The 72089-nt window shown below is 39.3% G+C and overlaps 2 protein-coding genes across 4 annotated transcripts in view; both read right to left on the reverse strand.

The window, feature by feature from the left end:
• The window catches only part of LOC123237876 (normal mucosa of esophagus-specific gene 1 protein-like), a 6664-nt gene extending 5141 nt beyond the window's left edge, over positions 1-1523 (reverse strand). The window contains exons 1-2 of the mRNA XM_044665071.1: positions 1488-1523; positions 1278-1363 (exon numbers count right to left, since the gene is read on the reverse strand). Of these exons, the coding sequence (XP_044521006.1) occupies positions 1278-1363; positions 1488-1523 (122 nt within the window). The remainder of the gene's footprint in view (positions 1-1277; positions 1364-1487) is intronic.
• An 18579-nt stretch (positions 1524-20102) lies between these two features.
• SPATA5L1 (spermatogenesis associated 5 like 1) lies at positions 20103-39569 on the reverse strand. Of its 3 annotated transcripts, XM_044662162.1 has the most exons (9): positions 38464-39569; positions 36887-37072; positions 31386-31544; positions 29651-29860; positions 29350-29534; positions 28926-28935; positions 27726-27854; positions 24737-24862; positions 20103-23036 (listed from the first exon to the last, which is right to left on the reverse strand). In XM_044662162.1, exons 1-9 carry the CDS (start codon positions 39559-39561, stop codon positions 22872-22874), a joined length of 2268 nt encoding a protein of 755 aa, XP_044518097.1. In that variant the 5' UTR covers positions 39562-39569; the 3' UTR covers positions 20103-22871. The 3 variants fall into 3 exon arrangements, with proteins under 3 accessions (XP_044518097.1, XP_044518096.1, XP_044518095.1); XM_044662161.1 differs by lacking the exon at positions 28926-28935 and having other exon boundaries at positions 27726-27864; XM_044662160.1 differs by lacking the exon at positions 28926-28935 and having other exon boundaries at positions 27726-27860; positions 29301-29534.
• Between the last annotated feature and the right edge of the window lie 32520 nt (positions 39570-72089).

A 72089-nucleotide genomic window follows, 5' to 3' on the forward strand; every position in this document is an offset into this window, starting at 1 on the left:
AATACATGTGTAACCCAGAAAAAATTTTTTTAAGTAAAAAAAAAAAAAAAACAAACCTAAAGGCATGGGGAATAGCCATCAGGTAACTGCCTATTCTCTACACCTCTAGTTGCACAGATCAGACTTTGGGTCAAGAAGGATCAAGAACTTGAAAGAACTTTGGTATTAGGTTTACAGATTTAGATTCAAGGGCCTAGAGATGGAGATCCTGGGTTCAAATATGGCCTCAGACACTTCCTAGCTGTGTCTGGACAAGTCACTTAACCCCCATTGCCTACCCTTACCACTCTTCTGCCTTAGTGTTGATCAACACATAGTGTTGATTATAAGATGGAAAGGTTTTGTTATAAATAAAATTAATCTTGGAGTCGTTAAACTAAATTTATAAGTATTTATTAGTAAAGAAAAAGAGAAAAATAGGGGTACCAGCCTAAATGCCTAAAAACCTCTGGTCTCATTACTTATGCTTCATTGGCTCCTAGATTCCCACCACCCTGGTCCATTTCTCTATTGGCAGCACTGAGGACCAGCTAACCACATGGTCAGGCCAGACAAATTAAGGCCAGCTAAGGATCGGGTCTGAGTCTAGAAGGGATTGGAGCCAGCCCTGCATGGTCACTGCCAGCCCAGTTCTACACCACCTCATGCTGCATTGCTTGTCAGATATGGCTTACACAAATAAGCACCTGGATAGGTCACCAGCAAGAAAGATTTTTCCACAAGCAAAAAAATGGCAGAGCCCCAGCCCACTTCATGCGCTGGCTTTTTAAGCTCAGGCTAAACCCTTCCTCTAAGTTTTTTCTAATTGGCTAAGGTTTCACTTCAGTCCCTACACACCCTTCCACCAGTCAGTAATCTTATCCGCCATGCTGGCAAATTAAGATACATGACTCTGCGATGCCCCATTTGGTGAGTCTTATAGGATTCGATGATCCTCCTAAAAATTTAATTCCCAAAATTAAAAAAAAAAAAAAAAAGATGCAGCCTGCACCTCTGCAGCCTGAACAGACAGTTGGGGGTTCAAACCAAGCACTGACTAGCTTTGAGAGCAAATGAAGGGAAAGAAGAATGAATGGATAAAGCATTTATTGAGTAATTACCATGTGCAAAAACCTAAGCATACAACTAGAAATATAAGACAATCCCAGTTTTCAAGAAGTTAACATTCTAATGGGGAAGACAATACACATAAGAAAACTGGACAACTTTTCCCAATCCAGAAATCAGCCCAATTCCAACTGATAACTGCTTTCCAATTATATCCCCATTTTACTTACATCACATCAGGTTTGGCAAGGGTATAAAAGGACATGGCAGTTGCTCCAAATCCTGCAAGACTCACAAATGCAATCAAGGGAATAAGCTAATGGATAAAAATTTGAAAGGAAACATCTTTAGGTGACCCTCTAAAATGTTAAATGATACAGAAAATGCTTTTACTTTCAATATCTGTTTATTGGATTAATGTAAAAAAGGCCAATACTTACTTCTTTCCTCTTCATCATGAGTTGAATTAAGTTCATGATGGCAGCTTTGAGGACAGAAGCCTAGAAAAAAGAAACCTGGTTATTGGTCTGACTAGTCATTAATATTCTCAAATAAGTACCTGCTCAGCTCCAGTAAAAGGGAAGTCTCTACTTCGAAGCACTCACGTGCAACATTGTTAGGGTTCAAATGGGTGGCCACCGGAGGAACACATGAGACAATGCAATCAAGCAAGAGAAAGCTTTATTGCCAGTGCGCGCTGGGGGAACTCAGCAAGAGAATTCCGAGTGATGCATTTAAAGGGGGGAATATATATATATGTTTCCAGGGCTAGGGTTTGGCACCTATAGGGCTAGGGTCTACTTAACAGTTAGGCAGTGGGAGTAAGGATGTGTCCAGGCGCCACAGGATATAACTCTAAATCTTCAGAGCTGTCTTATCTAGGGAGGAAGGGTGACCCGCTGGGCAGAGCATGCCAATGTAAAACTCCCTTACTCAATGGGATATGCTAATTTATGGATGTTGTAAACCCCCATGCTCAACAGGATGCCGTTAGGCTGTTAGTTAAGGGTCTCTGCTTCTCGGCTACAACATTCCACCCTTTTCGTTTTGCTCACTGAGGAATCCTCCTCAGGGCCAAAGAATAAGTCCAACATTCCCTACTTTTCCTTTTGATCCTAAGGAATCATCCTCAGGTAGTCCCTTAAAGATTAGTGTCAACACACATTGTATCAAGGGTGGGGGTTATCTGGTAATACTGACACAGGACCATAAGCTGAACAGTGTTAATTCGTTCCTTTACAAAAGCTGCTGGTTAAGAATAAGGGGAAGGGTACATAGTGGAAGCAAAAGGAATTTTTCTGGGCTCTAGTTTGCCTGGAAAAACTTTTTCACTATGGGGGTACAATGTTCTATGCTGTCTCTGGGGTACAACGTCCCACAAGGTCCCATGCTGTCTCCCCTCTCCTCCTCCAAAAGTCTAAGGGAAGAGGGCCGATGGTTTCAATCTTCTGTAGCTTCTTCAAGCTGAGAAGGGGCGTAGAATCTCTGAGAGGGGGGAACAGGAGGAGGAACTGTGGGCACAGGGTCTTCAGGGGCGTCTCTGCATCGAATGCCAGGGTCCTGAAGGCTTGGAGACCAGAGACGGTTTCCCCAGACTGACAGACAGGTCACGAGGGGGAGCATCCTAGAACCTAGGACTGGGGCAAAAACTAGAACATCAGATACAAAGAAAATTAGCACACTAGAAACTGATATTAAACATTAACATTTGGGTATGTTAGCCAACAGATTTTATCCCCAGAAAATTTCCTCTGACAGGAATTGAACCATTTAGGAATTTTTGATCCCTAAGTTGTTTGCAGAGTTGGCATGTGATGTTTCTGCTAAAAAAAATATCCTTTGTAAAGCCCATATTAATATGGCATCTATAACTACTTGAATAACAATACTTTACAGATAAATTTCTTTATTCCAGATTCTGGAGGAAATCCAGAAAGTCTTGGGTTATATTTCCAAGCTCAAAATCCCACTTCAGTTGTGGTAAATTAAGGCTGCAAGCTACAAGTCATCTATCACTAAACTTCACTCACTTCTCAAAATGTGTTCCCTAACAATTTGATAATTTTCAATTATTAACCTAATAGGTTGTTCGGGGAGATGGAAACATTAATTCACAACTTGCATTAAGTGCTGATTATGGGAACTTGCTCCAAAAAGGGAAGGCAGATAGGTAAAACACTTCCTCACGTCCCAAGGGACGCATAGTGAGGGGCTCCATGTATAGGCCAAAGCTGTCACTGGCTCATGCCATCCTTGTGTCACTCAAGGATTAGTAGCCTAGATGGTCAGAAGAGGTCCAGTCCAGGTTGAGCCCTAGAATTGCCTCTCCTAATCATCACAGAACATTCTCTGTCTTTAGTACTATATCACCACTGGATCTCTGAAGCCTTTTCCTTCCTTAAAAGACAGTCTTTCCCATTACAGCTCAGAGAAATTCTGCTAAGCAGCAGTCTGTAAACAATTTCCATACCCTCAAACGAGCCTTACACATCCCTTCAGGCTAATCACTCAGTTTTTTTGCATATTCTGGCAATACTTAATATATCACACTTTAGTCACAAAACCTGAATTAAGGAACAGGAGTGCTGGATTGAGTAGCTCCACAGTAAATATAAATCAGGGCTGTTATCTTCTCCTGTACCTGGGCCATCTGAAAAACTAAGACGAGCCACACAGGAATCTCTTCAGTGTAACTTTCAAGAGAATTCCAGAACTATTCATGATTTTCCCAATACACTAATTTTAGAAATCATTCCTAGGTCAAGGATCCAATTATAAGAGTAGAACATCTATCTATTCTTTTTCACCTCCCTATCTGTTCTCTTCCATCTCTCCTTCTCTCTCCTTCCTTTTCCTTCAAAAACCCTCTGCTTAAAAAGTAAAACACAACTTCCGTTTACCCATCTCAAATCTGCACACTCAAGGTGTGAGATCAAGTCTTTCTTTTCTCTTTTTTTTCTCTTCTATTCAAACACAACATAACTCTCCACTTTTTCTAACTCTCTGTTATCATCACAAAAAAATAAACATACCATTTGGTATCCCTTCAAATGATAATCAATAACTCCCAAGAATTGAGGCACTGTGTCTTTAGCATAGTGCTTATCAATTATAACTTGCAGTTCATAGTACAAATTGGAACTGAGGTAACCACTGAGTATCGAACAAAACCCATGGTACAGTCAGGTTTACAATGAGCTTTTGCTTACATTCAAACAACATTTAAAGCACATGCTTTAGCAACAATTTACATAAAAGTCACATTTAAAGGAATATCATAAAGCATGTAATATTACAGGGTCTATTTCCAATTAAAACCTTTCAATCACTACAACCTTAAAGCAAGCCTTTTGACAAGCAGGCTGCTTATCATACACTGAGATGAAAACCATTCATGATCATTTTAAACCCCAAAAAACATTTTTGATCAATGTAAACACTCAGACCTATTATATTTTTTAACCTCTTATGATGGAAAGATAAATAAGGAGGAAAACAGTCTTCTTGAGATTAACATGGGCATCGTGCAGAGATGGCAGGGACCCTGCATCCCTTAACTCAGGCAGGCTGTGAACAGGGGAACTCCCTTTCCCCTGTAACAAAAGAGATACACCTCTGGCCACATCTTGATAACCTAAACCCCAAGCATCCTAGACAGACCCCCCACTCACCAAACACCCAAGTGCAAGGAGTCATGTGCACACTTTTGAAAAGGGGGAATGGGGGCAACCTCTGATAGTTGCTTCACTCGTGCTGCCATGCTGTGCTGTGGAGGACAACCCCTCCAGGGCTGCTCCACCCATGCTATCCCACTGGCCACGGATCCCATCTTAGCAATAAATCTTTCACACTTCTAAGCCTGGAGTCCTCTCATTCCTGAGAAGGGCCTCCCCCCACCCCCAACTCCAACCCAGGGGCTCACCATTTGCATCTTTATAACAACTATACTACTAAAAAACCTGTTTTACAAGATATCCACGGCTTTTCTATCAATTTTTACTTGCTTGAACATCTCCTTAAACCCTCTGAAGTATATAAGTAAAATATACTCATCTTTGAATTCTTTAAAATCTTACTTATGTACTGTGTTGCTAAATCAGTTCCTAAGTATCAAAGTGGAACAATTAAAAGTATTTCTCTCTTCACCAAGTGAGATCACCTTAAAATTTAAAATTTAGCATGTACCAAAATCTTCATAATAAATTATTTTCAACAAAGTTCAGTTTGAACTCCACAACTACCAAACAACTTTAAGTCGTTTAGTAACCTTTCAGTATGTAAACAACTGAATTTCAAAGCCATTTACTCTTATTCCTTTCAGACCTCTGTTTAAAACAGAATAGAACCTCCAGTTTAGCTTCCTTTACCTCAAAGCATGGCTTACATAACTCATTAAATTCCATCAATATTATTCCGATTTACACCTATTATTTCTTTATCAATTACTCTTATTTCTTCTGGCTTCTCCTCCTTTATCACCATTATTGCAAAAGGAGGAAAAGTACTATATTTAATTGCATTAAATCCTATTAGCTCCTTGGGCTGGTCAAATTTTTCTCTTGTTAATTTCATACAGTTTGCATATCATACAACCTTAACCTCTTCAGGTGGAAAAATTACTTCTCTTCATAGTCCAAATGCATACATATTCTGTATTCATTTCTAGCAATTCGAGTCCAAATACATGTTAATCTCTAAATCACAAGTTCCCTCTTATACATTGTACACATTTTTAAAAACAGTTCATACAACCCTAATCAAACATAACACTGTTTAGAAATTGCACCTTTTCCAAATTTTAGTACCTGAATTATTAAGTCCCATGCACAGATTAACCACTTTAATAACTTCTTGTGTGTCATATGATTACTTGTTGTTAGTTCTGACAGCACATACATTAAAAGAACATCTCATTTTGAAAAATCCCAAGGTTAAATTCTAGAATAAGTTCTCAATAACACCATTACAGCTTTTTATGAATGACTTTCACATTTACAAAGTAGCCAGTACAATTTCTGACTTCATAGAATAAACATTCCCTCTTTGTGTCAGATTGGCTATTAATCACATTTAGACAATTCTCAATTTACCGAAACAAAGGCTTAACAAACTTCTAACCATGAGTTTTTGTGCTCAATAAAATCCGGTTAATATTTCACATTTGACTGACAGTTACCACAATAAATAAAATTACATTGTACCATATCAACATCATTAGCAATCCTCAATCCTTAAAATCAAATCTTAAGTGAAAATGCTTCCAATTGTGGAGTAAAATCTCCCTTTTCTGCTCTGAATTTTTCTCTTTTTCACTCCTTTGGGGGCCCATCCAAAGGAAGAAAGAGGAAAAATCAGTTCTTTAGGATCCATGCTTAAAAAGAAATATTTGCAGTGAGAAAAACTCATGAAAACAGTTGCAGCACACTGTCCCTTTCACTGAGGGTACTCAGGTACAGCAATCAGCCATCTGATTGGCTGAACTGACTTCCTTGTCCCCTAACTTTCCCTGTGCTTTACACTCTGATTGATCTTATCTGTCTCTCTTTTTGGCCTGATTTCTAACATATGCTTCTTGCAGCACCTAAACAAACTGCTATCTGTTTCTAGTGGGGGGTTGAAAGTGAGCTGTTCTTAGGCTGGCTGTTTTTCTTATGGAAGGGACTTTGAACTTTCAAATCCCCTCCTATTCAGATGTTAAGTCTACTGTCTGAGCAGCACAGTTTCTCTAGTAAGGGAAGATTAGAAATGTAGATAGGGGAAAGGGAACTGCAGAATGCCTGCAGCTCTCCCTCTGAACCAGCCCCCGAAGGCCGGGAAACCAGCAAGCACCAGGCCTACCCGCCCTGGCTCCCGACAAGGACCTAAACAACACCAAAGACACAGACTCAGCCAGCACGGACAAACCAGGGGACTTCCGAAATGGAGCCGGGCCCCTGGGGCTGGGCAACCAGAACCTGGGAGGGTGTAACTGTTCCCTTGCTGGGATTAGACCCCTCCACAACCGAAAGAAGCCAGGGTGGAAGATTCAGGACTAAATCCTGCCAGGTTAAAATGTATGGCATCCAGCCCAGGTGTCCCTCCGGACCCCTGAGCAAAACCCGACCCCAAACTGCAGAAATAATAGACTGTTGCCATGTCCCAACATGGGGCCATCCAACCCCAAAGGCAGGCCATTCCGAATTACAAAAGGTCTGCAACTTCCCCTTTTTTACTAATAAGCCTAATGCATGTGCACGGGTTTTGAAATCTGAATAATAACTTAGGACCAAGACCAGGGTGGGTTGACTGACTCTGGCCCATCTTTGACCAATCAAAAAGACACAGACAAAGGACAACACAAAAGACAGACAAACAAAAGGAAAAACAAAAGATTCTCTTTGTGGATCCAAACAAAGTTTGAATCTGGGATGTAGCCACTCGGGGCTCCATTCCACTTTCCCTGGCATCCTTTCCAAAAAGATCCAGTGCCCCCGCTTCCCTGCCCCTGACGCATCCGTCCTGGACTTCTCCGGGATTAGTTCCACCAGGAATTTGAATCCTGGATTTCCGAAACTGTTTCCCCCAGGGAATCAAACCCTGACCTTCCCTCCCTCTCTCACCGAGGGAGCTGCTCAAAGGGACTCCAACCCCTTAAAGTTAAGATCCTGACTTTCCCCATCAAATACACAGTCACACACCATTCACTGCTTACCTCTGGAAGTTGCCATGAAACCTAGAAGAGAGCTTTCTCTGTCTCAGTGATCCCCAGGGGGTCGCACACCATCCCGGACGAGCCCCCATATGTTAGGGTTCAAATGGGTGGCCACCGGAGGAACACACGAGACAATGCAATCAAGCAAGAGAAAGCTTTATTGCCAGTGCGCGCTGGGGGAACTCAGCAAGAGAATTCCGAGTGATGCATTTAAAGGGGGGAATATATATATGTTTCGAGGGCTAGGGTTTGGCACCTATAGGGCTAGGGTCTACTTAACAGTTAGGCAGTGGGAGTAAGGATGTGTCCAGGCGCCACAGGATATAACTCTAAATCTTCAGAGCTGTCTTATCTAGGGAGGAAGGGTGACCCTCTGGGCAGAGCATGCCAATGTAAAACTCCCTTACTCAATGGGATATGCTAATTTATGGATGTTGTAAACCTCCATGCTCAACAGGATGCTGTTAGGCTGTTAGTTAAGGGTCTCTGCTTCTCGGCTACAACAACATCACCCTGCAAAATCCCAAATAAAGAGAATAATATAAGAATTTCTAGTTGCTGCAGAGAATGAGTTAAGAGATCCAAAATTTCAAGGAACAAGTTCCCTTACTAGTGAGGACTATCTAGTATATGAGACCTGACCTGCTAAAACTCAGAATTGGATCCTGGATGCTACCTCTAAACCTTATATTCTGAAAGACTCTTCCGAAAGAGCCCTATCACTGCCCAAGTCATGGAGCTACGTACTGGTCACTCAATTTCCTTTCTTAAACAAACCACATTTCCCTCACCCTGAACTCATTTTCTCTAGGCTTGAGTCTGGGGAGCAGTTACTAGATGGACTAAGTTTAAGACTAATTATTAGAGTTGGAGAGATAACATAGTTCTGGTGCCACTTGCTAGACATTGAATTATGCCAGTTAAGCAAGGATTGCTTTTCCCTCATTTTTTTTTTTAAGGAACCCTCCATTTGGCAGCAGGAAGATGAGAAGTGTTGTATTCGATTTTGGATGGCGGGAAAGAGGAAAAGTAGATGATTTGGTTAGATGGTACACCAGGTTGTTGGTTTGCATGTGCACGTGGGCTAAAGAGTTAGCTGACTCTTACAGAACCAGTATCTAACCTTTAAAATCCTTTACAAAGAGGTTTTGAAATCTTGTGAAATTGAGTTCCAGCACTACCATTTTACATGAGGGGGAACTGATGTTCAGAAAGATGAAGTGATTTGTGGGAAGGTATTTGCAAAAAGATCACAGCCAAACATGACCAAAAAGGAAACTGAGAAATGTTGGAGGGGATGTGGGAAAATTGGGACACTAATACCCTGTTAAAGAAACTGTGAACTGATATAACCATTCAGGAGAGCAATATGGAAGCACACCCAAAGGGCCACATAACTATGCAATTATACCCTTTAACCTAGCAATACCTCTACTGATTCTGTACCCCAAATAGATCAGAGTTAAGGGGAAAGGACCTACCTGTACCAAAATATTTTCAGCAGCCCTTTTTGTAGTGACAAAGAATTGGAAACTGAGTGGTTATCCATCACTTGGGAAATGGATAAACAAGTTATAGTATATGGTTGTAAAGGAATACTATTGACTGATGAGATGGGAAAAACCTAGAAAGACTTATATGAACTGTTGTAAACTGAAGTGAGCAGAACCAGGAGAACAATGTACACAGTGTTGACCTTGAAAAACACAGAACCACCAAAGAATAGTAGTTAAAAAGAATAAGTCTTTAATCAGGACAAGGAAGACAATGCTCGGATTCAGCCACTACACAGAGTCAAGTGCTAGAATACTACAACAGAGCCAAAGCTCTGGGACTCTGGGAACTATGTTTCCATGAAAAAGCCCCACTAAAGGAGATTTTCCAATGAGCTGAAGAATTTGGGGGGGTCTTATGTACACTTCTGGGGAATACAGGACAGCAAGGTTCAATTGAAAGGCTTTACAGTGGTCACAAGGGAAGGAGGAGGAGTCCAGCTAGGGGCTGGACTTACCTGGGAGAGGTTGATGCTTTACAATGGATACAAGGAAAGGATTCCAGCCAAGGCTGGACTACAGGAGAGAGGCCTCTGATACTATGGGAGAAACTTCTAAGACAAAAGGGTACTTAAGATTTGATTATATCTACTAATTCTATCTAAATTGAGTTCTATGGGTGCTTGAAGGTTTATTATTCAGTCTAAGACAAGGTCAGTCTGAGACTTCCCTTAAGTCAACTTTCCAAGGCACTGGGGCAAACTTGGGAGGTTCCATAAACAAAGTTGACAACAATAATAGAAACATATCATGATCAACTGTAAGGAATAAATCATTATCAGCAAAGTTTCCACAAGGGACTTAGATGAGAAATGTTATCCATAGCCAAAGAAGGAATTGTTGGAGTCTGATTGCAGATCAAAGCATGCCATCTTCTATTTTATTTCCTTAATGAGTTTTTTTATTTTATTTTATTTTATTATTTATTTTTTATTTTTTTTATTTTAAGTCTTTATCATAACATGAGGAATATGAAATATGAAAATATATACTGCATGTGTCAACTGTTTTATGGAACCCTGTTTTTGCCTCTGTGCCTTAGGAACTTCCCTTCAGGGAAGCCCCAGACTGACCTAGTCTTAGATTGAACTATAAACCTTTAAGCACACAATTTCAGCTTAGATAGAATTAATAGATATAATCAAATCTTAAGTACTCTTTTGTCTTAGAAGTTTCTCCCATGGTATCAAAGGCTTCTTCCAGGTAACAAAGCCCCTGGCTGGAATCATCCTTTCCTTGTGTCCATTGTAAGGCCAATCAATTGAATCTTCCTATCCTTTATTTCCCAAAAGGTATATAAAATACCAAATTCTTCAGTCCATTGGAAAATCCCCTTGGGCAGGACTTTTCCCCAGAGACATTGTTCTCAGAGTGCCAGAGACACTGTTCCCAGAGTTCCAGGACTTTGACTCTATGTAGTATCTGGTGCTATTGACTTCCTTGTCATGATTAAAGACTTGTTCTTTCTAACTATTGTGTAATTAGAATCTGTTGCCCTAAAAACTACAATTCCCAGCACCCCATTCTCCTCACATTACATGCTGATGTAGGGAGGATATTTATTTGGTGTAGTCCCATCTCTTGCTCTCTTCTCTTCCTGTTGCAGCTTTGGTGGAGTGGGCTTTTTAAACAAAAAAGAACTTAGTCATGTGGTCTTAATTTTGTTAAATAATTGTTTTTTTTTTACTTTTTTTTTTTGCTTCTATTTCCTTTTTATTCCTTCTACTTCAAGTGATTATTAATAAACACTAAAAATATAATATATATAATTTTTGGAGTGTTGGATATTAAAGTCCTACATTTATGGAGACCCAGATGGGACTTTGATTAATGATTGTGTCTGATTCCAGGAGGAAGTATTACTACTTTAGTGGTTCTGTGTTTTTCAAGGTTGACACATGAAGGCACCAGTATATATATCAGACTATTGGGGAAAGAAGAAAGGAAGAAAAAAAAAACCTGAAACTTAAAATATCAGAAAACAATTGTCAAAAATTGTTTCAACATGCAACTAAAAGATAAAATTTTAAAATCACAACTAATTATTCCTGACTGCAATTTAGCAAAATGAAAAAAAAATTAACAAAGATTGAGAAAATCATGCAATTATTCTGATTGGGTCTACTACAAATTAATGTTATATAACCTTAATTAGGCTCTAACTGCTGCTAGGCAATCCTACTATATTTCTCTAATCAATTTACTATCCAACCCTACTAAGGCTCTTCCAAACCTTTTCATCCTTCCTCAAATCTTCCATAGGTCCACTTCCCTCCACCCTCTTAGCTGAGCACCTTATATTTTACAGGAAAAGTTGAGGCTCTTCTCTATGAGCTCCCTCTTCTCCACTTTTCCTCATCTCTTATCTTTCAGATGCCTTCTACCAATATCTCCTCCTTTACTCCTATCTCACATGATTAGAAAGCTTTACTCCTTACCAAGGCTAACTCCTCTCTACCTGCTTGAGATGATTGCATTCTATCCTATCTCCACCAACAGATGCCCCCCTCTCCCCTCTCTCCTCTTTTACTTAACTCCTTTCCTTCCTTCCTTGTCTCTCTTTTCTCTCTCTCTGTCTCTCCCTCTATCTCTGTCTTTATCTCTCTATCACTCTTGCTCTGTCTCTAGCTCTCTCCCTTTCTTTTTTCTTAAAACAAAACAAAACAATTCTTACTTTCTATCTTTGTAACAACTCTAAGACAGAAGAGCAAGGGTTGGCAATCAGGGTTAAGTGACTTGCCCAGAGTCACATAGCTAGGAAATTAGCTAGCCTAAATTTGAAAATAGGAGTTTTCCATTCCAGGCCCGGTGCTCTATCCAATGAGCCACATAAATGCCTCCTCCCTGTTTCATTTGAACCCATGTCTTCCTAACTCCAGACCAAGTAAACTATAATTCTTATGTGTTCTATTTTTGTGTGTGATTTCATTGGTCTAAGGCAGTGATGTTAAACCTTTTAAAGACCATGAGCTGTGCCCTGCCACACCACCATTCCCACCCCCTTATCTCACTTAAGGGAGGGAGGAAGCACTCCCATTGGGCTGCTGGTCTGAGGGGCAGGTGAAGTGAGAAATGTTCCCAGGTAGTATAGAGAGGGGAGGGGAGAGGAGTGGCCCCAGTGCTCTGCTTCCCTCCAGCTCTGCCACCTGTGAGCCACCCACCCTACCTCCTATGCTCTCCCATTGGACTACTGGGCAGAGAGGAGGGTGATGGGCAGAGGGGTAGGGAAGCATAGTGGGGTGGGGAGAGGAGCAGCTCTTCCAAAGTCCCTCTGCCTTTCTAGTAACAAACTCAGGGGTGGGAGGAGAGAAGGGGGCCTGCTAGGTGGCTCAATGGACAGGTTCAGGGCTGGAGTTGGGGGGACCTGAATTCAAATCTGGTCTCAGACGTGCCCTAGCTGTGTGATGCTGGGCAAGTCATTTAATCCCAACTTGTCTAGCCCTTGTGGCTCTTCTACCCTAGAACCAATATTTATTATTGATTCAAAGACAGAGGGTAGGGGTTTAAAAAACAAAACAAAAGTCTTTTTCTACTTCCCACCAGGCTCTATACTCCTTTGGATTTCTCCAACGTGCTTCCTAGAACCTCATCCTCCTATAAGATGACATGAGCCTTGTTATTCCCACATCATTATTCCTCCCTCCTGATTAGAAGACAGGAAGAGCTTTCATTTAAGGCGATTGCCATTTCTTTATTTCCTACCCAGCCATACTCAGCTTCTATCTGCATTTTCTTCTCCAGTTAGATTGTAAGCTCCTGGAAGGCAAGAGCTTTTTTTTTTTTTTCCACATGTGTATCCCGCCACTGCTTATCCCTGTGTCTGGCACAGAGGAGGCCCTTAATATATGCTTATGGACTGATCGACAAGATATATTCCCATTCCTGTTTGTAACATAAGGAAGATAGGCACCAGTCACCCACTTAATTTGCCATCTGAACACAGGCCTCGTCTGTTTTGGAAAGGCTTAAAATGGACACTCTGTTTTCATTTTTGGTCATAGCCAAGAAGACCAAGGCAGAGAACTGTCCTAATGTAGTGGTTACAAAGCTGGTCTTGGAATCAGGAAGACCCTGGGTTCAAGTCCTGCCTCTGACCAAATATGACTGTGTGAAGCTGGACAAGCCACTTAACCTTCTTCTTGCCCTTAGGAAGCTCTCCAAGACGAGTCCACTTTGGGGAGGGGATTTCCATACTGGGAAATCTCCATGCTGATCAAATTAAAGATCTAGCCCAAGGTGTAAGGTGTAGGAAGCTAGGGTGCTAGACTTAGGAAGACGCAAGTTCAAATCTAGCTTCAGTCACTTATGGGTGTATATGAGCATGCCACGTTAACCCTGTTGGCCTAGGCTTGTTCACCTGTAAAATGAACTGGAAAAGGACACGTCAAACCCCTCCGGGATCTTTGCTCAGAAAACCCTACGTGGGACTGTGGAGAGCCCTCGACACCTGAATAATGAGGGGCAACGTGGGAAGGCCCGTTTTCTGCCTCACTTGTGGAAATTCTTATGTCGAGTAAATCAAAAATTTTAAGTCTATTGACTAAAAAGGAAGAAAAAAAAATGAAGGGGTGACCCAGAAGACTTACACACACACACACACTCTCATACACACACTCTCACACACACACAGACACCCCTTCAAAACACAGAGATTCCAAGATGGCAGTGCGCGAGGCCAGGCCTCCATCCTACCCAGGCCTTTGAGGGGAGAAGAGGCTTCAAGCCTGCCCGCCGCACCAGGAGAGCCTGTAGACAGCTGCTCCAGTCGGCTGCCCACCACCTCGGTCCCCCTCTCCGGGTTCCTCAGGGCGGCTCCAGGCCCACAATCCTCTGGGCCAGGTCCCGCCCCTCGGAAGCTCTCATTGGCCAGGGCCAGGCAGGATGGAGCCTCCTGAGAGAGTGCCAGGGCTGTCAGTCAAATGGCAGGAATCTACCCATGAGCCCCTGGGACACTTTTCTTTCACCCTTTCCCTTCACTAACTGTCAGAAACTTCTAGAACCTTCCTGCCCCGCCCCCTCCAAGTGGACCTCTATTTGTGCTGCTGCAGGGAAGGGATGAGTGGGGCTCCTTCCTGTCCCTTTCTCCCAACCCTATCCCCAATTTAAAATTTTAATTCTGATGCCCATTCAGGGGTTCAGGGTCTAGAAGAGTTCACTCTGCCGTCCTCTGGTGGGCTTAGTGAATGGATCAAAATAAGAGAAGACATGGATACTCAGAAAACCTTCCTTTCCCTCCCACTTGCTTTTCTAGGCCCAGTGCTTAGCAGAATGCCTGACACAGAAGAGACACACAGTAAATGATTGCCAGCGGGCAGCCAGGTGGCCCAGTGGATAGAAAGCCAGGCCTGGAGTTGGGAGGACCTGGGTTCGAATTTGGCCCCAGACACTTCCTATCTGCGGGACCCTGGGCTAGTCATTGAATTCCAATTGCTTAGCCCTTACTGATCTTCTGCATTGGAACCGTGTGGGTTGACATTCTCCAGCATATATTAGTATAAGGACCAGAATGTAATTTTAATTTCAATAACATTAATTTTAATTCCTACATTAGCTAGTATTAATAATCTTAGATTGGCAGCTTCCTATAGAAAATTAATGAAAGTTAGGTGCCCTTCAGAAGACAGAAACCAATCTCTCGGTATTCATAAGGAGAGAGAAATTCTTATTCATAAGTAGAGAAATCCCCCTCCCCAAGCAGTTTTTTATATATAAACCTTTAACTGTCCTAATTAACCCTTTTCTAAGGTGGTTGCCCCCACCCCTCTTTTTCCCCCCTTTTCCCCTTTTTTTTATTATGGATTCCTAATAGCTCTGACAGTCAGCATTCAAAAGGTTAAAGAGGTGGAGCTGGAAAATTAGAGCTCCAAAGGTTCCCCAACCTAAAGTTGGTCGTAACTTCCTGTCCCAAATGTTTCCCGCTGAAAGACCTTGGCAGAGTCTAAGCTCCATTTAGAAACTCTAAACTTGAGGAATGCTCCAGTGAGTTCGAGAACTCTGGGAAACTGAAGGAGGGCAGGCCAAGATAAAGAAAAATAAAACATACACAGACATTGTAACCCACACAGCTGGTGGGCGGCCAAAAGGAAGCATTGTGCTCATTCGCTATAAATTTGGAGTTTATTGGTATACCCTTGGCCGTTGCTTTGGGTTGACCACTCAGAGCAGCGTCCCCTGTCCTCTCCCTTTCTTTAATAAAGGCCTAATTTTTTTCTGCCAGCATCTTATCGAGTCTCCTATCTGCTCATTAGAGTGACTTTGGGATGCAGACCCCCAAGATTCTACTCCACACAGAACCAATACACAGTATTGATTCTAAGATAGAAGATAATGGTTTAAGAAAAGGGGAGGGAGGGGTGTAGCTGGGTGGCTCAGTGGATTGAGAGTCAGGTCCAGAGATAGGAGGTCCTGGGTTCAAATCTAACCTCAGACACTTCCTAGCTGTGTGACCCTGGGCAAGTCACTTGACCCCCATTGCCTAGCCCTTACCACTCTTCTGCCTAAGAACCAATACACATTATTGATTCCAAAACAGAAGGTAAGGGCTTAAAAAAAAATCAATTAATTAAATAATGAAAAAAGATTTAGAGTTAGAGAGAGCCTTTGGGGGCTGATGGTCCAGCCCCTTCATTTTACAGATGAGGAAGCTGAGGCCCAGGGTGGAGGAAGTAACACAGTAGGAAGAAGGAGATATAGAATTTGAACGCAAAACTTCTGACTCTAGACAGGAATAAAAAAATACTGATCTTTAATTTTATTTATTTACTGTTTGGTTCAAAAGTCAATTCACATAGTACACAGTCAACAAACATTTTATGAATATGAACGTATGTAAAAAAAGATTCCTATTTGGAGCAAATTTGTGTTTTTGTTTTTTCTTTTTTATTGTCATGTATAACACACTTCCATATTGGTCATTATTGTATGAGCACATTCATACATAACCAAAACCCCACAAAAAGACCAAAGATACACTGATGTGAAAGACAATGGAGATGCTAATAATGAAGTTTATAGAACAAGCTTGCTCTAAAATTCCCATTGGAAGGATAATTTTTTTGTGTGCTGATGGTTGGTAGCTAGGAAGAGCCTGAGACCAGATTTGATCCCAGGACTTCTCATCTCTGAGCCTGGCTCTCAATCCACTGAGCTACCCAGCTGCCCCCTCATTATTTCTTATGGCACAAGAACATTCCATTATATTCATATGTCAATTTGTTTAGCCACTCCCAATTGACTGGCTTGGTATATAATTCTTTCTACTTTGTATATAATTCTTTGCTACAACAAAAAATGCCACTGTAAATATGTTTGTGTATAAGAAGACTTCCTTCTTATCAATGACCTCCTTGGACCATATGCCTAGTTGTGGTTTGAAAGTTATGGATACATCAATCCTTTCATTTGCATAATTCATCATGGTCAATATTAGACATATTAGAAGCACATGAGAAAGTGTTCTAAATCTGTAATAATTAGAGAAATGCAAGTCAAAACAACTCACCTCACACCTAGCAGATGTGACAGCAGGGGAAAGTAGTGAATGTTGGAGGGGATGTGGCAAAATTGGGACATTAATGCATTGCTGGTGGAGTTGTGAACTGATCCAACCATTCTGGAAGGCAATTTAGAACTATGCTCAAAGGGCTATAAAAGACTGCCTGCCCTTCGATCCAGCCATACCATTGCTGAGGTTGTACCCCAAAGAGATCATAGGGAAAAAGACTTGTACAAAAATATTTATAGCCGAGCTCTTTGTGGTGGCAAAAAACTGGAAAATGAGGAGATGCCCTTCAATTCGGGAATGGCTAAACAAATTGTGGTATCTGCTGGTGATGGAATACTATTGTGCTCAAAGGAATAATAAACTGGAGGAATTCCATGTGAACTAGAATGACCTCCAGGAATTGATGCAGTGAAAGGAGCAGAACCAGGAGAACATTATACACAGAGATTGATACACTGTGGTACAATTGAATGTAATGGACTTCTGTACCAGCAGCAATGCAAGGATCCCGGACAATTCTGAGGGATTTATGGAAAAGATGCTACCCACATTCAGAGGAAGAACTGCAGGAGTGGAAACACAGAAGAAAAACAACTGCTCGAATACATGGGTTGATGTGGACATGATTTGGGATGTAGACTCTAAATGACCACCCCAGTGCAATTATCAATAATATGGAAATAGGTCTTGATTGATGACACATGAAGAAACCAGTGGAAATGCGTGTTGACTATGGGGGGGGGGGATTGGGGGAGTTGGAGGGAAGAGTAAGAACATGAATCATGTAACTATAGAAAAAAATTTCTAAAAAATAAAATTATTAAAAGAAAAAAATTGACATATTAGAATGCTAGGTGGAGATGGGGACTTAGAGAAGATACCTTTTTTTTTCTTTTTTCAAATGAGAAGACTGAGATTCAGTGACTTGACCAAGATCATACAGCTCCTGGCAGAACTGGAACTAGAACTCAAGACTCTTTAAGTTTTTATTCTAGTTTCCTTTTCTTTAGACAAGGAAAGCTTAGGTGGCACAATCAAATGCCATGCCTGCAGCCAGAAAGACTTATCTTCCTCAGTTCAAATCTGGGCTCAGACACTTACTACTAGCTTTATGGCCCTGAGCAAGTCACATAAGCCTGTTTGCTTCACTTCCTCATGTATAAAATGAGCTGGAAAAGGAAATGGCAAACCACTCTACTGTCTTTGCCAAGAAAACCCCAAATGAGGTCAAGAAGAATCGGTCATGATGGAAAAACAACTGAACAACAAAATTTCTTTAGGCAATCTAGCCAAGAGGTACAGGAGAACAGATATTTGGGAAGCTATTTCTTCTAAAGGGATTAGATAACTCTATTTGACATCTCTTGGATATATTGTAATATATACTTGGTTTATTAGTTGTTTTTACTAAACTGCTTTTTAAAAATTCTTTGTTTCAAGAGGTGGCTCAATGGGTAGCAGAGGGGGGGAGAGATAATCAGAAATGAAGGAGATATAAAATCAAAAGACCTACAAAATAGTTTTAAAATGTTGTAAAATATACTTTAGAACCATCAAATAAATATCTGAATTGAATGATAGTGAAACCTAATTCATTTGCATCTCACCAATTTAGAATTCTTGCTAATTGGAGCATGATAATTTGAAACATGATGAAAATTGTAGGGCGAGATCTATATCTAACTTAACTGTAGTGACAGTTATTAAGTAGTATAAAATCATTGCAGCAACATTAATTTACATAAATATGCTAATGATAGATTATTCTAATCTACTAATTGAAGAAGGAAATTCAAGTGCTGAACTTGAAAGTAGTAAGTTTGATTCATTTGCAAATATCTAATGATCCAGGTCTGACAGAACTCCCTCCTTTCCTTCTCCTCCGAGTAAATGAAATTTGTATATTTTAGAAAATTGCCTGTTAATGTCAAAGGCAATCTCAGGGTCATCTTTGGACTCTTCATTTTCACTTACCTTCCAAATCCAATTCACTGCCAAATCTAGTCATTTCTACATTCACATCTCCTCCCTACACAGGACAACAACCTTAAATTAGGCTCTCCTCATCTGTCAGCTTTTTCCTTTCCAATCTGTTGTTTCTCCTTTTTTTTTTTTTTACCATTACTAGAAATGGTTGGGCTAATTACTCTATGGAATAGATCTTAAGAAGTCTTATTCCTTTTCTTGGTACACTAAAATGCATTACGGGACTAGTGTTCTCTGATCTAATCCAACTGACTCCTAAAGCTTCATAAAGTATTATTCTATGATGAATAATTTAATAGCTACTTAATATATTATTTAAGAAAACTAAAGTTAATCTTACAGGGGGCAGCCGGGGTGGCTCAGTGGATTGAGAGCCAGGCCTAGAGATGAGAGGTCCTGGGTTCAAATCTGACCTCAGACACTTAAGAGCTGTGACCCTGGGCAAGTCCCTTAACCCCCATTGCCTAACCTTCACCACTCTTCTACCTTGCAACCAATACACAGTATTGCTTCTAAGAAGGAAAGTAAGGGTAAAAAAAAAAAAAAGTTAATATTACAATACTTAATCTTCATCATGATTACCTTTTTTATTTTGAACTATTTGTTCTTTTGGCTATTCACATATATCCTGCTTTAAGTGAATTCTAAGTTTACAGTAATTTAGTAGATGATGATTCACATTCCTAAAGCATGGGTGGAAGAGGGCGCTGAAAAGTAATATAATATGAAAATTAAATTGGTTGATAAGGTGAATGCTGGATTTTAGAAAAATATTTAACAAAGTCTTTTGTTGTATTCTTGTGGGTGAGACAGAGAGATGTGGGTAGGTTAACAGTATAAATATGGTACTGACTGAATAACCAGAACCAAAAACAAGTGGTTTGAAATTAACCTGGAGCAAGGTCTCCAGAGGGCAGTCAAATGACCCTTCTATTTGACCATGTTCTATTCATTTTAATAAATGAGTTGAAAGCAGAAATGGAATTTGATGAAACATTTATCAAGTTTGAAGATAACATGAAATTAAATGTGATTGCTATCATTGAATGACAAGATTTGAACCCAAGATTTTTTATTTTGAATTTTTCCATAGTTACATGTTTCATGTTCTTTCCTCTCCCCCAAACCCCCTATCTCCCCTTAGCCAATGCACAATTTCACTGGGTTTTTTACATGTATCATTGACTAAGACCTAATTCCATATTATTGATAGTTGGACTAGTTATCATTTAGTGTCTACATCCCCAATAATATCCTCATCAGCCCATGTGTTCAAGCAGTTGTTTTTCTTCCGTTTCTCCTCCCACAGTTCTTCCTCTGAATGTGGCTAGTTTTCTTTCTCATAAGTCAGCCTTGCTCTGGATTCTTTCATTGCTGCTAGTAGAGAAGTCTGTTATTGAACCCAAGATTTTAACAAGAATGTAGGGCTGAATTTAATTAGATGAAATGCATTAGGAATAATTGTAAATTCCTAGTTATAGAACTCAATGAGTCAGTAGTAGATACTAATTTTAAAAGTTGAGTTCATATTGCATTATAAAATCACAAGTTATGTTTTGTCCAATATTTATGATGTTCAGCCTAATCTCTCCAAACCAGATCAATGTTGGTTGGTAACCTGTCAGTCTCAATATGAGGCAGAGGATATGATTATGAATAGCATTTATATGCTGTTTTCGTCAACTCAACAGGTCTACTGCTTCATGTTCTCTAGTAGATGTCTTTCAAGGAAAGTGTGATATCTCCAATTCTGAAATTTCATCTAGAAAGTTCCTTTCAACTGTTTTGCATGATTTCACACATACAACTGGTATCATATTACTTGCTTTCTTAATGGGCAGGGTAGAGGTAGAATTTGGACTTCAAAATAAAAAAAAAAGCAACTGTTAATGATTTAAAAGTTCTTTTCCACATCATCTTCCAAATCCTGTTTTTAGAGCAGCCATCTTTTCGATCAAATCTCATTAGCAAGACAAAATTTTGAGCATGAACTTTCAAATATAATATGCATATATCTATAAATTTTCTTTCCAACAGTTCATCTTGTACTTGTCTACACAAATGTCTCACTAGGATTTATTCCTTCTGGTTATTTTCTTAAATCCCCCTGCCCCTGTCTACTTACCACCGTGGGCATTCCTGGATTACCAGATGTAGCACCAAATTGCCATTTACTTCTCCTAAGGGGAAAGGGAGAGCCAATGATGGACCAATCAGGGGAATCTTCTGGGGACCCCTATGTTTATGACCTACATCCATCAAGTAAGTTACTCTTCACCAGCAGCCACAAGAGATGGGGTAATTTACTGCATTCAGTTATTTCCATAGAAATTCTAACTGACATCCTTTTCTTCCTAACTTGGGGGCAGAAGGGAATAGCTGGGCTCTGCTCCTTCTAGAAGATGCCACTGCCTCTAATGAGCGGGATTACTCTGGCTAGTTAGGCTGACAGTTAGCAGCCAGAAGATGGTGGCTAAGATGTGGATGTGTTGTATAACAAGAAGCATATGAAGTTGATCAAAAACAGAAGCTAGTCGTGCAACCTTTCAATGTTACTGGTGGTTAACTGTCTTTTGCCATGAGTTGAGTTACAAATAAGGCCACCCAACCTCCAAAAAGGAACCAGGGATTTGATTGCAGTGACCATAATCTTGACCTGGGTCTTACCATGAATAAAGGGCCTTGTGATGTTTTTTCCCTACTCAAATAAACTGAGGCAAGAACTGAAATAGGTGAAAGGGTGAAACACAACATTGCTGCCAAAAGGGAAGAGTATCAATTTTCTAGAGTAATCAATATTCTAGAGATGTAATCATAGGTTTTGCTCATTAAGGAAATTGTGCATACTTTGAGGTAGCGTTGAATTGAAAATAGGAAAGTCGAGCACAAGTGAAGTTTCCAAAGGACAGAAGTGGTTCATCTTAGGTCACAGACCACTGTGGGGTTGGATATTGCAGGAGCCATACCACACTACATGGGAATCCGTGTGTGAAGACAGCATGAGAACAGCCAGGGCCTCCAGTGAGCAAAGCTCTGGAAAGCCCAAAAGGTGCCCCCAGCTAAACTCAAGACACATAGCTCACTCCTCACCTGAGGCTTCACAAAACCCACTGATGTATGCATTCTCTGGGAATCTGGGTTAGGTGGTTACAGGACATATTTATCAGCCTATAGAAAACTGTCTAGATTTGATGATGTAAACCAAATCCATCATACTAAACTTATAAATCATTACCCTTTATTGTATATTCATGTTCAAAGAATTCCGTTCAATCTCTCTAAAAACCAGAAGCTGTGATGAATAAACTTTGCTGTGATTTGCTACCAGCTTGTCTCTGGCCCTCCTGATCCCAAAACCTATTTTCTCATGTCCCCCAGCCTATCCTGGGGTCCCTGTTCTCTGTCATCTGTGTACATCCATGTAGACATACCTTCTATAGACTATGCTGCAAACAAATGTTTCTAAATGTAAGATATTATTGTGACTGATAGAAATCACTGAACAGAATGCTGCATTCAGGGGGAGGAAAAAGAGGAGGGAAAGAACAAGAATCATGGAACCATGGAAAAATACTTAAATAATAATAGTAAGAAAAGGATGCTGAATTCATAGTAGCTTGTCAATCAGTAGCCACCACTGGCATATGTATCCAGTGAGGGGTGGTAGGTCTAAAGGAAGCAGGAGGCTGTGTAAGCATTCCCAACATCGTTTTAGAACCACAAGGCAGCTCAGGGCATCTAGTCCAGCCTCCTCAATTTTGCAGATAAGGATGATGCGGCCCATTGGTGATCTGCCTCCCTGGCACAGGTTTTAAGTGGAAAAGGTTATTTGAACTCGGAGCCCATGACTCAAGTTCTCTGTTCTTTTCCATGCACCATGACCTAATTGAACAGGCAGGTGAGGTGAAATAACCACTGAAGCAAGATTCTATTTTACTAAGGGCCTTCTGTGCTTGTAGCTGGCAATCCTGCACCCATGCATGACCCAGTTCTCTCCAAGCCCCCCTTAAATGTGGGAGGGGAGGTGGGGGGAGGGGGAGGGAAACAACCTATGTTTTATTTTAATGATGGATAAGGCAATGAAAGTTATCTAAAGAGTCTGTAAACTGGAGAATTCTTGCTTCTGAAATCCTTCCCAGAGTGTCAAATCTTGACGGCTTAAGGATGGTTTTACAGTCTTCAATGATTTCAGAAAGTGCTCCTGACTCACTGTAGTTGCTTCTAGTCCATTTTCTTCTAGAGCCAGCAAAGCAGCCTATAAAAAGAAAACCCCAATAAAGTTAGTATTAACTTTAATATTTAATTTAAAGTTAATATTAAAACTTTTAAACTATGACAAGAAATAATCTGAACACATCATTTTAGTCAACCCAATATTCATGAAACTTGGGCCTGACTAGTTAGATTGAACACTCCTGCTAAGCCTTCATTCCTTTTATGCCAATTCAGACTTTCAAGTCAATTTTTAAAAAACGATTGTTACATAAAGAAAATATAGAGAACAATTTCCATCATAAACACTTAAAGACTAACTGAAAAGAATACATTCTCTAAGTTGCATTCCCTATGTTTATGTGATGTTTCTATGTTATGTTTTTTTTTTTGGGGGGGGGGAGGCAATGGGAAGATTGTACTTACTATGTAGGTAGTCTTGAAAGAGATACAATACAACTAATAAATGGAGGAAGAAGAAAGTGTGTGGGGAAGAGGGAGATGAAGAGAGGGAAAGAGAGTCAGATATCTAGGAGAAATGAAAACACTCGTATTACTTATGAAATAGGAATTGAAAGAGAGAATCAGACAGGAGTGGTTATTCCACTGCAGACACACAGGGAAATATGTCTGCAGTGAACAGACAATAGGAACTGACAGTAAATTTGGTTAATCCCAATAAAAATGGGAGAATAAAGGCAGACATTGGGAGTAGACAGAAGTCCTTCACAAATTAAGTTTGCTGTGAACAGAGCTGCTGCTGTAAGCCAGGAATATGATTTGTCATGACCACTAATTCTTTTTAATTAATATTTAAAACACAGCATTGTATCTTCCTAACATTCTGTGAGATAGTCTCTCCCCTATTTTATTAGGTTCAATTTAATATTTGTAGGCATTTTGTGGGAACAGAAACACAGAAGAAAAACATGATTAATCACATGGTTCAATTGGGGATTTTGACTTTAAATGATCATTCTATTGCAAATAATAATAATAGAAATAGGTTTTTAATGATGATACTTGTATAACCCAGTGGAATTGCCTGTCAGCTCCAGGAGGGGGAGGGAAAGAACATGAATCACGTAACCACGAGAAAAGACCGCAAATCAATTAATTATTTTAAAAACAAGAAAAATATTTGTAGGCATTTAAATCATCATTTAAAGTGATTAACTTTCTCGTTCCAAGAAATTAAATCATTTTAAATTCTTTTCAATCTCATAATGTAGGAAAATTCAATGCCCGAACTGAGTTTAAACCAAGTTACTATTTATCTGTTTTCTATTACTCCACTTAGCTAGTAGAGGCAACTGAGGAGAATAATCCTGGGGATGAAGCTTGAGTAAGCAGCTTTTCCTGTAGGTCACCTGTGCTGTTCCACTTTGCCCTCTCCTCTAAATCCTTAAAAGGACGGATGCCATAGCCACGGTTTGTGTGGGGCTACAGTTCTACCTCAATCCAGCTCCCTTCTGCTCAGGGAAAATTGTCTTGAGCAAGAAGACACCGTAATATGAACTTGAGAAAGCTGGCAGTTCTTTTTCTGGAAGCTTCAAGGAAAGAAGACATGGGACAAACTGCTCTTTGGTATTCAGTCAGGTGGATTGCCGTATTATATACTCCTTCCCATGGCATAAAATAACAGGTAGCAAATCTGTTAGAAGCTTTCTCAACTGTACTTGTTGGTTTGGCCCAATTCATTATACACATTCTGAATAGCAGATTTACTTAAATAAAACTCACTTCCTTGCAGAGATTTCCAAGGTCAGCTCCAGAGAAAAAACAGGTTTGTGCTGCTAAGTTTTCTAAAGATACATCAGGTCCCAGGGGTGTATTTTTCGTGCAGATTTTCAAAATACAAAGTCTGTCCTGGGATACAGGTAAAAAATACAAAAATATTAACTTCCTGAAAGAACATAACATACTTAACCACTTGTTTACAGTTTCGACGATGGCCACAAAAAATGCAATTATTGTTGACAACAATAACTGTAATAGATAAACAACATTTACACCAGCACTTTAAGATTTTCAAAGGACTTCACATATAGGTATTTCATTTGATTCTCAAATTATCTCCATTTTACAAATGAGGTAACGGGCTAACACACAGCTGGTAATAGTGAGGGTGGCCTCAAAACCAGGTTTTTTCTCAACTTGAGTCTAGTAACTTTATCCATGCTATCATGGTGTCTTGATGGACAATTAATTTATAAAAAATGAATTCCAATGTCAATACTTCATATTATTTACACATAATTTGTATGTAAGGAAAAATGCATATTTAAAACTCAGAAAGCTCTGAAATATATTTAACTTTCAAAACCTCATTTTTAGAAATACCTCCTCCTTGCCTTTTAGGCACTTAAAGCCTAAAGTTTTGTGCACAAGAGGTACTTAATGTTTCTTGACTGCTTGATTAAATTTTATTTTGCTTTTAAATCCTTCATTAAGGAAGGAAGATCTGTTCTAGGAAAAAGAAACCTTCCTAGAAAAAAGATCCTCCTAGGCAAAGATAAATTAATCTGTCCCAAGATATGCAATGAAATTAATCTAATAAAAAAAAAAGACTCTCTTCTGCCTTGGAGCCAATACACAGTATTGACTCCAAGACGGAAGATAAGGGTAGGCAATGGTGGTTAACTGACTTGCCCAGGGTCACACAGCTGGGAAGTGTCTGAGGCCGGGTTTGAACCTAGGACCTCCCGTTTCTAGGCCTGACTCTCAATCCACTGAGCTACCCCAGCTGCCCCCTTAATTTTTCATTGTTTAAATAACCGATGCCTTGTTTTTCACAATCATATTACCCAATTACATACCCCAAATTTCACTCCCTTGTTATGCAAAGAAAAAATTTAATCACAACCCAACTGTCGATGCAACTACATCTGTCAGCCTAACAACCGTTGTGAATAAACAGTTCCCTTCCCATCCGACTTCTGTAGAAATGAGTTTCATTTGTTGTTCAGGACCAAGATTGGTGTGCATAACTGGCAACAAATGAGATAACATAAACTGCTTTGCAAACTTTAAGATTCTACAAATGTTTTTCTGACTTCCTCACATTTCTCATTTCTTTTTTTTAAACCTTACCTTCTGTCTTAGAATCAATACTGTGTATTAGTTCCAAGGGAGAAGAGCAGTAAGGGCTAGGCAATGGGGATTAAGTGACTTGCCCAGGGTCACACAGCTAGGAAGTGTCTGAGGTCAAATTTGAACCAAGACCTCCTATCTCTGGGCCTGGCTATGATTCCACTGAGCTACCTAGCTGTCCCCTACATTTCTCATTTCTTAAAACACAATAGTATTACACCATATTCATATTACCATTTGTTCAGACATTTTCTAAAAAACAGGTATTTTTCCACCTTCTACCACAAAAGGTTTTGCTATGGATATTTTGTCAAACATATGAAAACTTTTCTGTCATTGACCTTTTTGGAATGCTCAGTGGTGGGTCACAGAATACAGACCCGATTTAGTATTTAAAAAAACAAAACAAAAAACAAAAACCCTTACCTTCTGCCTTGGAATCAGTGCTGTGTATTAGTTCCAAGGCAGAAGAGTGGGATAGGCAAGTTAAGTGATTTTGCCCAAGTTCATGCAGCTAGGAAGTATATGAATCCAGATTTGAACCCAGGACTTTCTGTCTCTTGGCCTAGCACTCCATCTACTGAGCCACTCAGCTGCCCCTGATTTTTCAAATGATTTTCCACAATGGCTAGAACAATTCACAGCTCCACCAACAGTACATCAGAGTTCCTGTCTTATGGCCTCTCCAATTCTAACAATTTTTGTCTCTTCATTTTTGCCCATTTGCTGCATGTGAAGTTAGTTACTTATTGAAATCTGTCCCACTGACCTACTCTGCTCTTGTATTTATTAACCAGTATTTAACTAGAATTAATGATTCAATTTTACTTGGTTGGAAACCTGAAAATGTAAAGGTCTCCTCAATTCTATTTTTTTCTGTACTTTCTATCAAAATTCTAGACCTCTGTTTTCTTCACATGAATTTTATATTGAATTATTTTGTATTTATTCTTTAAATACTTTTATTTGGACTTGTATATGGACCCTAAGAGTATAATCTCTGTGTAAGTAGGGAACTTCACTCGATTTGTGACCCTTGCACCTCACATGGTTCCTGACATATAGGAGGTACTTAATGATTATTGATTGCTTGATTTTGCCCTGAAATTTTACTTTGCTTTTTAATCCTTCTTTCATTAAGGAAGGAAACTCTATCTTAGGAAAAAGAAATTTCTTACTTTTTTCAGCACTTATTCTCAGAATAAGTAAAGCCCTATATCACCAGGGAATAATTCTAGAGCAAAAGATTAACTAGTTTGTGAAATGGGGCAAATCACTGAAACTCTTTAGCCTCTAATTTCCTCATCTATTATATGAGGACATGGTTGGTTCCATATTGTTCCTAAGAACCTGTTGCCACAGCAGTCCTTGATTCTACAGTTCTCCCATTCTAGCTGGAAATACTATAATACTGAGTCAATAGTTGCTGCAAGACTGGAAAGAGATGATCCCCCTGTTTCTCTGACAAGAAAAATAATGACAGAAGAACCAACAGATGCAGAACAAAACTGGCCTGAGACAAGATTAGATGAAAGACTATAAAACAAGCACAGTAAGACCCTGTACACATTCACAGAGGCAAAAATGTTTGGAATCCAGTTTATTATATGCACATACAGCAGACACAGATATAAATTACCTCTTGATCTGGAGGTGGAATATAAATAAGCTTGTCTAGTCTTCCAGGACGTAATAAGGCATCATCTAATACATCAGGTCTGTTTGTTGCAGCAATTATCATGACATTTTGATTAAAAACCTCTTGGAACTCTAGCTGGAAAAAACCACAACATATACAGATGAAAAAAACAACAAATTTAAACAAACACACACACATACAAAAGTGGGCTAAATTAGGATAAAGAAGGATTCTGGAAGAACTAGGTAAACAGGAAGAAAAAAATTATACTGGGAAACAATCATGTAAAGATTTCAGCCAATGATTTTTTAAAACTCCTCTAAACACTGGAATAAATGTCAATACAATTAGACCACAGATACAGCTGATTTTAGAGATGAGAAAGAGCTTACTTCTATGAACAAAGAGAGTATGGTAAAGCAAGCAAGAGCACTGAACCTGAAGCCCAAAGGTCTGGATGTGAATCCCACCTCTGCTCTGACATCTTAGTTGTGGGAAATCAGAGAACTTCTCTGCACTTCAGTCCCTCACCTCCAAATTATGATACCAACTACTTGTTCTACCTATATCCAGGATTACTCTAAGAACCAAAGGAAAATGTAGAGAATATGTTACTGAATCATTATGAGTAGAAAGGAATAATCAATTAATAAACATTTCTTAAGCACCTACTATGGGCCAAGCACTGTGCTAAGAAACTAGAATAAAATACAAAAAGAAACAAGGCTTAAGCTGTACCCTGTAGAGGTTAGATATGAATGGAAGGAAAACATATGAAGGCTATTGTGTAATAGTTGCAGGATTGCCTTGTGAAAGAAAACGGATTGTCTCTACTGCCCCAAATGTCAGAAACTAGGCTTCCTCATGGATGGGTTTTTCTCTTTACTGAGCAGACCCAATGGAACTGGCTCTTCTGAGAAGTGGTGAGTTCCCAGGCACAGGGCACAGGTCTTTACACAGAAGCCAGATGATCATTTATGAAGGATTTTTTAGAAGGAATTTATATAGTGGGAAAAGTTACACTAAATGACTATGCTAAAGTCTGGTCTGACTCTAGGATCCTGTAAGTAATTTGGGGGCAGCTGGGCAGCAGAGTACCTAGCTTGGAGACAGGAAGTCTTCAGTTCAAATCTGGCCTCGGATACTTCCTAGCTATGTGGCCCTAGCCAAGTCACTTAACCCCAATTGTCTAGCCAGTACTGACCTCTGCCTTAGAATCATTACTTAGAACTGATGATTTGACAAAGAAAGCTGGACCTGGTTCTTCAGACTGCACAGTCAGATCTCTCATTTCCTAATGGCTACTTATGTTTATGTAACACTTTCTGATTCTAAACCTTCAGAAAAAGTCATGGCCTAATTAGACAGAACCAAAATAATGTGTGCTACATACAATATGGCCGTGCCACTCCAGCAGGATTATAATCCATTATCACATTTCATATAGAAGCTGATGTGGCCAAACCGGACATTAATTACGTCACTGTTTTTATGTAAGGAATTCAGCATAGGAAGGGCTCTGCTCAGTGTAGAGAATGCTGACAAAATATCTGGTACAGTTATACAAACACACACCTCCTCCTCTTCCTCATTTTCTCTCTTTTCTTCAGAGTTATCCTGTAACTTCAATTTATTTCCTCTTCTCTCTATGGTCTTGAGTCCAACACCATCCAATTCATTGAGAAGGACAGAAAGAACTCTCTCCTGAATACCATTTTCAGTTTTGTTGATGGATCGGGATCCCAAGATTGAATCAATTTCGTCCAAAAATACAATTGCTGGAGTATTAGCTCTTGCTTGTCGAAAAACCTTTTGTAAAAGACAATAATTATGTTTATTAAAAATGTATTTCATAAATTTAAATTGTGATAAAGGAGGAAAATGAGGGAAAAGTTGTGAGGGGAAAAAAACCATAGAAAACATACCTGAGCCAAAACTTTTTCTGAATCACCAACAAAAGGAGAGAAGAGATCAGCCGCACTTACAGATGCAAACGAACAATGACAGCTTGTGGCTACAGCCCTCACTAGGGTGGTTTTAGCACATCCTGGAGGTCCATAAAGGAGAATACCTTTAGGTGGATTCAGGCCCATCCTGGCAAATTCCCGAGGGAATTTCAAAGGCCATTCAACACTCTGAAAATATATCCCCCCCCAAAGGGCAGTTTAGTATGAAAAAATAATGTTTAATAATACCTTTTAAAACAAATATATATTTAAAAGCATTAGTACCCAAATTTGTAGGGCATGAAAGTATTTCAATGGTTCATGATTTCACAGGGCCAAATTTAGGGTCATCTATCTAAAGAAGGGAAGACAGTATGGCATAGTGTGAAGAACACTGGTTCTGGAATGAGTAGGAGTCAATAAGCTTCAGTATTTACTATGTGCTAAGCATGTGTTAAGTGCTAGGGATATAAAGAAAGGTAAAAAAATCTCAGTACTTGCTCTCAAGGAGTTCCCCTTGTACTGGATGAGACACAGGCAAACAACAGTATACATACTTGAGACACAAAATGTAAATGGCAGAAGATCCCAGAGCAGTGATGGGCAACCTTTTGAGCTTGGTATATCAAAATTCACCAAAAAACCAAGCATAACTCTGGTGGTGAGTCACTTTGAGAAAAAAAACACCACAATTTCACAACATTTATAGTTTAAATAACAAAAGTGTATAATTATAATGCATAACTGTATTTAATAAACCAAAATAGGTAAATTAATATAAGGAGAATTGACATCTGTAGTGCAGGAGTATCTACACTACACTACAGGAAATGTTTCATCATCAGCATGCGGCCCCATACTTCTCTGTATGCAGCCGCGTGTCAGTGCTGACGTGTGTCATAGGTTTGCCAACACCATCCCAGAGGAAAGGGGAGAGGGGAGGAAGCAGGGGAGAAGAGAGTGGCAAAGGCCCCCTGCACAAGGGGAGATGTGCACTGAGGCTTAAAGAAGCCTCCAGGAGTTCAAGGTGAGGAAAAAGCATTCCAGGACAGTCAGTGCAAACGCAGAGCTCAAGAAGTAGGAGCGACAAGAGCAAGTCGATGGTGCAGAATTGCTGATAACAGATTAAGTATTGGGGGGGCGGGGGGGGGGGGTGAAGTGTGGGCCTTCCATGATACTGACTAGAAAAATAATGACACCTCCATAAAAACAGGGTGTTTGGAAAAAGATCACGAGCTCTGGGTTGCACTGAGTCTGAGATGCCCATGGGATATCTAACTCCAGACATTAAAAAACAGCTGGTGAAGTGGAGTGACGCCCAGAAGAGAGCAAAGTCTGGACATAGCAATTTGGGAATTCTTGGCAGGGATAGCAGTTGATCCCATGGGAGCTAGCAGAGGAAAAAGAGAGCACCAGGGACAAAGCTGTTCTAGGTTCAAATCCCACCAGTGATGATTATTAATTACTATCTTGTGTGACCTTAAGCAAGACCCTTAACCTCTCTGGGTCTTGGTTTCTTCATCTCCGAAAGGAGGAAGCTGAACGACATGGTCCATGAGGTCCCTATTAGCTCAAGATCTGTAACTCTATCTGTGTATTCCAGCTAGATGAGGTGTGATCTCCCTTTTAAAACACACAAACTCTTTTAGAAACTACCTAAATTTGTTCCTATTATTCACTAATTACAACTAAAATAGCAATGGTAATGTTTTACCTGCTTTAATTTTACTTTTACATCTTCAAGGCCACCAATCTGTTCCCAGCTAACAGGCTTAATGTCTGTTAGTCCAATGAAACTTCGAAAGGAAGAAGGCTGAATTTTTTTAAAAGCTTCAAAGAAATCCGCTGCATCAATCACAGGTTTTTCAGAATTCTGGAGGGGAGGAAAATAGACACCAATAAGTCAAATGTTAGGATTAGAATAATAAACAATCTTTTAGTGAGTCCCTCCTGACATTTCCCTGAACAGAAAACTATTGTACTTATAATTAGTATTTTTGTATTTCCAGAATAATTCAAAGACTGTCCTCATAACTTGTCCCTAATCAGTTTTTAAGAAAGACAAGAAAAATGTGCCACCCACAACAAATTTCTACACCCCCCTTTTTTTCTACCAAAAAAAAAAAAAAAAAAAAAAAAAAAGCTAGTTTTCAGTAAAGACTTTCTGGGATCTTAAAAAATGCCAGCTTTTCTAATCTGGCAATCCCTATTGTGTTGTTACAGTGACTCCATATTTGCATTAAAAGACATTTTATATATAAGAAGTCAGGTGAGCTTCACTTGTGCCACAAAAGACAAAGGGCAAATTATTAAGGTAACAAATAGCATGCAGTTGCATCTGAAGTAGGGAGGACACAGATACTTTAAGATTCTTGCCAAACTGCCTCTCTCCCAGGTTATCTTTTTCTCTCCTACCCCCCACTTCAGCTGTTCCTGAGTCTGATCAGCAATGAACTGTGATAATTGCCATTAGGAAAGCATTTCTTTAAGCTCCCAATCCAGTACCAACCTCATGAAGTGACACTGGGGTAGCTGTTCAATCCTCCTTTCCCTGGACCAAAAAGATGCTTAAGTTCCCAACCTGAAACTTTAAGGAAAGGAAATTCTACTTAAATATAAGGCAATTGCTTATACCTGCTCTCTCCTCCTTACACATTTTTAGGCCTACATCATTCCTCTTTCTTTATTCATTAACAGGTCATGACTCTAATGAGAATCAATATAATCCCTTTGCCTCCAGTTTTTGAGTGAAAATATTAGGGAACTGAAATTTTTAAATTACATAAGTACACAAAATATTCTTCACAATTTAGGGTGAAGTACTTTTTTCATTTTCTAAAAATTCAAATGAGTGAAAAAGTTAAAAAAGCATAATTTCTTTTGGAGTTGGAGGAAACCTTCAAGATCATCTAGTCAATCCCTTTGTTTTTAGAGTCAGGAAGCTTAGGTCCAGAAGGGCCAAATCCCTTGCCCAAAGTCACACAGCTAACTTGGTGCGAACTGGAGCCAGCACTCAGGTCAGCTATTTCTGGGTCCAGCTATTCTGTACTGCAAGGTTTCTCAGAGAAGAAACAAACTCACCAACCCAGAATTCCCAATCTGAAAAAATACAACCACGCTAACTTTTTTCAATGATGTTAGGATTCAATTGTTACTTAGTATGCATACAATTGATTATAGTCAACCATGCTGGAAACCCACTAGCACTAGGGAGGGTGTAACAACTAATGCCTTTATTTTATTCATTTGTTTTGTTTTTAAAACCCTTACCTTCTTTCTCAGAATCAATTCTGTGTATTGGTTCTAAGGGCTAGGCAATGGGGGTTAAGTGACTTGCCAGGGTCACCCAGCCAGGAAGTGTCTGAGGCCAGATTTGAACCTAGGACCTCCCATCTCTAGGCCTGGCTCTCAGTACACTGAGCTACCCACTTGCCCCCTCACACCTTTATTTTAAAACAAATGTCTGAAGTACTTAATGACAGACTTATAATGGGGATATTTCTTTCCAGAAAATAAATATTCAGATACAGGAAAAGCTGCTGCTGGGCTGCACCACCAGAGGCTTCGTGAACAGTTTTTAAAAGGGGTTGGGGGTGAGGGCAGGTGGCAGTTCTCTTTAACAATTGTGATCTCTATGTAGCCTAGAGAAATTCCACAATTTCCACTGACCTTTACATCAATAACAAGTGCCTGACAAATACAACCAAGTACTTGGGGGATGGGGGAGAGATGAAAGAGGAAAACACAAATGGAAAGATTTTACTCAAACTAAATGAAAAGCCTTTGATCAGGGACAATTCAAGTATTTGCCCAAATGGGGTGCCCACATAGCCAAGTGATTAATATTTCATAAATCTTAAAGCATATTGCAAATATAAACTATTATAATTACCTCTCACAAACTCACAAACACACTACTAGGGTATGCAAAGAGTGTTCATAAGAAAATTACTCAAACCATTCTTGGAAACCAAGTTGAAACCACTATCATCACTCCAGGGTCAGGGAAAAGGCTTCAACTTTCTTGGTGTGCCAGGAATTAGGCACCATACCAAGTGTTCTGTTTCCATCTTTAAATGCCCTCCTCCTTATATCACTCAGGGTTTGGGGACATGAAAGCATACCTTGCATTGCGGTGAAGACATGTAATAGGGAAGGAAGTATAATACTAAAAATATTGTGTTAAATTGATTTGGAAATATAATATTAGTTAAAAAAAGATTGTTGTGGTTGCCATTTATGAATTAACTCTTAAGTCACGAGGACGACAGTAGCTTTTAACAATTTAATTTTAATATAAATGTAGTCTAAGAAAGAAATAAAGAGGAAGGAAATAAAAAAATATTTCCTAGCCTACCACCCTAATCTCACCAGCTGACAAACTGTATCTTCTGCCCAAGCCACCAATGCCAAATCACAGAAAGACTCCCAGCCAGAGATCTCCAGAGAAGAATCTGATCTCCTCTATGGTCTCATTTTTATAGTTCTCTTTCTCCACATCACTTCCTTTCCCCATGCACTGGTCTATCACATCTCAGGAACCAATCAAAGTCTCTCTGATCCAGACTCATAACCCTTAGTTCTGGCTCTTAACCTGTGACCTCTGTCTGGAGCTTTCCAGTCATGCTAATGGGCTGGCCCCAATGAGCAGGAACTTCCCGAGCCTGGGAGGAAGGGGCTCCCTTTACACAGAAGGAAAGAGAAGAGAGAGAGAAATTCTGCTAGATCTTTCCTTGGTGTGATAAGGCCAACTCTTCTTGATCACCTGTGACTGGACCAGCTGAACCCCCTCTGACCTGCCCTTAAAACATAGTCCAGGAGCAACTAGGTAGCACATTAGATAGAAAGCTAGGTTTGGAGATGGGAAGTCCTGGGTTCAAATCTGAGCTCAGACACTTCCTTAGCTGTGTGACCCTGGGAAAGTCACTTGACCCCCATTTCCTAGCCCTTACCACTCTTCTGCCTTAGAATTAAGACTTAGTATGATTCTATGACAAAAGGTAAAAGTTAAAAACACACACACAATAATCCACTAGAAAGCACTGGAACTCTAGTTCTTATAAACCACTTATTTTGAATGAGCCTAGAAGAAGCAAATTTCCCAAGGTTATAGTACTAACAACTGGGAAGCCAGAGGCTATTATAGTTATTAATATTAATTCTGTGTGAACTCATGTACTTTTACTTTCTGGAAAGACCACTACAAAAACTGGACCCTTCTGTATTTTCTTTAGCTCCACAACAGATAGCTGCTTTAGGAACTAACCAGTAAACAGCAGTCATAAATGGAATACAGACTCTCATTGGGTAGCAGTTGAAAAGTTCCACAAGCTTCTATTTCATAGATATTTTATTCCATGTTACTTAAAAAAAGCTCTAACCACTAGGCTCCCAGTTGCCCTCTTAGTCTAGAAATTTTAAATTAAAGATAACAGGCCACTAAAGCACTCAAAAACTACTAGAAACAGAATAAACACTACTTTTTCAATAATGGAGATAGAGAAAGGAGAGACTTGCAATACAGGTGCCAAATGATTGAGAATTGATTCACACTAGTTTAACACATACTATGTTGTGATGATGTAGGGGCTAAAACTCAGCAGGAATAAATGAATCCAAAGGCAGCATTGGGAAATTAAAAGGAAAAAAAAAAAGCAAAGACAGTTCTTGCTCTCAATGAACTTATATTCAAACTGAGAAGGCACTTGACAAGTTTGAGGAAGAGGGATAAATTACAGATGGATATTTTTGCATGAAGGGAATGCAAATATCAAGCCCAGGTTCTCATTCTCCTTTCCTAGATCTTGTTATAAAATGTCTTTTACACCCTCTCCTTCCCCGACAATCATTCCTTTCAGCAGCTAGTGGGTCAAGTTTAAGGCCAGTTTTAATGAGTGATGTGACCATGTAGTAAATGGGTCTGAAGTTTAGGCCAGGTTTTCTGTTTAAGCTCTAAAAAAACTCAAACTAACTGGAAAATGTTTTAGAGAAAATGAGAAAGAAAGTCAAGAAACAACTGAAAACGTAAAAACATAAAGCCTTGCTTTAGAAAGTTACTAAGAAATTTTTAAATTTTGACACAACCTTGAAGTTCTTTATTTTAATACTAGTTAATCAATAAGCATTCATTTAAATAATGTGTGTAAGGCACTGTTTTGTGCTACAAAGAAAGGCAAAATCTTCCCTGCTCTCAAGGAATTCAATCTTAAGGAAAAGACAACATGCAAATAACTTTTTTTAACAAGATAGATATAGAGTAAATGGGAGATAAACACTGTTTGAATGTGTAAAGCAAACTTAACAACAACAACAAACCCCTTCTATCCTAATATCTATTGGTACTGAGGCAGAAGGGTGGTAAAGTGACTTGTCCAAGGTCACACAACTGGGAAAGTTTGAGGCCAGATTTGAACCCAGGACCTTCCATCTCTAGGCCTGGCTCTCAATCCACTGAGCAACTCAGCTCTCCCCAAACTTCAAGGTTATTTTAAATAACTCTAACTTCTCCCATCTGATCAGTCCCCAAATCCTACAGATTTTACCTTCATATCTCTTGCACACCTACCCCACACTTCTCTCCTCTGACCCAGGGACCACCTTGGTCCATGCCCTTATCCCTCAGGCCTGGGCTATGGCAGGAGCCCGCTGTTGGTCTCCTTGCCTCAAGGTGGCATCCATTCAGGGGTCAAACTGAGCCTCCTAAAGTACAGATCTGACCATGCTCCCTCTATTGCCTACCAGATCAAACATAAAATTCTCTAGCATTTACACTCAGTCAAGATTCCTCCTATACTTCTATTTTTTATTACACTTTATACCCCACCCCCCAGTTCCTGTGATTCTGGGACAGTGAGTTGTTTTTTTCCTGTTCTGGCTGTTCTCACAGCTCCTGTCTTTCCTGACTGGATATATTCACCAGCTTGGCCTACCCTGCCCCCTCCCTAATGCCTGGAATTCCTTTAAATCCCAGCAAAAATCTCACCTTCTGCTTTCCTGATTCCCCTTCATACTAGTCTTTACTCTGCTGTTTACCTCCAATTTATCCTGAATATATCCTGCTTAGATACAGTTATTTGCATGTTTGACTAGAGGAGGGTCTGTTTTTGCCCCAGTTCTCAGCCTAGCAATTGGCACACAGTAGACATTAACAAATGCTTGTGGAGTAACTAAAAAGTCTACAGCATAAAAGGCTCCATTACTTAAATGACTTCATACCTCACTAGTGTGGCGCATTGCCTGCATGGCAGCCTCTCTGCAGAGTGCTGTGAGATCAGCTCCAACGTAGCCAGTCGTCAATTCTGCCAGGTGAAGCAGATCCACATTATTGGAGACAGGCATTTTTGAGGTTAGTACTTGCAGAATATCCTTCCGTTGTCTAAGTGTGGGTGTCCCAATGATGATCTAAAGAAAGACAGACCCACAAGTTGAAGTCTACATCGTTTTTAGCACCCATTACAAAGAATATAAAGGACTGAGAAGCTTTAATCCTACCAGGAGACTTGATTGAAAATTTTGCAAATGAAATTGTGATGTGCATTCTATGTAGTATAGTAGAAACCTACTTGGGCTCTCAGTGAGAATAAAATAAGGCAAAGGCATGAAAAAATTATGGACCTAAAAATAAGGATTAAAAATTAAAAAAAAGATCTCTAATTGTCTGCTAAGAAGTTATGAAATGTGATCCAGTGGAAACAACACTTAGAATCAGAAAACATGGCTTGGGTCCTGATGCCACTCATTAGCTGTAACACCTGGGAGGTCAGTTCTCTCACCTCAGTTTTCCCAGCTTTAAAATGCTAGTCAAGTTAGATCAATCAAGCTAGATGTTCTTCTAAGGCCTTATTGCTCTAACAAAAAAATTCAATTTGGTACTAACTAAATCTAGAAAATGCTGAAGGCTCAATTTTGCTTAAAGTTCAGATAGTAAAGCTTTCCCCCTTAAAATAAATTTGTTGCAATTTTTGTTTTTGTATTGCTTTCATTTTCATACTTCACATCGGCCCAAGATGTCACCTCCTATAATAAAGAATTTGATAGCAACAGTTCTGAAAGTTTCCAAAAGGATGGCAAACTAAAAGTTGTATAAGGAAATAAGCCTGTACTTTGAGGCAATCTAGTTTTAGAAATAACTCCCTTCTTCCATGTGATGAGATATAAACCAAAATATCAGATGCTCACTGCATATACTTAAAAAAAATCCTTACCTTCTAAAAATGTATACCATCAGTTCCAAGGCAGAAGAAGAGTAAGGGCTAGGCAATGAGGGTTAAGTGACTTGCTCAGAATCACACAGCTAGGAAGTGTCTGAGGGCACATTTGAATCTACGACCTCCCATCCCTGGCACTCTATCCATTGAGTCACCTACCCATCCTCAAAGCATATACGCTTAAAGACACTGTGAGAAGCACCTCCTAATATGCAATGAGATACATTCACAGAAACGCATGGAAGGAGAAAAACACGAAAACTTCCAAAGAACAGTGTTAAAAGTGCATCAATTTAGTTTTCATTAGTGTGATATTAATGGAGAATGAATAGCTGGGAAACGAACAAGGCTATCTATCTATGTCTTCATATGAGCCCATGCTGGGAGATGTATATTAAAACTTTAGAGGACCATTCAAGCTCCAAAAGGGAAATGAGCATTTGAAATGAACCCGTGGGGGCACTGCAGGGTGAGGATACTACTTTCTTCAGTGCAGATTGGCACCTTCTGAAAAATATAAGGTCTGAGAGAGTTGCTCAGTGCACAGAGGTTGGACGATCCCGAACCTAGACCTTCGGGTCTCACCTCGCGGTCCAAGCGGCCTGGCCTGCGCAGCGCGGGGTCCAGCGCGTCCGGCCGGTTGGTGGCGGCCACCAGGAGCACCCGACGCTCACTGCCCACGCCGTCCAACAGGGTGAGGACCTGGGCCACGGCTCTACCTTCCGGGGCGCCACGACTGCCACCACGCCGGGGACACAGCGCGTCCAGCTCATCGATGAAGAGGAGAGCAGGCCCTCTGCTGGCCAGCTCGCGAGCCCGCGAGAACACACGGCGTACGTTCTCCTCGGTCTCACCGGGCCGCGAACCTTGCAGTTCCGGGCCACTCACGGCCAGCAGCTGGGCGCGTGCTTCCCGGGCCACAGCACGCACAAGCTGCGTCTTGCCCACGCCGGGAGGCCCGACAAGGAGGAGCCCTCGGGGCACGGAGACGCCGAGTGCCGTTAGAGCGCTAGAGTGCAGGCTCGGCAGGCACAAGAGTTCCCGCAGCTCAGCGGCAGCCTCTGTCAGTCCGCCCAGGGTCGCCTCCACGGGCAGCTCCGGGGCAGGGGGCGCCGGGGCCTCGTCCAGCTCTACAAGAGTGTGCGGCGTGACCAGCCCAACGGGCTCCGGGCTGGGGTCGCCCCCGAGCACGTGTACGGCGGCCACAGTCCCGGCGGCGCCCGGGGGAGCCGTCACCACAGAACGCAGTGAGACCGGCCGGTTTCGCAAAAGCTCCTGTGCCGCCTCCAGCACTGAGAGCCGGTTCGAGGCTCCGCTCGGTGCCGGCGACTCCCGCAGTACCGGCCACACGGTGACGCGCCGCAGGGGTGGGCACGGCACGGCGCGGAGGCTGCTCAGGGGGACGCTTTGGCCGGGACTCCACGGTTCCGTGGCCGCGCCGGGGCTCGCGCACCCTGGGTCCACCTGTATGAAGCCATCGGTCAGATCGCGCCGGGGCCAGGCTGTGCAGATGCAGGAGCCGCCGTCTGGCAGGGTGATGATTAGCGTGGCACCCAGGTGGACCCCCAGGACACGGAGGGCGAAAGGGCCCAGGCGGCAGCGCTGTGTCCCCCGGTCCCAGGAATCTGAAGGGAGTAGCTTCAGGAGTTCCTCTGCGTTGGGGAGTCCCGGATCTGGAGACATTTCGCCGGAGCCCGGCCGGAATCGGGAGGCAAAGTGCACACTTTTAGAACTCACCAAGCTGGCCAATCGCATTCCAGCGCGATGACGTCTTTCCCTCCCTTCTTCCCCCGTAAAAAGATGCTGCGCAGGCGCCTAGCAAATCTCGCGGTCTCTGAGACCGCTGAGCATGCAGGGTTAGTGCATTTCGGTGGGCAAAATAGAGGAAGTCTCTGCTCTCCCATGATAGGGTATCATTTACGTGTGGCTTCTGATTGGTTCCATCAAGTTAGGCTCCTCCCATAGCTATGGGAGTTTCGGTTCAGCTTAAAGCTGATATAGGTGACTTAATCTATAAACCTCTTTGGAGCGCTCGAACTTTGAACTTGATGTCGGGACACCCGGAGTTCAAATGCAGCTTTGGATACTGATAGCATTGTGACCCGGACAAATAATTTAATCTCTCTTTGATTTATTTACATCTATAAAATTGGGATAATATTAACATCCACCTCTGGAGTTGTTGTGAGGCTCACGTGGGATGACTAAAATGCCCCTTGCAAGCCTTAAAGTGCTATATAAATAAATGCCAACTATGATTATTTAGTACTTGTTAATATTTAATGACATTTAACTATTGTGCCTGTCTCTGTCTTCTGCTAGTTTCCATAGAATACCTCTAGTTCCACCTTTTTATTTTACAGATGAGGAAACTGAGGACCAAAAGGTAAACTGACTAGCTCAAAGTCATACTCCAAACAAGTAGCAGAGCCATATTTGAATCAGCTTCTATTCACTCCAGATCTCTGATGTTTCTTTGCTAGTTCCTAAGCTGCTCTAATGCCCAGAGGAACCCATAAGTATAATCTCATTCAATTAATTTCTTTAGCTTTATGCTCAGCACAGAGCAAGGGCTTAAGAAAGGTCTAGATCTCACCTTACTGCTCACCAGGTCACATTTATGTAGAAGTTAAAGGTTTTTTTTAAAATTATATTTTCCTTTCCAGATTACATGTAGATACAATTTTTAATAATAATTTTCTGATATGTAGCTTTAGAGGACTTCACATCTATTACATTACTTGAACCCTACATCAACATTATGAAACAGTAATATTATCTTTATTTATAAATATAAAGATATCAGAGGCCAGAGATTGACTTCCCCAGGTTCACACAGGTGACATTTGACCCTGGGGTCTTCAAGATTCCAAGGTTAATGTTTTATCAATACCAGGTTCCTCCTTAACCTTGTGCAAGGATCTGAGGCTGGGTGCTCAGCTACTTAAAAAAACAAACAGCCCCTGCCCTCAAGGAGTTTACATTCTGTTGAGAACATGATATAGATTCACAGATAGGATGGAGACAGAGACTAGATCTTTGAGTCTGCAATGGTTTCCTAGAGAATTTAGAAGCTAAGTGATTTGCCCAGCGGCATACTCTCAGTATGTATCAAATGTAGGGCTTCTGGATTCTCAATCCATTACTTCATGCTAGGAGGCAATTTAAAGGAGAAGGAGGCATGAACCGTGGGAGTAAGGTGGGACTTGGAAAGAAATCTTTGAGGGAGTGCATTCTAGATATGGGGGCAGCTTGTGAGCATGCTGGCATACTCGTGAGAGAAGTCATTTTGAGGCCAGGGGAACAGCCAAGAGGCCAGTTTGAGCAGAACATGAGACCAGGAAGGGGAGAAGTTTGAAATAGGGCATTGATGGAAGACCTGAACTATCGGACTGGGGAGTCTGCATTGAATCCTTGAGGCAATATGGGGTTTTAAGAGTGAAAGACTTTAATGGAAGCAGTAATATGATTAGAGCTGTGCCTTAGGAAGATCGTTTTGGCTCCTTTTCAATGGAGTGAAAAGGTGTGTCCTCCAGACCCATCTGCCTACAAGGGAGGGAGGTTTAAAAGTGGCCAAAGATTCAATACCATCTGATATAGACTTAAAAATATACTTAACATTAACGGGCCTAACATTTTTTTTTCCACTTCATTCATTAGCCATGTATATGGATGTCACTTTGCTACACACTAAACTAGGGACTATAAAAAAATGCTTTTTATACAAAAACTACTGCCTTTTCTTGTCACTCTTTTCTGACTCTTCCTGACCTGGTGGACTATACTGTCTATGTAGTTTTCTTGGCAAAGATATTGGACTGATTTACCATATCCTTCTCTACAGAATGGAAGCAAACACATCAAGTGACTTGCCCAGGTTTATATAGCTAGTAAATGGCTCAGGCTAGATTTGAACTCAGAGCTTCCTGCCTTCAGGCCCAGAATTCTATTCACTGAGCCACCTAGCTTATACTTTCACTCTCTTTATACACCTCTTTCCCAAAACTAGAGAATTCCTCTTCTGTCTTCCAATGTTGACATTTCCTAAACTTTCTAAGTGTTGTCCATCAAAAGGATTATAGTTAAATGAGTAAACTTATGAAAACTTATGCCTTATTTTTTCCCTACTTATTCCATCTCCCCACTTTTTATTTTCATGTCCTTCCTTCACATCACTTTCATGAAACTAAAAGTCAGGCTATGGCAGGAGAGTTCTTAATCTTTTTGTGCCATGGACCCCTTTGAAAGTTGGATAAAACTTCAGAATAATATTTTGAAATAATTGAAGGAAATGCTGTTTTAACTTAGAGTTTAATGAAAATAAATGCTTTGATATGTATAAAGTTTATTAAAAATAATAAATTATAAAATTATAATTATTTAAAAACTCAAATCATTGAATAACAGCTCAATAAATCTATAATACTATTTTACCAAAATGTATTTTAAAATAATACTATTTGATAATGGTCAAATAATACATAGTAATATTTTTAAAATAAACATTCATTTTACATTCACATATTTATAAAAAAATTTTAGGAAAAAAAATCAGTATTTTTTTTCCTATTTAAGTTCACAGACCCCTTGAAACCTCTTCACAAACCCTTGGGGGTCTATGGACCCCAGGTTAATAACCTCTGAGTTAGTGTTACCCCGTCTTTAGTGCAGAAGCTAGACCAGCTGATGCCACACAGGGCTTGTGAATTATAAAACTGATTCTTTCTTTTTATTCTTGTCTCTCAGCTTCCAGTTTCATCTTCTGTGATATTTGATCAACTTAAGAGTAGGAAGAAAGAAGTCCTGGAGATGTAAGAAATCCATTACCTTCTGTTTTGTTAATCATTCAATGAATCAATCACCAAATATCTATTAAATCCTTACTAAGTACCAGACATTTTACTATTCTGATGAGGAAACAAATTTTAAAAAATGAAATTATCTCTTCTCTCGAGATCACATTCTGCTGGGGGATACAACATAACAAATATAAAATATATTCAGAATAATTATAAATTCAGGTGTCTTAGGGAGAAGTTGAGGAGGAGGGAATCAGAAAATGTTAGTGCTTGAGTTGTGTAGTATTGGAAAAGGGATATTCTGTGGAGTGGAGGTAAGGAGGAGTGCATTTCAGGCATGGGACAGCCGGTGCAAAGGCAGGAGCAGATAGAATGCCATGTGTGAGAAACAGGGAAAGGAAGTCAGTGTAGCTATATTTAGACAAACCACCCCCAAACAAACAAAACTCCACTTTTTCCAGGAATTAAATTGGGGAAAGAAGAAGCACGATACCATCTGTTTGAAGAAGTGGATTGTACATGCCATAATTCTCCTTTTTTTTTTTTTTTTTTTTGGCCATTCTAAAGGCTAACTACCAGGAGAGAGTAGGAGAATTGCCCAGTAAGTTCGGAAAGTTCAATTGAGGCTAGGTTGTAAAGGATTTTAAAAATGAAACAGGAATTTATATTTGATCCCAGTGGCCCAATAGGAAACTTGTAGAGTTTATTGATAGGTGAATGATGTGGTCAGAGCTGTACTTAAGGAAAGTTACTGTGATAGTGGTGTGGAATATGAATTGGAGAAACACTTGAGGCAGAGAATTCAATTAGAAAGCCACTGCAGTAGTCCAGGGAAAAATGATGAGGGCTTTACCTAAACTAGTAGCCATATGAATAATGATAAGGGGACTAATAAGGAACTTCTGGCATAGAAATATCAAGGTTTGACAACTGATTAGATATGTGGGGGAAGGAGAGTAAGGAGTAGATGATAATGCTGAAATTATAAATCTGGGAGATTGGAAGAATTGTGGTATAATCATCTTACTGGTTTCCACATTCTCAATTTGTGAATTTTTTTGATACCAAGAACAAAGTTTAGAAGGCAGGGCTTTATTATCCCTTTTAGGGGGCATAGTCCTGGAATGAATAAAATACCTTTCCAGTGTGACATGGAAATGAATTCAGAAACAAACTATATACCTAACTCTTCCCTCCTATGGAAGCTAAGAAGAAACTTATTTGGCCCAGGCATGACATATTTAAGAGACAGGCAATGAGGGCTTGAACTAAGGGGACAATTGTGAGAAAGGAAAGTAAGAGATGCATTTAATTAACATTTTTGCATAATTATACTTTAACATTCTTTTTATAACATTTTGAGTTCCAATTTCTCTCCCTCCTTCCAGCTCTCTCCCCACTCATTGAAAAAGCAAGCAATATGCCAGTTATACATGAAAAGTCATGAAAACATATTTCTGTTGCAAAAAAAAGCAAGATAAAATGAGTGAAAAAAGTATGCTTCAATCTCACTCAGATATCATCAGTTCTCTCTCTGGAGGCAGATAAAATTTTTCACCATGGATCCTTCAGAATTGTCTTGGATCAAAACAACTGCTTGATCACATGGTTTGATGGGGTTATGATTGGGGATGTAGACTGTAAACACTCACCCTAGTGTAAATATTAATAATATGGAAATAGGTCTTGATCAGTGACACATGTAAAACCCAGTGGAATTACTCCTTGGCTACAGGGGTTGGGGGTGGGTGGGGAGTGGTAGGAGGGGAGGGAAAGAACATGATTTATGTAACTATAGAAAAATACTCTTAAATAATTAATTAAATGAACTTAAAAAAAAAGAATTGTCTTGGATCATCATTGTGATTGTTGTTACAGTGTATAATGTTCTTCATTTTGTGTCAGCCCTTTATAAGCCTTCTCAGATTTTGTGAAACCATACTCCTCATATAATAGATAATTTAAAGGAAGCTCTGATTAGATTGGGCAGTTTGTTGGTTCACTAGTATTTCATGGGTCACAGACCTTTGAATATGTGTATATTCCTTCTGGTGATGAAGTCTGAAACCAGAGCTGTAACTAGGACAGGTGCCTGGAGCTTCTCCTGAAAGTGCAAAATTCAGAGGGTACAAAGAATACCATCTGGGGGGAGGGGGGAGTGTTCTTCCACCCCTTCCTAGTGACTATGCTCTATGTTAACTATTCCCTGCTGAGACATAGCCTATTTAATCCACACTCTACTCTACTCTACTCTTGTCCCAAATGTAGTCCAATTCACATTATTTCAAGTGGCTCCTGCTACCACCCAATGTCTCTTACCCTCTTACCTAAGGTGTAAAAGTTCCTAGTTATGGCTCTCATGGCAACTTCTCTGTGCAATTTAGCAGGTGGCCTTCAAGAACACCACTGTCTAGAGAATCATTCTGGGACCTGAAAAGCTTTACTGAATCTGGCTAGGCTGGACCTCAGAGACAGGCACAGAATCAGGTAGAAGAGAGAATTAGTGAGATATGACCTCTTAATCCAGATCAAGAGGTCAGCTTTAACTAGAAGTGGCCTCAGGAATTGAGTGAAGGACTGGGGTGAAACTTGTGCCTAGCACTTCTGTCTGTCTACTTAATCTCTCCACCTAGATGTTTTGCATAATCTCAGAGGCAATAAACTAAGAACAAATTCATCATCTTTCTTCCAAATCTGTTTTCTCTGTCTTATTTCTCCTGTATCTCTTAAAGGAACTACAGTTTTCCCAGTTCCCTTTCAAAGTCTGTCATTGTGGAACATGATCTCTCTTCCAATATCCAATTAGTGGCCAAGTCCTGTTGATTCTGTCTCAAAATTTTCTCTTGCTTCTTCCCTTCCCTTCCCTTTCCTTCCCTTCCCTTCCCTTTCCTTCCCTTCCCTTCCCTTCCCTTCCCTTCCCTTCCCTTCCCTTCCCTTCCCTTCCCTTCCCTTCCCTTCCCTTCCCTTCCCTTCCCTTCCCTTTCCTTCCCTTCCCTTCCCTTTCCTTCCCTTCCCTTCCCTTTCCTTTCCTCTTCTCTTTCCCCAACTCTACAGCTTCTAAAGATTTCAGGCATCACAGTTTATTTAGCCATTGCCAATGGATGGCCACATACTTTGTTTTGAGTATTTTGCTACCACAAAAGTACTGTAATTAGTATTTTACTATATATGGGACCTTTCTGTCTTTGAGATTCCTTAACCTCTGACACAGGAATTCCTGAGAAGACTCAGAAGTTGCTGTTAATCCTGAATAGTACCAACCTAGGTGGGATATCAGTCAAGGACTATGGTCATTTTAGTCAGTTTCTTTTCTCATTTTTTTAAACACTCACCTTCCATTGTGAGCAGGGCAATATGATGTATTGGTTCTAAAAGCAGTAAGGGGCTAGAAAATTGGGGTTTAATGACTTGCCCATGGTCACACAGCTAGGACATATCTGGAGCCATATTTGAATCCAGGACCTCTAGCTGCCCCAACTAATTTTCTAGAGCATAATTCCAAATTGCTTTCTAGAGTGGTTAGTTTTACCAACAGTGTTAGTGTTTCCAGTTTTTCTGTACACCCTCCAACATTAATCTTTGCTAGTTTGCTTTGTATGAATTAAAACTTCAGAGTTTTGATTTGCATTCGTCATGATTAGTAATTTGGAACACTCTTTTATATAATAGTTGCTAATAGTTGCAATTCTTTTGAGTACTGTTTATGTCCTTTGCCCATATTCACTGGGTAATCCACCTTCTCTTTTCCATTCCCCCTTATCACTCCTTTGACTATTATAATAAATTCCTGACTGATTTCCTTACCTCTAGTCTTTTCCCGAACCATTCCTACACAAATTTGACAAATCAATCCTCCTACTGCATGGTACTGATTATACTTTTTTATTATTGAAAATCATTAATGGTTTTCTATTGTCTGTGAAATAAATCCATCTTTCTAAAGATGCATTCAAATGTCTTCTATAATTTAGCACTATCATACTATTCTAGTTTTACCTCACACTATTTGCCTTTATATAATCAATATTGCAGTCAAAATGGGCTATTCAATATCTCTACAATGCATCCTGGATTTCAAATGTCATCTAGTCCAATTTGTAATTACAGACAAAGAAAATAAAGTTCAAAGAAAGTAAGAGTCTTACCTAGAATCCCACAGACAGCAAGTGTCAGAGGCAGTGTTTGAACTCAGGACTTCCTCACTCCACAACCAATACTCAGTCTACTTCTCCATGTTGCATCTCTATTTTTACTCCTGCTTCTCTGTTATTATCCCTGAAATTCCTTAAATGTGGAATACTCCCATTTCTGCCTAGTGAGATTTGACATCTTTCAATGTTCGGGACAAGTTCCATGTTTTCCTGAAGTCTTAACTGAAGGCATTATGAGACTACTTATACACATGTAGAAGGTTGGGAAATGACATTCAAATTCAACTTTCCTTTTCTAGCCAGAAGTAATTTTTTCCCATTCATCCTATGAACATCCATAATACTTTGTCTATGTTTCTCTTAGGCACTGTGCTGCAACCACTGAATTCTTAAGAGGCAGGATTTCTTCAATTCTAAGTTAATTTATTAATAAAGAAAATCTAAACTAGTCACTTGACTCCCTCAATAATCTAAATCCCAGGAGTGTGAGGAGGGCAAAAGAGAGGGGCAACAGAGTATTTCTCTGCCACAGGCCAATATATATTCCTTGTGACCTCACCACTCAGTCCCTCTCCTGGACATCCCAAGATTGGCAAATAGCCATTGAGGAGGCGGACTTAGAGACTCCAACTCCTCCCTCATCACAGGAAGAGGTGAATTTCAGAAGGATGCCAACATTCCCTCTTCCCCCTTGACACATGGCTGGGTCACTGCCATCCAAAATGTCAACTAGACTTGCCAACTTTTCTTACCTAAGAGACTTCTTGTTTACAGATTAGTAGGGAGCAGGTCTCCACCTTGCCTGTCACAAAAGCTAGCTCTGTAAGGTGCCTTGAGGCCTGGGAGTAAATTACTTGGAAGCTGGCTGACCTTCAAAACCAGAGATTTAAGAAAGGTTTTATATAAAAACCATTACAATTCAATTTTTAAAAATTTCCTCTGCCCTCAGGGAATCCACTGGGGACATACAAAATGTACCTAAATAAGTAAATATAAGGTATTTGGGGACAAGAGCACACTAACAACTTGAAATATTAAGGGAAGCCTCACCAAGAAGATGGCAAATGTTAGAAGATAATTATTTCTGAGAGACTAAATTGAAGGAGTGCCTTCCGGATATGAGGAATTGCTTGTTTGAGTCAGAAGCCAAATTACAGGCGGTTGAGAAGTGAGTCTGTGATGTGGAAGAGGAGGTGAATTCTGGCTCTTTCTAGGAGTTGGCAGTGAAAGAGAAGAGAGATGTAAGGAAGAAGCTTGAGGGGGTGACAGGATCAAGGTAACTTTTTTTTTTAATGAGGAGAGAGATGTTGTATGTTGTATGTTGTATGTTGTAGGTAGAGTCATAAAAAGGATCACAGATTTCAAGCTGAAAGAAAACTCAGAGACCATCTAACTCAATCCTTTCATTTTACAAATGAGGGATCTTAGACCCAAGATAGGTCCAGAGATTTTTTCAGTCACACTAATAATGAGGGACTTGTGCCCCCAGTAGATAACAGCCAAGGAGATCAGGTCGATCAAGTGGTACAGTTGTTGGGGCAGAATGAGGGTTTGGGAATGTCAATTGGAGCAAGGCTTAGGCCAACTCTCCCTCTTGGAATACCAAGAGGGAGAGGAAGGGATGTAGAGGAAAATTTAGGAGGTGTTAAAAACAAAGGATATCCACAAAAAGTCCATTTTAAAAAAAGTATGTAAGAGAAAGAAGCCTGAGATAAAGGAAAATTTAATAAACAGAAGTGGGGAGAAGAGTTGCCAGGGGCCACGGAGGCTGAGACAGGGCTGAGAGCTAGATAGAAATGGGGGTGTATGTGTGAAATTTTTTGTTTGTTTTGGCGTAAGGCCTCAAGAATTCACTTCATTACTTAACACTTTAAAAGACACACCATAAAGAACAAGGCTAGAAACAACAGAACTACAAGGCTGCTAGCTCTCAATGGTTTCATCTGACTTAATCTTTTCTTCCTTCCAAGATAGTCAACTCTATACCCAAAGCTCAAAGTGTCCCAAAAGTCTCTGTGAAGTATTAAGCTATTAAAATAGTTTAAGCTATTTTAAATTACATTTTAAGATACATTTAAAAGCTAAGAGAGCTTAAAACTGCACTAAGACATTTGGAACACCTTGGTAACACAGTGCCCCAAATTCTGTTTCTCCCTGCTTTTATCTGCTTCCTGTGGGCAGCCTCAGAGGGGGAAAAAAGGTTGGTGTTTCTTCAGAGCCTTTGCCCACAAGTGCTACTAGTGATCTACCACAGGACATCTGCCTTAGTACAATAACAGCTTCCTTAATAATTTTCTTCTTTGTCCCCCATTCCCACCCCTCCATCACTATGTTGTGATTCCCTGACCAAAAAATAGTGTTGACTTTCATTTCAGGCAGTAACTAAACGGCAAAGATTCCATTCCTTTTTTTTTTTAACCCTTACCTTCCATCTTAGAATCAATACTAGGTATTGGTTCCAAGGCAGAAGGGTGGAAAGGGCTAGGCAACGGGGGTCAAGTGACTTGCGCAGGGTCACACAGCTGGGAAGTGTCTGAGGTCAGATTTGAACCCAGGTCCTCCCATCTCTGGGCCTGGCTCTCAATCCACTGAGCTGCCCCCTAAAGATTCCATTTCTTGGATAAGGTGTATGACTTTGTCTAGCTCTACCTCTCTTCAACTTGGAAGATCTCTCCACCATTGTAGCACCTTACTCTAGTTGGTCATTTCCTCCATCTGAAGTAAGTACCCAGGCCACCCATGTTCATTTCTCCCCACTGATTATCCATATTTCTTTTCCCACCATTCATCTCCCCATGCCACTGCCCAAGCCCACTTTTCCAGCTTCCTTTTATATATTGTCTTCACCCATTTGAATGTAAGATCCTTGATAACATGGATTATATTTCTTTTTGCTCCTATTTGATGCCTCAATGCTCAAGACACTGCCTGGTCCACTGTAAATGCTTAATAAATGTTTGTGGTCTTCAGGGAATAGCAGTTAAGACAGCAGCAAAAGATTGTAAGTGGCCGACTTCATTTAGGACAAGAGCTACTATGGTGAGTTATAGATCTGGCTCACAGAAGAGCTAAAGTAGCCTGAGACTGGGCTGATAAGAGCCGAGACCCTTCCCTTGTAGAGAATCAGCCACACAGTTGCTATAGTTCCAGAACCAGCAGATGGCAACAAGAGCAAAGCAAAAGAGCATGAATAGATAACAGTTCAGCAGAAGAAATAGTCCAGCAGCAACAAGTTAGTAAAGAAGGTGACATTTGTCCTACCTTCCTACAAGCCCCCACATCACTTCTTTCCCTACAAATAGATGATTAAGGTCCACCTACCCAGAAGTCATTAAAGGCATTGATAATAATGGAGATAACTTCTCAAAGACAACGAAGAGCACTTCATGAAGACAATTCAGACAGGAGGAGGCCTGTTCATTCTGGCCATCATTAGACTTACGCCACATAGGTTGGCAGGATCGATGAGCCTGTTATCAGTAGAACAAGACTGAGCATCATACAAAAGACCTTTTGAACAATACCCATTGGAAACTTTTCAATATGAAACAATCCTGTAGAGGGAGAGTTTTTGAAGGATTCCATCCGGCATACCCCTGATGCTCCCGAGAACTTGGATTATTTTCTAACTAGATGGCAAGACCATGAGGACAGGAACTATGTTGTACATAAACTTTGCATCTTTCAGAACCTAGCAAAATGCTGTTACCCTACTAGGTCCCTAGCAAGGGTTTATTGAATTGAGTTGAATGTTTACCAGTATTCTTAAGGTTTAATAATTATTAGCTTCTTGAAATTTAATCTATGAAAACTAGAATTCTGGTGCTTCCTTTTTTTGGTTTCTTTCGAAATCTCATATATTTAACAATTACTATGATTTGGCTTAGTCACTGCTGACCGCATAGCAAACTCTATGATAGAATTAAAATTGTGATGAAGTCTACAAAAACAGGACAAGTAAAGGGCTGTGACTTTTTTTGACCTGTGTTAATTCAGGGAGAGTTGAATTAATAGAGTATACACTGCATGTTATAGTCTCAAGATAGCATTTGTCATCTCCTATAGCATAGCTTAGGAGATGTTATATTAAAAAGGAGCATCTCAAAACATGGGTCTTTGACAGAGGTGAGAAGGGGGCAATCAAAAGCTTTAAAAAATTCGCCAAGTCAGTACCCAGAGGAAAGCAAAAAGAATCAGGGCAGGTCAACAAGGCTCATAATACTGTAGTAAGCGTTAAGTTTCTCTTAAAGTTGCTCGGCTTTCATGACTACTCAATATACCCAGGAAGGGCAGCAAGAAAGGATAAGCTCTGCTCTAAGCTTAAGGCTCTCAGGTCTTGGAGTTTAGCTTGAAGGTCTCAAACAAATGAAAGGGAACCTGAACTACTGGGTATGGCCATTCATTTCTGCAAAAAAGGTTTAACTAGCACCAAGTGAGTCCAGGTCTAAAAATAACCAAGTATTTCTTTTCTTTTCTTTTTTGCTTTGAAATAGAGATTCACACTTTAATGTGTAATACTCTGTTATATCACCATGTACATAAAATATTAAATAAAGTAAATCGAAATGGTGGAAAAATAAATGAGTTGAGTTAAATAACTAATAAATGTCCTTTCAGCCTCAAAATATATAATCATTACTTCTTTTTTTAATGCCAAATTTTACAAACCCAAATAAAACAAGCATTTCTACTTACAAAGAAAAAGATTATATATAAATGAAATCATAAATATCATATATGTTTAGCTTATTTTTCTTCATATCTACATAAAATATCCCATCCACAAGTGTCCCAGCTCCTCCCATCTTCCCTGCATCACAGAAGGTATCATCTGGAAGACCAACATGTTCATAAAATCTCATTCATGTTTTCACCTTTCAGTTCACTTTCTGGAGATAACATTCACAGTTTATTCTTCCAGCATTATTTTCTGTTAGTTTTCTCTTACTTCTACTCATTTCACTATTCATTATCCTGTATGGTTCTTTCCAAGTTTTTTTTTTAATTAGCCTGTTTATCATTTCTTATGGTGTAGTAGTATTCCATCACAATAATTTACCACAATTTGTTTAGCCATTCCCCAACTAATGAGCAGCCCCTTAATTTCCAGTATATTGCCACCATAAAGAGAGCTGCTATAAATATTGTGGAACATATAGGTTCTTTTCCTTGTTCCCTGACTTCCTTGGGGAATAGATGGAGCAATGGTATTGCTGGGTCTAAGGTTACATACAGTTTTATCATTTTCTGGGTGTAATTCCAAACTGCTCTCCAAAATGGTTGGATGAGTTCACAGTTCCACCAACACTGGATTAGTGTCCCCATTCTTTCCACATTTCCTCCGAATCTGTCAGATTGCCCCTTTGTCATTGTAGCCAGTCTAATGGGTATGAGATGATATCTCAGAGTAGTTTTGGCTTCTTTTTCTTTAATCAGTAGTGATTTAGAGCATTTTTTTCATATATCTACATATGGTTTTGATTTCTTCATCTGAAAATTGTCTGTTTGTATCTTTTGCCCATTTATCAATGGGAGATGGCTCTTATTTTTATAAAAAAATTATTCTAATTAATTTGATAAAATTCTCTACACATTTTAGATATGAGACCTCCATCTGAGTGGGTGCTTATAAATTTCCACATAACACCCCCCCTCCCAATTTTCTGTTTTCCTTTTAATCTTGGCAAATTTGTTTCATTTGCACAAAGGCTTCAATTTAATGTACTCAGAATTATCCATTTTACATCTCACAATGTTCCCCATCTCTTGTTGACTCAAATTCCTCTCCTGTCCATAAATCTGATAGGTAGCACGTTCCTCATTCTTCTAATTTACTTATATCTTCTATTTTGTCTAGATCAGTGATGGGCAAACTATAGCCCGTGGGTCAGATGTGGCCCCCTGAAATGTTCTATCTGGCTGTGCTACATTATTCCTAATCTGACGAATACAATGAACAGGATAAAATGCAATGAAACTTCGAAAGAGTTGCCTTAGAAACAGACTGACAGATGAGCATTTCCTTTCCTTTGGCCCCCTCTTTAAAAAGTTTGCCCATCACTGATCTAGATCATGTATGCATTTTGATCTTATCTTAGTGAATAGTGCAAGATATTGGTCTGTACCTAGTGCCAAACTAGCTCCCAATTGTCCAAGCAATTTTTACCAAATGTTAATTTCTTATTAAAAAAAAACCTGGATCTATGCTTTTATAAAACAGAAGGCTACTACAGTCTTTAACTGCTGTTTGTTGTGTGTTTGTTCTGTTCTACATGATACATCTTTCTATTTCTTAACCCATACGAGATAGGTTTTATGATTACAGTTTTATAATATGATTTAAAATTTCATACTGCTTGATTGGCTAAAATGAAAGAAGGGGAGAGTAATGAATGCTGGAGGGGATGTGGCAAAATTGGGACATTAATGCATTGCTGGTGGAGTTGTGGACTGATCCAGCCATTCTGGCTGGCAATTTGGAATCATGCTCAAAGGGCTATAAAAAAATGCCTGCCCTTTGATCCAGCCATACCATTGTTGGGTCTGTACCCCAAAGAGATCATTGATAAACAGACTTGTACGAAAATATTTATAGCTGCGCTTTTTGTGATGGCAAAAACTGGAAAAGGAGGGGATGTCCTTCAATTGGGGAATGGCTGAACAAATTGTGGCATATGCTTGTGATGGAATACTATTGTGCTCAAAGGAATAATAAACTGGAGGAATTCCATGTGAACTGGAATGACCTCCAGGAACTGATGCAGAGTGAAAGGAGCAGAGCCAGAAGAACATTGTACACAGAGACTGATATACTGTGGTAAAATCGAATGTAATGGACTTCTGTACCAGCAGAAAGCAATGACACAGGATAATTCTGAGGGATTTATGGTAAAGAACACTACCCACATTCAGAGGAAGGACTGCAGGAGAGGAAACATATAAGAAAAACAACTGCTTGAACGCATGGGTTGAGGCGGACATGATTGGGGATGTAGATTAGAAACTACCACACCAATGCAACTATCAACAATTTGGAAATAGGCCTTGATCAATGACACATGTTAAAACCAGTGGAAATGTGCATCGGCCATGGGTGGGGGGAGTGCGGGGGGAGAAGGGGAAAGTGGGAGCATGAATCATGTAACCATGTTAAAAATGAATATTAATAAATGTTAAAAAATTTCTTACTGCTTGTTTTTTAACATACCCTAAATTTCCTTTCATTTCCCTTCTACTCCCTTTTCCTCTGTCCCAGAGGACCATCACATTGAACAAATAATTTTTTAGAAAAATAAAAAAAGAGAAGTCTTCCTGATTTCAGACCTGGCACTATCTATTTTGCCCCCTACCTGCCTAAATTATAGCCCTGGGTATAATTTAGCAAAAGTCCAAACATTCTTTGGCCTTTTTAAAAAAGGTTTAATACAGATATTTTATTTTACCAATTACATGTAATAACAATTTTCACATAAGTTTTCTGAAATAATAAGGTCCAAATTGTCTCCCTCCTCCCTTCCAGAGATGATAAGCAATCTGATCTGCACTACACACGTACCATCATTCTTCGGCCCTTTTGGAACTGTGTAAACTGTTGGTAGCTCCACCTTATCCAAGGTTTTTCCATCCTACCAATATACATGGAAGACTAGAAGGGCCCTACATCCAGCTCTGCTCTTCATTCTGAGTCACAGGGAGACACGGATAGGGCCTTTGACCCTTCCTTGCTTACTTCGGATAGAACGACAAATATTTACATGTTGTAAGATTAAGACTCTATTCTGCCTCCTAAGAACATTCTATTTTCAGTATCCTCATTTTAGCCTCTTTAACAACCCAGTTTGTTCAATGAATCAACAATATCAACTTTTCTTTGATTAATTATTTTAAAAAATGATTCTGGGCAGGGAGTAGAACTTAAATATAGGAAAAAAAAGGAAATCAGTGGGCATTTAAACACTAGAGGGAGCCTGCTCTCTACTACTTGAAGGCAATAACAATGTATTGTTAATGTCTTAAAATAGGGTCTTGTACTTGGATTCTCCTGAGGACCATAGTTAAGTAGAATTACTTCCAAAGTCCCTTTTGGCCCTGAATCTCTCATATGAGATAGTTGTGTCATATATAGGTATTTGTACAAAAATTTGTGTCTTCCAATAATGCTAGTGTATTCCTATCTAGCTTTCAATTTGGGTTTTTCAGCTTAGAGACCAAAATTTGTGGAGTCTCGTGGACTATAAAGACTGTAGACCCCTACATTAGATCACAAATAGTCATTCATATTATTTATGACCCTGGTGTTGGATTCCTTATTTCTTTTTAAACCCTTTCCTTCTGTCTTGGAATCAGTAGTATATTGGTTCCAAGGCAGAAGAGCAATAAGGGCTAGGCAGTTGGGGTTAAGTGACTTGCCCAAGGTCATAGAGCTAGGAAGTGTCTGAGGCCAGATTTGAACCTTGGACCTATTGACTCCAGGTCTAGCTTTTTATCCACTGAGTCACTTACCTGTCCCTGGATTCCTTATTTGGAAAATTAAGGATCACAGTATCTAACCCTATCTATATTTATCAATGAGAATATTTGAATCTAATTTTAAAATCAGAAAAAAAACCTGTTGCGTGATTATGACCACTCAGTAATAATCAATAAATCAATCAATAAGAATTTATTATATGTTTCATCTATGTGCAAGGTCCATACTAAGTGAATGGGACTACAAGTGCAAAGAAAGAAATAATCCTTACTTGCAAGGGGAAGAGGAAGCAACAGGTTCATGCATAAATACATAGAGAATAAATATAAAATGAATAAATACAGATATCTACAAAAAAATTAGGGGAATCAGGAAAAGCTTCATGAGAAAGATAGTGTTTGAGTGTAATAAATACAGACTTTGCTTCCTTCTCTAAAGAGAACACTTACAAAGTAGAACTAGGTATGTGCTTCCTTCAAGTTTCAGCTCAAGTGCAACCTTCTGCAAGACGCCTTTGCCAGTCCTCCTTAATCTTCATGCCTTTCCTTTGAAATCATATTCAATTTACCCTTTTATCTACTTGTTTGTACATAGTTGTCTACATGTTGTTTCTCCTGGTAAACCGTGACCTTGTTGAGAGCAGTGACAATTTTTTGCAATTCTTTGTATTCTAGCTCTTGGCAGAGCACCTGGCGCATAGTAACCTTTTTCTTTTTTTTTAAACTCTTACCTTTTGCCTTAGAATCAATAATAAAATATTGGTTCCAAAGTAGAAGTAGGGTACAAGCTAGACAACTAGGGTTAAGTGACTTGCCCAGAGTCACACAGCCAAGAAGTGTCTGAAGCCAGATTCGAAGTTAGGACCTTACATCTTTGGGCTTAGCTCTCTATCTACTGAGCCACCTGGCTGTCCCAATTTTTTTTGTAACCCTGTGCCTTCTCAATGATGCTTCCTGCATGCCTTCCTATAGTTTCTCACAGATTCCTCATTTAAAACAAAAAATAGCTAATAAGCAATATAAACCAACACATTAACTTTGTCTAACGTCTCATTTCTTGTCTGTTGTCCAACAACTCTATGCCAAGAAAAGGCAAGCATGCTTCACTGTTAGTTCTTCTGAGTCGATATAGGTTATCAGAGTTCTGATGCTTTTCAGTATTGTTTTCTTTATGTTCAAACTCAAAAAAAAAACCGGGACCACTAAATCATATATAAGGATCCCTGTGATTGCATATTGACTTGTAAACTCACATATTAACATAATTTATGTCTTATTGTATTTTAAATTAAAAAATATTTCCCAATTATATTTTAATATTGTTCCTGTCCCCAGAGTCCCATGTTTGACACTTCTATTATTGTTTGTCCCTCTTGATTCTACTTACTTCACTTTACATTTATTAATAGTCTTCCTAAGTCATTCTGAATTCTGTATTTTTATTTTATAGTAACAAAATTTCATTACATTCATATGCTACAATTTGTTCAGCTATTTGGCTTCCATTTTTTTTGCTACTATAAAATGTGTTGCCATATTTATGTGGGGGGGGCTTTCTTTTTATATTTGACCACCTTGGTAGATATGCCCAGTAGTGGTATCACTGAGTCAAATTTATGTAATTTAGTGACTTTTCTCCCATAATTCCATATTGTTTGGACTAATAACTAGCATTTATATGATGCTTTAAGGTTAGCAAAGTGCTTTGCATATATTTAAAAATAGTATCTTATTTGATCCTCACAACATCATCATTTATCTTATTCACCAGACTTGATTCCAAATAACTTTGGACCTATGCCCAAAAGCAAAACCAAAATTTTGTTACTACTGAAAAAATTCAAAGGCCTGACATTCTCTGAACACCATTCCACAATGGCAACATCATTGGATAGATGTTATACAAAAAATTTTTTTTGAAACAAGTTCATGGATCCTAGGTGAATAAGCTTGCCTTAAAGTAGCCTATACAAGGAGGTTGAGTCACTCCAAAGTCATATTACAGTCACACCACTCATTTTGAAAACCAATTAGTAAACACCTGTGACACTGTATTACTAATAAGTAACTATTTTTACTGATTATGCTCTGGGTTTAACGTTATCATCAGTTAAGCATTCCCAGATAGCCAGGATACTGTACTAGGTATTATTTACATCAGTAAAATGATTGTGAAGAACAAGTGGATAAAAGAATAAAAAGAATAAAGATAAAAATAGCCATCATTCATTTCAAAACTGACCCAGATTTGGAGCTATCCTTAGCTCCCATCCAGGGAAACATAAAAAAAGTTCATAAAACCCCCGAGTTAGAAAATGGTACTAAGTGTAGGTGATAAAGAAACCAACAGGTTCTCCCCAGTCAGCCTTGGACTTTAGAACATGTTTTATTGACAGAGGTCAAGCTGGCTGGAATATGAATGTATTTGAGTGAAAAGATAGCACGGCAGCCCATTTGTAAGAATGCTCCCATACACAGTGGCTTTCCCACAGTCAGAGCTAACAGCAGTCTTGGAAACTAGTCATCTTAATAGCAGTCCTTCTGGTCTTTTTGCCCTGGCATTCCCTTCTTTTAAAGCTAGCCACCTAACCTTTCTTAGAGACACATTTACTTCACTGTAAAATAAGGGTAAAAATATATGTTTTCCTTACCTCACAAATTTGTTGGGAGGAGGACACTTTGTACATCTCAAAGCACTAGTCAAACAAGAGTCAGATTCCCTTTGAATGGCTTTGTTCTTTTTTCCTCCTTTTCTTTATATCTTCATTTTCTTCTCAGGGAGGTCCCTTTTCTTTTGCTTTCTTTGTATTACCCCCAACCGTGTGCCACATTTTATTTTTTGATCTTTGAAAAAATTAATGGTGTCTTGATTTTATATCACCATTTTGTCATATCCTGGACTGGACTGGACTGACTCAGGCCAGATCCTAATGGTATAAATTCAGTAGTAGAATTAAATGAGACAATGACGTGAGATTCAATAGTTAATAAAAGATTTACTTAGTGATGCTGAGAAAAGGATATTTAACAAAGATATACTTTGAGAATGATACCTAGAGCTTATTCAGCTGAACCAATCTCCTGGCAGTCTCTGGGCTCACCATTAGTCTTCTACCAGCCCAACATCAGAAAGCACACGCAGAGTGGCTCACAATGGCTCTATTCTCAGGTGACTAGGATGTTAATCTAATAGCTTGAGCCACTCAAGGCTTGAGGATGGCTTCAAAATCTTATAAAGTAAAGAAAAATTAGCCTAATTTGAATGGCATTAGCTAGTTAGTATATTGCTTCCACCAAGTCAACAAGTCAGCAATCATTTAAGAGTCTGTGAGGGCAGCCAGGGCTGGAGTGGGGTGGACCTGCTCTCAAATCTGGCCTCAGACACTTGCTAGCTGTGGGACCCTGGACAAGTCACTTAACCCCATTTGCCTAGCCCTTACTGCTCTTCTGCCTTGGAACCAATACACAGTATTGATTCTAAGATGGAAAGTAAGGCTAAAAAAAAGAATTAATACTAAGTATCAGTGCCTTATTCTTTTTTTTTTTTTTTTTTTACCTTTACTTTCCATCTTAGAATCAATACTTTGTATTGGTTCCAAGGCAGAAGAGCAGTAAAGGCTAGGCAATGGGGGTTAAGTGACTTGCTCAGGGCCACAGAGCTATACTTTCCCTGCATTTATGCTAACGAATCCTATTTTGTTAGTATGTTAATGTCTTTACAAGGCTAGGGTAACCAGTTTGAACCTATGCTACATTATGAACCTATAGATTTACATTATACATTTGTACAAATGTTGTAGTCCTGTATTTGGCATTAGCCAGATAAGAAAGCCTTGCAACCTTCATATTTGGCTTAGACCTTTATGGGACTAGCTAAATATTTACAGCTTTATATACATATGTACAATATGTACATTTTCATTTACACAATCTTCAGACCGTCATTTATTTACACGAGGTATAGACTAGATGTCAGTTTTGTGTTGTGTTTTATGTTCTTATTATGTACTGTGCATGCAACATACTCACCCAAATTTTCACAGTTGTCAGTGTTCTCTGAGTTGTCTGTAGATTTCTCTTGTATCTTGATGTCATGTATTGTGGATGTATTTTTCCTAAAGTGTGATGCTAATTTTGTGTTTTATTGTGTTTACACCATACCAGTCTTTCATAAACCATTTCCCTTTGTCCTCTTCTTGCTGTAATTGTCCATTTTGCAAAGTTCAAAGTTCAAAAGTTCTTAAAGTGTCCATCTTGTTGCACAGTTGATCTTTTCTACTAATCTTTTCCCCTTCTTTGTGGCTGTTTGATTCTTTTGCCTGTCGTCCAACCCTTTTGTCTTTGGTGTCTCTCCTCATTGTGTACTGGAACTGTTGTGATTGTGTTATGTTATCAATTGTGTAGTAGTTCCTTTTTTTTAAATAAAGAACTTAATTTCATTTTTATTCTGAACTTAATAAACTCCAAATAAAATGGATAATTCCAAAACATAATAAAACTGAAAAAGAAGATTACAAATCAAATTGCATGTCCCTATTATATAAAGCTTGCTTTTCAAGTATATAATAAATTCAATATGTTGTTTTCAAAACTGTCCTGCTCATCTATGATCCTTTTAAGTCTTCCTTCTGTTTTCTTTCCCCCAAGATTTTTTTTTTCAGTTTTCATTTTTTATTGACCTGAAGTGTTTTTTTTTCAAAAATTTAAAATTTTATTTGGATACTTCAGGAAATTATGTTCTTATTTTAATTATAAATTATTTACCTTTGAGATACAAGAGAATAAAAACCAGTGAAAACTCTGAAAAATTAAATGTAAATAAAAGAGTAAACAAATCATAACTGATCCAAACATAGCTATACTTTTTTTTAAAGGTATAAAGATTTACTTTAATGGGTGAATTGTTTTTTTGCATATAACATTTACATAGCACTGCAAAATTTGCAATATGCTTTATAGTGATTATCTAATTTGCCAAAAAAATAGCAATTCTATTAACACCTCATACTTTTTTTTTCAGAGTTCAAAATTGGTCCTGTAATATTTTATTTATGACCTTCATTTTTATACCTGTCATTTTTTTATTATTAGACATTTATTAATATTTGTTTTTAACCTGTTTACATACTTTATGCCCCTACTTTCCCCTTCTCCCCCCCCCCCCCCCGCTCTATCCCCACCCATGGCCAACGCACATTTCCACTGGTTGTAACATGTGTCCTTGTTCAGGGTCTATTTCCCATTCATGTCTGCCTCAGCCCATGCATTCAAGCAATTGTTTATCTTATATGTTTCCCCTCCTGCAGTCCTTCCTCTGAATGTGGGTAGCATCTTTACCATAAATCCCTCAGAGCTAGTAGTTACTTTTATGTCCATTATTTTCTATGTGCATCATGTTCAGTTTCTTGATTTATTTGTTTTGGGTGTTCTATGTTTGATTTTTGCTTTTTTATGTGAGATTTGTGTCATATGTGTGAGTTCTCTGTATCTGGGCCTTTACACTTTTTCAGATGATGGTTTCTGTGTTCCTTACATACATTCAGTTTAAAATCTCTGCACTGATTTGTGGAACAATATCCACTTGCATCTAGTTTTCTTTTGGAGGTGTAACATTCTCCATTGTTGGTACCAAGCCAATATTGCTTTGCTCCTATTCCTCTACTGGTTTCACATTCATGTAGTGTGGCCAGGAGCATCTCCCTTCAATACCTATCCTGTCATATGCAATGAATGATACTTCATGGTCAAGAGACCATGTAAAGATTTTGTTGTTTCTTTTGTTAAAGTTCTTTACATAAACTTTATCCCATATTTATGGCATGAAGTTGTGCAGTTTAAAGTCCAGGTACGTGCTGAAGTACATTACTGTGCTTTCCTCCTCTTGCTGACAATCAGCCTCAGTTTGCTCTGGTACTGTATCTTCTGTGTCACAGAGTGCAGGACAGATTTCATTCCCCACTGTGATCATCAGCTGGGGTTTGCTGTTTTCTGTGCCTTGAGTTTCTCGGACCTCAAGTGCTTCCATTTTTATTGTCCCCATGTCTTCCTCTTGTTGTACACTAATCCCACTTTGCTCTTCACCAAGATTCTTTTTTTGTTCTTTGAATTCAGCTTGGCTTGAACTCATTTCCCCTAGGTTGGTTTTAGCTATTGCCTTGGTTTCTTTTTGACTGCTTTTTTTCTGTGATGTTGTGGATGGTTTCATGTTCTTGTGGCAAGGTGTTGCCATTAGTGGTTTTGATGTTATGCCTTGGCTTTGTTAATGACTGTGGGAAAGGTTAATGACTGTGGGTTTGCTTCCTTAAACTCACTTTTCTGAGGTTTGACAAAGTTTGATTCAAAGAAAGCTTGCATTTGATTAATGGTTCCATTTCAAGCAGTTGTTGAAACTGTGTATGAGACATTTACAAGATTGAAGGGAGTTGGGGATTGTGAAGGAAACATGATGTTATGTTTTGCATTCATAGGCAACAGAGCTTTTGTGCTGAAGTGTAACTCTGTGTCTACTCCCCCCTGTATGTTCCTTATTTCCTTTCTCCCCTTTATTCTCTCTTGTTTCTGCATTAGTTTGATTGGATGCCTGTTTTTTGTTTTCCTTTAAGCAATTGGATCTTTCTATAGGCTCCTTTGTGTTTTCACAAGCTTGCAGGTTTGGTACATTTTGCACTGAGTTCTTTCCTGGAGATGGTTTAGGAATAACCTCTTTACTTCTTGGATTCAACTTAGAAATCATTGTTATCTTCCAGTAATTCACTTCCATTATAACATTTTCCTGTACCAATTCTTTTTGAGGGCTTGCTTGCTTGCATGCCTAAAGATCTTTGTCTTTCCTTCCCAGTATCCAATGTGATGATTTGGTTTGTATTCTTTGTGTCTTGCTTAGCAGCTTGTGTGTTAGACTGTGTAGAACACCCTAACAAACTTGAGTCTGTAACTTTTGCTTTTGTTCTTGTTGGTAACTTTTCTTGTAGCATGTTTTCTGTTTGTATAATTTGATTTTGCATGTCTGTAGTATGTTTGCCAGTGTATATTGAGGATTTAAGGTCTAAGTTTGTTGTTTCTTGTGCTTTGCATTGGGTAATATCTGTGTCTTTGCTTGTTGGGATACCCATTGTGTTTGCTTCCCAGTCTTTTGTAAATGCATTTATGTTTTTCTGCTGTTTGCTTAAATCACTATCTGTTATCCCACAAATTCTATTCCTAAACTCTACAACATCTCTGTCCATCTGCATCTCCTCTTCTATCATTTCTCTAGATTTAGTCTTAGTTTCACCATTCCCACCATCTATTTGTATGTCCCAAAGTTTCTCTTTCTTGTTTTCTTTCCTACTTTTACTTTTGCACTCCTTTTGTTTTGAGAGCCAACACTGTTTCCCCGATTCATAAGCTTGCCTGAGTCTCTGAATAGTGAGGTCTGGCTCCCTGTGCGATATACTTTTCCATTGTTTTTATATTTATATTTATATTTATTTATTTTTAATAAAACCCTTACCTTCCATCTTGGAGTCAATACTGTGTATTGGCTCCAAGGCAGAAGAGTGGTAAGGGTAGGCAATGGAGGTCAAGTGACTTGCCCAGGGACACACAGCTGGGAAGTGTCTGAGGCCAGATTTGAACCTAGGACTTCCCATCTCTAGGCCTGACTCTCAATCCACTGAGCTACCCAGCTTCCCCCTTTTCCATTGTTTTTAAGTCTGGACTATTACTTGAATTTCCACATTCATGGTCGCAACATCTATTTCTTTTGGTGTAAGTGCTGTTGTTATTGCTGTTATTGTTGTTATACTTGAATTTGTGTAAGGGTTATTGTAAGTCTTTTTTCTGTTATTATTATTATTATTATTAAAGTTTATCTGTGATTTGTAATAACAATCTTTAACCATGTGACTGAATTTCACACAAAGTAAACATCGCCTATTATTGGTGTTCTGCCTTTGTTGGATTTGATTTCTGTTGTTTCTGGCTTCCAGGATGGCTAAGTTCTTTATGTCTTCAATTTCTTTGTTTTATGGTAGTTTTGGCCTCCTTGAGTTATTTTTTAAACTCTGCAATTGTTTCATCCTTGCTTTTGTCTGATTCCTTGTTACCCCTTTGTCCTCTGTCATTTGAATCATGCAAATATGAAGCTGTCTTTCTCAGGTCTTCCAGAGATAAATTCTCTCACCCAGGACAATGTAAGTTGAAATATGTTCTAATGGGGAGATTGCTACCCTTGATGAATTGTCTCCTGGTGTGTTGGAGGTTGGGTTTGGTTAAGTCCTAGAAACTGAGCAGATTTTCTCTAGCTTCCACGAATCTATCCCAAAATGTACTGAGGTGCTCTCCTGCCTCTTGTTTGACCTTTTCGAGTCTTCCCCAGGAATTGGAACACTTAGAGTAGGTTTCCATTGCTTCCACGAGGTCTTCCCTACATCTCCTTAAAAATGCCATCTTCCCTGAGTTAGAAAGTTCAAGCTCCTCAAGTTGCTGGGGCCATGAGGTTAAATTAGGGTTGCCTCTGGTCTCTTGGATGAATTGATTTCATTATGTGGGTATAAAAAGTTCCCCTAGAAGAATTTCTACATCCTTAAAGGTAGGATCATACAACCAGAGTGTCCTTTCGAACTCCTTTATCGATTTGAATGAGTCAATAAAATATTTGGGCATTCTGCTTTTTAGGCTATCTAGATCCCCAATGGCGAAAGGTCTATGACCCTTAATATGGACCACTCCCAAATCAGCTGAAGAATTTCCCTGTCACAAATGGGTAGAATTGGGATAGCTGCTTCAGCCCCTTGTGCATTTTCTTTCTGTATGCTTTCTGTGATATCTCCCTGTTGCATTGACCCTTCTTTTACTGCCACTTGCAGTATTGCTTCTGCAGTTTCCCCTTTTACTCCTTTTAGATGTTTGGTTATTTCTTCTTCAATTATTTGTGCTAGTTCCCTTTTTAGTGTTGCAATTAAAAGTATGCCCTCATCCTTATGTCCTAGAATTTGTCTAACTACTTTTTTCAAGGTCCAGTAAAATTGTAGGAAAGAAACCCCCACTGCCATGATGGTAGGCAGAAATGTACAAAAGTATTCTAAGTCCAGCTTCAGCCATTGATAGCTGTCATATAAGTGAATTATCTCCAGAATATATTGAGGGATAACCACAATCCACAGATTGTACACCATGTTCCAAAATGTGTACAAAAGAAAGGAACAACTGAGGAGGATAAAAGCTGTTCTGCCTGCTGCTATTTCCATTCTAGCTTTGTTTGAATCTTAGTACTGTTCCTTTAAGGGTCTGCCTATTAGTGATTCTCAAGGAAATTTGTCCCTTGAGTGTTCCTGTAGGAAGCCAAAAAAAAGATGGCTGCTGTTTGGTTTCTCTACAGGTTTTTTTTTTAAACATTTATTAATATTTTTTTTAAACCCTTGTACTTCGGTGTATTGTCTCATAGGTGGAAGATTGGTAAGGGTGGGCAATGGGGGTCAAGTGACTTGCCCAGGGTCACACAGCTGGGAAGTGGCTGAAGCCGGGTTTGAACCTAGGACCTCCTGTCTCTAAGCCTGACTCTCACTCCACTGAGCTACCCAGCTGCCCCAATATTTATTTTTTAGAAAAGTTAACATGGTTACATAATTCATGCTCTTACTTTCCCCTTAACCTCCCCCNTTTTTTTTTAACATTTATTAATATTTATTTTTTAGAAAAGTTAACATGGTTACATAATTCGTGCTATTACTTTTCCCTTCACCCCCCCCCCGAGTTCCCGCCCCCCATGGCTGATGCGTATTTCCCCTGGTTTCTCTACAGGTTTTTATCCTTTTTTGTTATTAAAAATGTTCCTCTAGGCTATAAAATTCCTTTTGGCTCACCATTTGTATTTAAGGGGGTGTAATATGAGTGGGGGGATGTAACTGGGAGCAAGATTGAGTCTGTATAGTAATCCCCTTCTCACTCACTTTTACCCCTATGAGACTAATAGGAAAACTTGGAAAACGGGGAGGGAGCGCCAGGCTGAGGGGCTGAAGGAATGGTACCCCCTCAAGAAGTGAGTGAGGTCCCCGTTCAATGTTGATGTGAACTGGGGTTCACAGAAACATCCCCCACTTCACAGCAGGTAATCAGGCTTAAGATGGAGGACAGCCTGACTAAGCTGTTACACACCCTTCCTAAACAGTCTCCCAAATAGACCCAAACACAATCAATCTTTCTATTATTTATTGAACCAACTAGGGATGAGGAATGGATGTAGGATATTGAAGGAAAGTGGATACATGGAACCCTAAGAGTTTATCCTCCTGTCAGGTCCTTCTCCCAGGAATGACCGAGTCTATCTCAATCCAGAACTTCACCTGCCCTTCACCATTATATTATTGCCTATAAGTGTGTATGGTTTGATAATCTAAAGATGGGACACTGTTTGGCAAGGTCCTACGTGTGAGTGGTTCAGGGAACTGCTCCCCAAGGTGTCCAGAATCCCTAAATCCTGAAAAGCACTTCTAGCAAGCAGGAGACGACAGGCTGATGTTGAATATCAGGTAGTAGGTCTTCTATATTGGTCAGAAACCTCAAGATGTCTCTTCTGGTGGCCACAGAGCTCAAACCTCAGGTCCTCCCCCACAAGCTCAAACCCCAGAAGGACCCTCTCTTAGGTCCAGAACTCCCTGAAGTCTCTGTTCTTCTGTCATTTGGATTCCCCTTTTGCCAACATTTCGTGCCTCTTGTAAGATTTCCATGCCTTGCCTTAATTCTCACAAGAGACACATTTACACCCATATTTTTTTTTCTGGTTTTGTTTACCTCACTTTACATTAGTTCACATTTTCTCATGCTTTTCTATATCCTTCATATCCTAGGGTGTGATGGCATTCTATTACATTTATCTAACACAATTTGTTCAGAAATTCCCCCGATTCATGGGTATCAGCCTTAGCCCTCAGACTGATTAGTATTATTAATAATAATTAATAATAACAATAATAATTTATAATAAAATTAATGTCTCTAGCTCTTTATTACCACAGAAATTGAGATCTTGGGTCAAAAGGTAGGAATGTTTAAATCATTTTCTTTGAACAATTCCAAATTGCTTTCCAGCATTACTAGGAAAATTCTCAGCTCTACTAAGAGTTACTAATGTATCTGTCTTTCCTCAGCCCATCCAGCCTATCATGTTCCCACCTTGTTATCTTTATTAATGACTATGGATGAGGTGGAAGATCAGAGTTGTTTTGATTTGAATTTATCTTACAGTGGCTCAGAACAACCTTTCATATGTATACCACTAATTTCTGATTCTTCTTTAGAAAACTGTTTGTTCATATCCTTTGACCACTCATACTCTGGGGAATGGCTCTTGGTATTATATTTTTACCATATTTCCCTGCATACCTTAGATACCAGAACTTTATCAAAGGTATTTCCCTAATCAACCATTACCTTTTTATATTGATATCAAATTCATACAAGTCTTCCATGTAAAACAAGTCAGGGAACTTATTACCTTTTTTATAGAAAGGTGAAGAATTAATGAGCAAACAAGAGATAGAAAGCATTGTGAAGTATAAAATGGATAATTTTGAATAAATTAAGTTGAAAAGTTTTTCTACAAATAAAACTAATGTAGTCAAGATCAGAAGGAAAATAATCAGTTGGGAAAACATTTTTATAAACAGTTTTTCAGAGATCTCATATCTCAAATATACAGTGAAAAATAAAATATGTAGAGAACTTTGTCAAATATATAGGAATAAGCCATTCCCCAATTGAAAAGTGGCCAAAAGATATGAACAGATAGTTTGTGGATGAAAAAGTCAAAACTATATATAATTACATGAAAAAATTTCAAAAGAAAACACAGAAAACAAAAATAAGAAAAATAGAGTAAAAAAAGTATCATACTTTTTTTGAGGTTTCTATGTGTGTTATGAGATAAAGGCTAAGAAAATCCCCTGAAGTACACCTGGTCCTTTTGCTATCCAAGGGCCTAACACATTATTTAAATAGAAATATGTACCACTAAACCATACATACAGATCCCTGTGGGCCACAGATTGCCTTGGAAAAATCACATACTGATATTGTCTATGTTTTTTTTTAATGTATTTTGATAAATGTTCCCCAATTATATTTTAATCTGGTTTTGGTCACATTGGAGAGCATTGTGGGCCGAAGGCAGCCAGGAGACAGCACACTTGACATCTTTGGTCTAACAAGGTTATATCTGAATTAGTGTTACACATTCATCCATTCATTCATTCATTCATTATATGTTATGATAGTGTGATTTTCTCATTATTTCATGTATGTATTGGCTACTCAAATGAAATTATTAATCAGAATGAGGGTTAGAGTCAGGTCTTAAAATTCTTTTAGTTTACACAATGCTAAGTTTATAAAATATCAAGCCCATTTTTTTTTTGTCCTCTGACACTTCATCATGGTAGGGAATTTCTAATGTGGGAACTCCATCCTTGAGGCAGAATACTAATAACTCTATAACTTGGAATCTTAGAGAAGTTACCTTGGAACACTGAGGGTTTAAGAAGTGATTTGCCTGGGGTCGTTGGCCCATCTAAATGATGATTTGCCCACTTAAGGAGTCAGAGATTAGCCTTAAGCCCAGGTGGCCCGTCTGAGCCAGGACCAAAGCAGCCTCCACAAAGAGAGATGTAGGCATCACTTTAGGAGTGGCTTGTCCACCTTTCCTTCTACTATACTTTCCATCCAAACTGGGCCATTTACTGTTTACTGATTTTGCCTGACTCACTCTGGCCTCCCCCATTTTTGGAAATTACCTCATCTCCACTTGTTAAAATCCTTCTTTCCTTGAAGACCCACTTTAGATCCTACATCTTCCACGAAGCTTTTTCTGATTTCCCCCAGCTTGAAAATAACCTCTTCCTCTTCAAGTTTTCTAACCACACTTTGTCTAGAGCTATTCTTTGCCTTAAATTAATAGATAAGGGGCAGCTAGGTGGCTCAATGGATAGAGGGTCAGACCTGAAGGTAGGAGGTCCTGTGTTCAAATTTGACTCAGACATTTTTAGCAAAAATGTTTCTGGATAACTCAAAGAGACTAAGAATCTTGTATCTGAAGGAAACTGGTCTATGTGGATCCAAAGTAGCCAAACTAAAGACAAAAGCAAATCTACATGCTAAAGTTTCCTCAGACAGCCACAGAGCTTTCATTAGAATAACATCATTGTCCTTAGTGTTGAATACCTCTTTTGTTCATTGAAATAAAGGTCATTGCTCCCACACCCATTAGTAAAAAAAAAAAAAAAAAGTGTAGGACTAGCCTGTGTGCTACCCGGCACTTCTCAGCATTCTGTTTATGCCCCTTCAGTGTGTCTTTGTCCCCTGGATGACCAAGGAAAGGGATAATATGGATCTGGGTTGTTTTTTTTTTTTCATGCTTATTCTTGGAGATTCCTCTTCAAACAAACAAACAAAAAAAGAGAACTCCTTACCTGCTATCTTAGAATGGATACTAAGTATTGGTTTCCAAGGCAGAAGAAGGGTAAGGGTTAAGCAATTGAAGTTAAGTGACTTCCTCAGAGTCACACAGGTAGGAAGTATCTGAATTCGGATTTGAACCCAGGACCTCCTGTCTCCATTTCCATATCCAGGCCTGGCTCTCTATCCACTGAGTCTAGACCTAAGTGCTCCAACTCCCATTCAAACTTGCAGGAAGAGTAGAAGAATTTGGGAGAAGTCTGCAGTATCCTAAGTGGTTAATCACCCAAGGGAAGTTAGCTTTCATTACCATGATCAGTCTTTTCAGTGTTTGGAAGGTGTTTGGGGAGAAGGAGAGGCATCCTGCCTACAGCCCTGAAGAAAGGGAGGATAAGGGAATAGACTAAGATGGAAGTCCCTAGAGTTCCCTCTGACATTTTAAAGAAAGAAGCAATAGATGCTGACATTTTCAGTTAATTATATTTTAGAAGATGCTTGTGTTCACCAGTACTGCTTCTAAGTTTCTAGTCCTGTCTAGCATTAATTGAGCCCTTTCTTCCTCCTCCTTCAGCACCACAGGCTCTCAGAATGCCAGGGTTCATAGCCAATATCTTTGTCTACCCTACTTAGCCACATATTCAATATTGCTTTCTCCTTTGTCATTAAGTCAAAATTTATAAAACATATTTTAAGTCAGAAACATCTAAAACTGTATTCATAGAGGGAGGTCTTCTGTGAGCTTTGATTTTAAAAAGAAATGTACAAAACTGAGGAATTTTTCCCTTGCATGAGATCCTAGACTGACTCTCTCTCTCTCTCTCTCTCTCTCTCTCTCTCTCTCTCTCTCTCTCTCTCTCTCTCGGTGGAGCTGAGTTACCTCCCTCCCAGGGGGATCTTTCTGTATGGTCTGGTAAATATTTTCCTTTGTATATTTTCTCTGATTTCTCTTTTGCCATTGACTTGGATAAATGTGGTTTCTTTGCTTAAAAACAAAACAACCCACATAAAACAGAATGAATATAAAAAAGCAACATGACTTTGTTAGAAGGTTAAGAGGTCTGAAGGCAAGGAAAATGAATTGAAGCCGGGGAAAAAAAATAACAAGGATAATAATAAGGCTTTTTAAGGTGTGCCAAGGGCAAGAAGAACAAGGAAGGAATCGCTCATTATCTATTGCTAGGAGCAGAAAGGCTCTGAAAGCCTCAAAGGCTATTTTTAAGGCTATGGAAGTACAGTTGTATTGAGATTCTGACCTTAGTTTCCTAAGTTTCCTAGCACACTGGGTTTCCAGAGCTAGGCTGCTTGCTATTCTATCTACAGCTACAGGTTTGGGGTATCTTTTTCCAATACTTTTGGCTTTGCCCTCTATTCCAGTATGTTCATACCACTATTTGTTGTTGTTGTTTTTAATTTATTTTTTAACATTCGTTAAAAAAAATTGAATTGCAGTTTCTTTTCCTCCCTCCCACTCTCCCTCATCATTTGAGAAGACAAGCAATATGATATCATTATACATGTGAAGTCATGCAAAACATATTTACATATTAGCTATGATGCAAAAATTAAAACCCACAGTAAAAAGTAAAAAGCATAAAATGAAAAAAAAATCCTTTAACCTATACTCAAGAGTTTATCAGTTCTCCCTGGAGATAGTTATCATTTTTATCATGGGTCCTTTGGAATTGTCTTGGATTGTTGAGTTGATCAGAGTTGCTAAGTCTTTCATAGTTGATCATCTTTACAATGCTGCTGTTACTGTGCACAATGTTCCTTAGTTCTGCTTACTTCACTTTGCATCAATTCATAGAAGTTTTTCCAGGATTTTTTTGAAAACATCCTGTTCACTCTTTCTTATAGCTTAAAAGTTTTCTATCATAAACATAGTACAAGTTGTTCAACCATTCTCCAATTGATGGGCATCCCCTTGATTTCCAATTCTTTGCCACCACAAATAGAGCTGCTATAAATATACTTGTACAAATATGTCCCCCTTTTCTTTGATCTCTTTGAGATACAGACCCAGTAGTGGTACTGCTGGTATGCACAGTATTATAGCCCTTTGAGTATACTTCCAAATTGTTTTCCAGAATGTAGTTAATCAGTTCACAACTCCACCAAGTGAGCATTAATACTCTAATTTTCCCACATCGCCTCCAACATTTATCATATTCCTTTACAGTCATTTTAGACAATCTAACAGGTGTGAAGTAGAACTTCAGAGTTGTTTTAATTCACATTTCTTTAATCAAGAGGGATTTGGAGTACTTTAAAATATGACTATTAATAGTTTTGGCTTCTTTAAAATATGACTATTAATAGTTTTGGCTTCTTTTTCTGAAAACTGTACTTCATATCTTTTGACCATTTATCAGTTGGGGGATGGTCTTGTTTTTATAAATTTGATTCAGCTCCCTACATATTTGAGAAATGAGACCTTCATCATTTATGATATAAATTTTTTCCAGTTCCCTGTTTTCCTCTTAATTTTGGCTATATTGGTTTTGTTTGTGGGAAAAAACCTTTTTTTATTTCATGTAATCAAAATTATCCATTTCGTTTCTCATAATCATCTCTGTCTCTCATTTAGTCATATACTTTCCCCTTACAAATAGATCTGACAGGTAAATTTTCCATGCTCCCCCAATTTATTTATGATATCACCTTTTATGTCGAAATAGTTAATTTGGAATATAATTTTTGGAGAAATCTGTCTTAAAGATTTATTGAGAGAGAAAAGTTAAATATGTATGTGGGTTTAAGCCTCCCTAGCAAAGAAGATAGACAGCTGAAAAGGTTGTGGTCAGGATTTTAAAAGTTAGCACCACAAGTGGGAAGGGGATGAGACTCCTGATCAGGTTTTGAACAGCTTGTGAACAGACAGGATGTCCAAGCAGGAGATGGAATTCTGGACTAATCTACTTCATCAGCACCAAAGTTCAAGGGAAGATGTCTTTAGGGTTCCTTCTTTAGAATACCTGGCTGGTGGGGAAGGTGGGGGATTCAATGGACAGACAGAGATCTAGACTTAGATTTGGGAGGTTCTGGGTTCAGATCTGACTTCAGATACTTCCTAGCTATGTGATCTCAGGCAAGTCACTTAACCCCCATTGCCTAGCCTTTGCTGCTCTTCTGTCGTGGAACCGATATTTAATATTGATTCTAAGGCAGAAGGTAAGGGTTTAAAAAAAATCTAGTTGAACATTATTCAACTAATCTCATGATGGCTGATAGGAGTTCTGGAATGAAAGTCATGGTGGCCTCTGTGGCTGCACTTGGCAAGGATTTCTGACAATCATACTGTATGTTATTATAATCTTAACATCAGAGTTATTATTCCATATTATATTTTAAACATCCACAA

The sequence above is a fragment of the Gracilinanus agilis genome, chromosome 2 (assembly GCF_016433145.1).
Source record: "Gracilinanus agilis isolate LMUSP501 chromosome 2, AgileGrace, whole genome shotgun sequence".
In the NCBI taxonomy this organism is placed as follows: domain Eukaryota; kingdom Metazoa; phylum Chordata; class Mammalia; order Didelphimorphia; family Didelphidae; genus Gracilinanus; species Gracilinanus agilis.

What these genes read in the sequence shown, in the direction of transcription:
- SPATA5L1 (XM_044662160.1), bottom strand. Translation starts at nt 39,561, where the DNA reads ATGTCTCCAGATCCGGGACTCCCCAACGCAGAGGAACTCCTGAAGCTA. An exon ending in TAAAAGTAAAATTAAAGCAG is followed by an intron (nt 29,861 to 31,385) that starts GTAAAACATTAC and finishes ATATATTTTCAG; the next exon opens with AGTGTTGAATGGCCTTTGAA. An exon ending in CAGAAAAAGTTTTGGCTCAG is followed by an intron (nt 29,535 to 29,650) that starts GTATGTTTTCTA and finishes CTTTTACAAAAG; the next exon opens with GTTTTTCGACAAGCAAGAGC.